At 37.0% G+C, this 72,089-nt stretch overlaps 5 protein-coding genes across 5 annotated transcripts in view; 3 read left to right on the top strand and 2 right to left on the bottom strand.

The window, feature by feature from the left end:
• The first annotated feature begins 28,837 nt into the window (after nt 1-28,837).
• On the top strand, nt 28,838-39,694 carry LOC145097566 (kinesin-like protein KIN-4A). The gene is made up of 26 exons (XM_079035133.1): nt 28,838-28,994; nt 29,528-29,674; nt 29,765-29,914; nt 30,003-30,253; nt 31,187-31,362; nt 31,472-31,596; nt 33,058-33,094; nt 33,175-33,266; nt 33,358-33,465; nt 33,756-33,827; nt 34,057-34,170; nt 34,563-34,623; nt 34,701-34,828; nt 35,472-35,585; nt 35,657-35,767; nt 35,864-35,974; nt 36,054-36,134; nt 36,205-36,276; nt 36,675-36,771; nt 36,846-36,880; nt 37,026-37,117; nt 37,268-37,372; nt 37,904-38,158; nt 38,258-38,534; nt 38,848-38,988; nt 39,249-39,694. The coding sequence occupies exons 1-26, from the start codon at nt 28,875-28,877 to the stop codon at nt 39,474-39,476; spliced, it is 3,300 nt and encodes a 1,099-aa protein (XP_078891259.1). The 5' UTR covers nt 28,838-28,874; the 3' UTR covers nt 39,477-39,694.
• Nucleotides 39,695-39,738: 44 nt separating this feature from the next.
• LOC145097565 (Leucine-rich repeat protein kinase family protein) lies at nt 39,739-42,562 on the bottom strand. The gene is made up of 2 exons (XM_079035132.1): nt 40,959-42,562; nt 39,739-40,502 (listed from the first exon to the last, which is right to left on the bottom strand). The coding sequence occupies exons 1-2, from the start codon at nt 42,430-42,432 to the stop codon at nt 39,922-39,924; spliced, it is 2,055 nt and encodes a 684-aa protein (XP_078891258.1). The 5' UTR covers nt 42,433-42,562; the 3' UTR covers nt 39,739-39,921.
• Nucleotides 42,563-45,322: 2,760 nt separating this feature from the next.
• Nucleotides 45,323-46,394, top strand: LOC145099670 (putative F-box protein At5g52610). The gene is made up of 2 exons (XM_079037202.1): nt 45,323-45,962; nt 45,993-46,394. The coding sequence occupies exons 1-2, from the start codon at nt 45,435-45,437 to the stop codon at nt 46,131-46,133; spliced, it is 669 nt and encodes a 222-aa protein (XP_078893328.1). The 5' UTR covers nt 45,323-45,434; the 3' UTR covers nt 46,134-46,394.
• Nucleotides 46,395-69,927: 23,533 nt separating this feature from the next.
• On the top strand, nt 69,928-71,132 carry LOC145097564 (protein IRX15-LIKE-like). Its single transcript, XM_079035131.1, has one exon. It carries the CDS (start codon nt 69,992-69,994, stop codon nt 70,922-70,924), a length of 933 nt encoding a protein of 310 aa, XP_078891257.1. The 5' UTR covers nt 69,928-69,991; the 3' UTR covers nt 70,925-71,132.
• Nucleotides 71,133-71,163: 31 nt separating this feature from the next.
• LOC145097563 (FMN-linked oxidoreductases superfamily protein) overlaps nt 71,164-72,089 on the bottom strand; it is a 2,304-nt gene continuing 1,378 nt past the window's right edge. Inside the window, exon 3 of the mRNA XM_079035130.1 lies at nt 71,164-72,089. This exon is cut by the window's right edge and continues 16 nt beyond it. Coding sequence (XP_078891256.1) covers nt 71,400-72,089 — 690 coding nt within the window. The 3' untranslated portion in view covers nt 71,164-71,399.

The following is a 72,089-nucleotide window of genomic DNA, read 5'->3' as shown; positions in this document are numbered from 1 at the left end:
CTTTCAAATGAGGCTAGGGTTTCAAGGATGATGAGTTTAAGAAACTCTTTGATCGTTTAGATCTTATAACAGGTAAATCACGAAAGCGAAAAACACCAATATAAAACACAAGAGTGAATCTGAATATGTCCAATGATTCAATTGATTCAATCCTCAGCAGAGCTCGATTAAGAACTTCCGTTGTAGAGGATATTAGGGTTACAAAAGATAAAGATCAAATGCTTGACAAAATAATTTCCAAATCTTATGTACTAGGATGCATGCAAGCACCTATAAATACAAAACCCTATAAAATAACTCACGAATGGACAGTGCCATACCGGAGACTAAATGAACTAAATAGAGAGCCCAAGACGCAACACCTTCTGGACCTAACAATCTCCCCCTTTGAGTCAATTAGAGTGAGACTATCTCTTCGGCTTGCTGGGTCCAGCTGCAGGAACTTTCTTAGTGGTATCAAACAGACGTGGGATGAGAGCAAGGATAGTCTGTCTGAAGCGAATGTACCACTGAATCATGTCATCGAAGTACTTCTTGTCGTCTGCTGAATTCTGCTTGCATCGATGAATGATACCTAGAACATGTTCCAAGCATGCAGTGGTGTAAAGGTGTTTGTCAGCCAAGGCGAACAGGCATTTCTGGCCTTCGTTCCTTGTAAACATGACAGAATTCCGCTTCGGGTCAATTCTTCCCATCTGCATCATGTTCAAATCACTGGCAGAGCTGACAGGAAAAATAGTAGGCTTTTTCCTGAAGATGCTAGCGATCTCCTGATCCATCTTGACAACCTCCATAATGTAGCATACGAGCATCCTTTTGAAGTGATCAATAATTGGACCATACTCAGCTTCGTTGGTGAGGAGGATGTTGTGCAAAATAATCCAGTCATGTGGATTCAGGTTGGGAAGATCAGCAAGTGATATCGCGTGTTCGGTTTTAGCAGAACCTCTCAGCACTTTGAACCGAACGTTCGTGAAGTTCCCCTCACGAAACAGCTTGAGGACCCGAACGTTGACGATCTTCTGAGCGCTCCAAGTTTGATACTGTGGTTGAGCAGACTTCAGATAGAATTCGACGAGTTCCCTATCAACCTTTGGATGAGGATGAGGGACATCAACAACGTTATCAAAGGCATGAAAGATGAAGGTTTTTCGGGTCAGTGTCATGTCGAACTGAGAATCAACAGAGTTGATACGATCCAATGAAATCATTGGTTCGAGCCACAGAATGCTGGGAGTTTCAATAGCCTCTTTCAAAAGCTTCTCAAGAGTCCAAGGAGGAAAAAGAGTTTTCCTACTCTCAAGAAGTTCATGAGCCTCCTTCATTTTCCTTTCGGTCGCCTCAGCCTCTCGGGCAACACGAGCGCTCATGTCAGCATCTTTATCACGACCTTGTTTCTTTAAGAGATCTGCAATCGTCTCTTTATCATCATCATCGCTGTCTTCAGCAATTTGCTTTCCTTTGTCTTTGACACCCGAACCTGAGGCTTGACCTGCTGGAGGAGGTTCGGTTGCTTTAGTTGCTGTAGAAGTGGGAGGTGGTTGGGACTGAGACACATCTTTTCCCCCTTGTTTCGGAGTGGACACGAACTCCATGAGCCCTTCAAGTTTGCTTAAGAGAGCAAGGGCAGGAGCAAGATTTTCTGCAAGAGTGCGCCTCACGGAGTAGTTCAGAATCGGATCATGGGCTTCAATGATGTTGGAAAGGGCGGCGTGGACATCCGAAACACGCGAAGAAATAACTGTTGGAATAGTGTCTAAGGCTGCAACTATATTAGGTAAGTATTTGACCCGATTGTGCATGGTCCTTTTGGGTTGCCTTCACCATAGCAACTTGACAGGATGATTTATTATGAGAGAATAAATATTATTAATATATTATGAGAATAATATAAGGAATAATAATATTGTTATTTGATTAATATAAGTCATAAATTAATTAGTATTAATTTGGTGACTTAAAGAGATTAATTAAATAAGAGGGTATAAACTGTCAATTGTTTGATAGTTACACTTTAGACTGTAAATCCTTATTGGATGAAGGGTGGACGGATTCTAGGGCTAGGGATAGCCTCAAATCGTCCAATGCTTATCTAAGGTAAGGATTTGGATTGCTTTAAGGAAAGATTATCCAACTAGGGTTTAAGGTGAAACCCTTAAGGAGTCTACAAGTATAAATAGACCCCATGGCCAAGGGAAATCAGCATCTCTTCTCAAGTAAGAAAATCCTGGCCGAATTTCTTCCCTCTCCTCTCTCTCAAATCATCCTCTTTGCTATTTGGTGTTTGTAAGCCATTAGAGGAGTGACAATTGTGACTCTAGAGCTCCAAGACAACAAGATCAAAACAAGAGATTCAAAGGTAAACTTCTAGATCTGATTTTGTATTGTTCTTATACCTAATTAGTCATTAGAAGTCTTGGATTCAAAGCATGTTTAATTAGAAAGCCTAGATCCAAGCATTAGGGTTTTGCATGCGCACATAGGAAAGTTCTTATGGCTAAAACCCATCAGTGGTATCAGAGACTAGATTGGTTTTTATTAAATTGTTGCTTGTTTGTTTGAAACTTGTTTGCAAAATTCAAATTTTGTGTTTCTGTGTCATGAACTCGACGAGTCCCATGGTGGACTCGACGAGTTGGCCTGACTCAACGAGTTCGAGCGACAGGAAGGGCCAGATTCGGGATTTTTTCATATTTATCTTATGGAAACTTGCCTTTATCATAGATCAACCTTAATCCGATTTTATGATATATATGACTATAATCTTGATCTAATTAAAGATATTTATCAACTAATAAAATATTTAATTTCCTTATGTGATAATTAATTAATTATTTTGATTAAATTGGTAATTATCTTGCTAGAAATCATTAAATAAATCAAATATGGATAATTAAGGAATTAATTGTTAATTGAAATTATTTGTTATTTGATCCTCCATGTTTTAAATGTTTAAAACTTGTCCTCAAGTTTTGAAATTTATATTTTTGTGATTAAAAGTTTTAATTTAGACAATTTAAATTTCAAACCCTAGATTTTTTTTAAAGTTTAAAATACAACCCTATACTAATATAATATTACAAGATTAATATATATATATATATATATATATATATATATATATATATATATATATATATAACTTAAATGCTAGTCTTACCGTTAGTAGGCCTCATTCACGAAGCCAATCTATAAGGTGGGTATAAGGTTGCAGCCTATAAAATGGCGCTTAATGGGTGTACACTCACACCCACTGCTTGCTTGATCGGTGGAGGGTCGTTAGCCGAACGGGTAGGATAGGGCAACCTCATCCTCTCATTAAAAGTATAATATGAAATACAAAGTAACTATACATTTTTTTTTAAATTTCCCAATCTTAGTTACTTTAGAAAAAGTGAATTGATGCAATCCCATGAAATTACATTTTGCACCCTTGCTAAGAAGTTAATGGAGCGTGTGTGGTTTACCGGCACACTAATTGGTTCTAAGCAAAGGTGGCAAAGGGTGATTCATTGTTTATCATAGTTCGATGGAGTATGGGTGTTCGTTTGGATGGATCGGTTTGATCCGATCCAATCAAGTAAATCCAAATGGATTTCGGTTTTCAAAACATGGATCCGAATAGTCCAAACTACGTTCAAATCCGATCCGATCCAACCAAATTACAGTTCGGTTGGATCGGTTTTTTCAATTTGGTTTTTAAGAACCAAGACATTTTAAATAATTTATAATTTAAATATTAGCTAACTCTTTAAAAGTAACTAAATAAAACTTTTTAGCTATAAATTATAATTTATAAACAACTATTAAGAAAAATTAGCTATAGTTTAATCTTTCATTGACAAAAAACTTTTCATAAGTATATATTAAAGTACTATCTTGGTTGAAAGATTCTAATAATTAAAAAAATAATTTAGTAAATTTATAAATGATTAAAGATATATATTAAAAAATAAATAATAAGTTGTTATTCGGTTTTTTTGGACTATTCGGTTCTTATTTTATAAACCAAAACCAATCCGAAATCCAAAAATAATAATTCGGTCTAGCTTAAAACCAATCCAAAAATCCAAATATCCGAACCAAATAGTCCAATCCAAATTGTCCGATTGGACAATTCGGTTTTAACCAAATAATGAACAGCCCTACGATGGAGCGTGTGTGGTTTACCAGCACATCGAATAGGTGATCGTTACAATGAAGGCACCATGTGAATTTGCATGGTAATTCACACCCGCTTTGTGATCCTCGGTATCCCAGTCACAAACAAGAGGGGCATATCGAGATTTAAACATGCCATTGAATAGTTTCAGTGAATCTCATCCAAACCTAGGAATTCTCAATACATTTAGGACTTAAAGTTATGTTAGTGGAGAATTAGTGAATCGTCATTCACTTACCTTCATATTATTTGCATGTTAGATCACGGCATCCCTCTTCTAATATGTAAATATTGTTGTTGGATCCTAGCCCTAATTTTTCTTATTGGGTGATAATTAGGGATTCATATTCTAATCTATCTTTGTCCTTTCTATTTGTAGATGTCGAACGCAAACAACGCTGCTGCTAGTTCTTTCACATTGATGAGCCTTTGTCAAAAGGTCACTTTCGATGGGACGAACTTTAGCGAATGGATAAGATACATTCGCACCATTGCTCGCTATGAGAAAAAGGAGTATGTCCTCGATGAGAAGCTCGAGAAAATCAACCCTGAAATCGCTACTCCGGCTGAAATGACTGCTTTTGAAACTCATGAGCGCGATGCAGCGAAGGTACATTGCATCATGATAGCCACCATGAACTCCGAATTCCAAAAGTCCTATGAGGACATGTACCCATACGAGATGCATCAAGACTTATTGGAGAGATACCACCAAAACGCGAGACAAGAGCGTTATGAGATTTTCACTAACATGATTTCCGCTAAGATGGGTCATGGAGAGTCTCTTACCGTGCACCTGCAAAAGATGAAAAGGTATGTCGACCGTCTTCACAAGTTAAATGTTGACTTTGGGGAAGACCTGGCGATCGACATGGTGCTTCACTCTTTGCCTCCGAACTACAATCAATTTAGGATGACCTACCACATGAACAAAGAGGAGGTCACCCTAAGCAAACTCCAAGGTCTCTTGAGGGTCACTGAGAGCAACTTCAAGGACAAGTCTGTTGCACCAACTCCCAATCCGCCCGCTGCTCTTGTCTTGGCTATTGGACAAGGAAAGGGAAAGAAGAGGGAGGCTTCATCTAAGAACTATCGTAACGTTAAAGCCCGAGATGGTGTCTCTTCTAGTGGGACCAAATTTGATCCTGCTAAACCCTGCCCTAACCCGAAGGAGGCAGAGTGCCACCACTGCCACAAGATAGGACATTGGAAGAGAAGCTGCCCAGAGTACCTGCAAACCATCAAAGAAGGAAAGATCAAGCCGTCTTTCGCAGGTATATACATAATTAAATCTAACGATTCTAATCATGTTATTTCTTGGGTTCTTGATACCGGTTGTGGTTACCACATTTGCTCTAATGTGCAGGGACTAAGAAGAAGTAGGGATGTGGAGCAAGGAAGGATCAATCTAATCATGGGGAACAGAAGATCGTCGCCTGTAACCAAGATTGGAGTGTATTCTTTAGTGCTTAGGAATAGTTTATGTTTAGATTTGAGCAATTGTTGCTATTCGCCAGAAATGGCTAGAAACATCATTTCATTTCATGGTTTGTTTAGACAAGGTTTTAGATTTTCTTTTAATAATGAGAATGGTTCTATTTTAGCTTATCTAAATGGTGTCTTTTATTTTGAAGCTATACCATGTAATGGAATATATGAAACTGTTATGATTGTTGATAACTTAGGAAATGATGTTTTGAACATAGATTCTTCCAATAGTATGGATAGAGCATCCTTGTGGCATTGTCGTCTTGGACATGTCAACAAGAAACGCATAGCCCAACTCCAAAAGGATGGAGTGTTGGAGTCATTCGACCTTAGGGAAGATGACACGTGCGAGTCTTGTTTACTTGGAAAGATGACCAAGTCACCCTTCACAAGTACGTGTGAAAGGGGTGAAGGTCTATTGGACCTAATACATACCGATGTATGTGGACCGTTTAGATCAACCACGAAGGATGGGAACCGCTTCTACGTGACTTTTACCGATGACTATAGTAGATATGGGTATATCTATTTAATCAAGCAAAAGTCAGAAACTTTTGAAAAGTTCAAAGAGTTCAAGAATGAAGTGGAGAATCAATTAGGTAGGAAAATCAAGATGCTTTGATCCGATCGAGGAGGAGAGTACCTAAGTCTTGAATTCCACGATTATCTCAAGGAGTGTGGAATAGTTTCACAATTGACGCCACCTAGGACACCACAATTGAATGGTGTGGCAGAAAGGTGTAATCGAACCTTATTGGATATGGTTCGCTCTATGATGAGTCGTGCTTCACTACCGATCTCTTTTTGGGGGTATGCCTTAGAGACTGTCGCCCATATCCTTAACCGAGTCCCTACTAAGAAGGTTACCAAAACACCTCACGAGATGTGGACAAGGAAAGCTCCCTCGTTGGCACATATCAAGGTTTGGGGTTGCGAGGCTTTCGTAAGACGAGATACTCACGACAAGCTCGAACCTCGTAGTGAGCGATGTATTTTCATCGGCTACCCGCAGAAATCCTTTGGATATCTCTTCTAAAGACTGAAGGACAATGTTGTCTTTGTTGCAAGGAGAGGGGTTTTCCGAGAGCGAGAACTCATAAGCCAAGGAGATAGTGGGAGGCAAATCGAGCTTGAAGAGATTCAAGAGTTGATAGATGAAGGAACCTCTACCGCTGGCACTCAACCCGAGGAGGAAACTCCGGTTGAACCGATTGACGAGTCCTTACCTCTTAGACGTTCCGATAGAGTTAGAGTTCAACCCCAGTTTTATGGTTTTCATATTACTACCGAAGGGGATACGTATATTAGTGATGGTACACTAATAAATCTTGATGAACCTAATAGCTATAAGGAAGCCATGACAGGCCTGGAGTCTGTGAAATGGAAAGAGGCAATGGATAGCGAGATCCAATCCATGTATGATAATCCAGTTTGGAATTTGGTTGATAATGTGCCCGGACGTAAGACCGTTGGGTGCAAATGGATCTTCAAGAAGAAGACCGACGTGGATGGAAACGTACACACATATAAAGCGTGATTGGTCGCGAAGGGCTTTACTCAAACTCCTAGAGTTGACTATGATGAGACCTTCTCACCAGTTGCGAAGATAAGATCTATTAGAGTGATGCTAGCGATTGCTGCATTTCATGATTATGAGATTTGGCAAATGGATGTCAAGACCGCTTTCCTTAATAGAAAGTTGACTGAGGATGTTTACATGGCTCAGCCAGAGGGGTTTGTGGATCCGAAGCATCCGAATAGAGTGTGTAAGCTTGAGAAGTCCATTTATGGACTTAAGCAAGCGTTTCGTAGATGGAATCTTTGCTTCGATGAGAAAGTCAAAGAGTTTGGATTTGTACGAAGCGAAGATGAATCATGTGTATATGTCAAAGCCAGTGGGAGTATAGTAAGCTTCCTCGTTCTATATGTCGATGACATATTACTCATAGGAAACGACATCCCGACTCTGCAGGAGGTTAAGTCCTGGCTCGGGAAGTGCTTCGCTATGAAGGACCTCGGAGAGGCTTCTTATATTTTGGGAATAAGGATAGTAAGGGAGAGAAGTAAGAGACTAATAGGACTTAGTCAGAACACTTACGTAGAGAAGGTACTGAAACGTTTTAGTATGGAAAACTCAAAGAAGGGAGAATTACCAATACAAAGTAATTCCAAGTTGAGTAAGACTCAAAGTCCGAGTACCGAAGCTGAAATAGCAGAAATGAGCCGAGTACCATACGCTTCCGCAGTTGGCTCAATCATGTACGCTATGACTTGTACTCGCCCTGATGTAGCCTTTGCTTTGAGCATGGTTAGTAGATATCAAGGGAACCCTGGCAGAGCCCATTGGATTGCGGTGAAGAATATCCTTAAGTACCTTCGGAGGACGAAGGAATGGTTCTTAGTCCTCGGAGGGAGTGATGACTTAAAGGTGCGAGGGTATAGTGACGCCAGCTTTCAGACCGACAGGGACAACTACCATTCGCAGTCAGGCTGGCTCTTTACCCTAAATGGAGGAGCAGTGACTTGGAAAAGTTCCAAGCAGGAAACCGTAGCGAGTGAAGCGTCGAAGGAGGCAATATGGCTGAAGAACTTCATCGGTGATCTTGGAGTTGTACCTGCCATAAAGGAGCCCATGGAGATTTTCTGTGATAATGAAGGAGCGATTGCCTTGACCAAGGAACTGAGAGATCATGGTAGATCGAGACTTATCGACAGAAAATATCACTTTATTAGACATCGTGTAGAAGAAGGACAACTCTTAGTGAAGAGGATATCATCGGAAGATAATCCAGCTGATCTGCTTACGAAGGGACTGAGTAGGGTTAAGCACTTGCAGCATGCTAGGAGTATTGGGCTGAAGGATGATATTAGCGTAGATTAGATAGTAGTAGAAATGTGTAATAAATAAATGTAATTAACATTTGATGATTAAATAAAGGAGTTTTATTTATGAGTAATGTTACTGCCTTATGTTAATTGTTTAACTATTGTTTCATTTTGCATGTTTTGACTTCCAGAATAATTGAGTTTATTAAGAATAATCGAATTATTCAAATTGTCCACAATCGTTCATATGTTGGAAGTAGATATGAATGAAGATTGTCGTGAATTGGTGCGTAGATTGTCTAAATGGTATTAGACATGGCAAAAGATTGCTACGATGTTCATGAGTGCTTATGAACTAGTTTTGAGCATTGGAACAAACCCGTGCTTGTTGGAATCACCTTATGGAATATGATATAAAAGGGTGATCGCAAGACGATAATATCATATAGTCTTAAAACCTAGATATATGGTTTGTTATTTGTTAATTGGTTGTACATTGATAATGCGAAAACGCATCAGTAACTCGGTGTTATAAAACGCATTGTTGTGTATAGTTGATTAATGAATAAGTAAATGCATATAAGTCGAAGTTTATCTGTAACTTTTATCCTAAGAAGGTAAAAGCGATATCTCGGCCGCTCGATGATTTGATTTGACTTATGTGCCGGGCCCGGTCAGAACTGAATTGATGTGTTCGATTGAGTTCTATGTCGAATAAATCAGAGATCGAGAAACCTAAATGCTAGACTAATCATTCCATAGAATTGTCAGCATGATATCTAACAGAGGACTGTACGATCCCTTATCTAAAGGACAAGATTGATTAGATCAGAGTTTGACAGCGTCTTTGAGAGCTATGATTGCGAATCGGATTGTACTTGTGCATATAGTTACTAGACTTATCCAAGTGGGAGACTGTTGGAATAGTGTCTAAGGCTGCAACTATATTAGGTAAGTATTTGACCCGATTGTGCATGGTCCTTTTGGGTTGCCTTCACCATAGAAACTTGACAAGATGATTTATTATGAGAGAATAAATATTATTAATATATTATGAGAATAATATAAGGAATAATAATATTGTTATTTGATTAATATAAGTCATAAATTAATTAGTATTAATTTGGTGACTTAAAGAGATTAATTAAATAAGAGGGTATAAACTGTCAATTGTTTGATAGTTACACTTTAGACTGTAAATCCTTATTGGATGAAGGGTGGACGGATTCTAGGGCTAGGGATAGCCTCAAATCATCCAATGCTTATCTAAGGTAAGGATTTGGATTGCTTTAAGGAAAGATTATCCAACTAGGGTTTAAGGTGAAACCCTTAAGGAGTCTACAAGTATAAATAGACCCCATGGCCAAGGGAAATCGGCATCTCTTCTCAAGTAAGAAAACCCTGGCCGAATTTCTTCCCTCTCCTCTCTCTCAAATCATCCTCTTTGCTATTTGGTGTTTGTAAGTCATTAGAAGAGTGACAATTGTGACTCTAGAGCTCCAAGACAACAAGATCAAAACAAGAGATTCAAAGGTAAACTTCTAGATCTGATTTTGTATTGTTATTATACCTAATTAGTCATTAGAAGTCTTGGATTCAAAGCATGTTTAATTAGAAAGCCTAGATTCAAGCATTAGGGTTTTGCATGCGCACATAGGAAAGTTCTTATGGCTAAAACCCATCAATAACTTCTCGCTCAGATCGAAGAGATTCAACTTCCTTTTGAGAGTGGAAAAGCTGAAGACTCTTGACCTTGAGAGCAGTGGTCTTACGAGCGAGAGTGTCCATTACTGAGTTCTCGGCAGCTAGGTCTTCATGCAGCTTAGTCAGACGCTCCTCAATAGTCGCCTTAAACGATGTGTTGTCATCACTGAGAGTTTGACGAAGACTGGCAAATGACTGCAGTTCTGAGGCAACTGAGGTAGCCAACTTGTTGACAAGAGAGTCAAGCCTCTCTGTATTGGAGTTTGCAGTGCCCTGTAAAGACTGTAAAAGAGAAGTAGCGTTATCAAATAGTTTTTCGACTTTTTCGGTCGCAGCAGCACACGCCTTGGTGGAGGCGTCAATAGCAGCAGTGGCAGAGTTGATAGAGGCTTCATGAGCCTTAGTAAACATATCAAAAATCCCCTGAATAACAGCCTCTGAGATGGTAGAGTGTGAGGAAGAAGAGGAGGAAGCAATGAGAGAATCGATTTTCTCATGAAGCTCCTTGAGATGCTTCTTGGTGACTGGAGCATCATCATCATCATCGCTTTGCATTTGATACGGACTGTAATAGAACGAGTCAAATGTCATGTCCTCTCCTCCAAGAAAAGGTTCGTCATTACCTGCTGAGTGAGCAGGAGATGAGGGTGATGGTGGATGCTCGGTTGTGGAAGTAGGTTTAGGTACGGATGTATGTTCGGTAGTGGGAGTGGGTTCGGGTGCTAAAGTAGGAGCCCCCGTATCAGATACGTTGGTTCTAACTCCAGCGGTGGTTGTTGTAGTAGCTTCAGAAAAAATGGGAGGTGGTACAGGGATAGAAGAGGGTGGTATTTGAGTAGTGGAGGTTATGGGGGGAATGGAAATAGAGATGGAGATTGGGGGAGGAGAGACAGGTCTAGTGGAAACATGTACCTCAGGGGTAGGTGAACGTGGATGAGTGTTACCACGTAAGGACTCTTCGGAGTCTGAACTCTCTTCCTCGGATTCACTGGAGGAGGAGGCAAGAATAATGTAACGCCCGCAAATCTGGGCTAGTCAAATTAGAGGCAATAGGGGTCGAAAACGACTCTTCGACAAAAGATTATTTAGAATAAATAATCTTAACCAAGTTGTAGAGTATGTTACAAGGTTTTCGTACATATAAAGAACGCCGAAAACCGAGTTATAACGAAGAAGTTATGACCCGTTGAAGTTTCGCGACGGAACCGGCACGATACCGGGAAACGTAAATAGTGAATTTATGATAGAGCGAGATTTAGCCTTAGCAATCTAAACGAAAGTCGTAGAATATGTTAAACTAAGAACATCAATAAAAAGAACGCCCAAATCTGACTTCGTATGAGGAAGTTATGATTTTTCTAAGATTTAGCATAGCAGTGCACAGCCCGAAATCTGAATTTTAGATCGGTCGATTTTTAGCCGACGGGATCTAAATGAAAGTTGTAGTACTCGTAAATACCAACGCGTGGATATAAAGAACGTCGATAATAGAGCTCGTATGCAAAAGTTATGGATGAAGCTTAGTCCCTACTTTTCGAGCGCGGCGAATTCGATACAGTTTTGTAAATCCGAGATAGAATGAGAATTAGCCAACGAGGTCTAAATGAAAGTTGAAGATCTCATTAATAGGAACTCAACGGTAAAAAGACAGACAAAAACGGAGCTCGTATGCAAAAGTTACGGACGAAGCTTAGAGACTACTTTACTATAAAACTCCTATAAATACAAGGGTGAACTCCTCATATTTTCTTCACACCATAAGCCTCTCTTTCTCTCTCTAACTTCTCTCTAGCCTCCCCAAACCCCTCCCAAGTCTACGGAACCTCCCTAGCACGAGAAGAAAGCCCCGGAGTGCCCGACGGCTCCGAGAAGAAAAGCTTTCGGCTTGGAAACGCTACTCCAGCGAAGCCCGATTTTTAATAAAAACTCGCGGTAAGTGAGCTACGCCTATACTATATTTAATATAGATTTTATTTAATTATAGTAACATTATTAGGACCTTAAAATAATTATTTGGGCTATTATTATGAGTTATATTGAGTGTTATTTAACGCTTATATAATAATAATAATAGCTAGACTATTAATTAGTCGTGGTTAACGTTAAAAACTAAACCCTAGTGGTATTGATACTAGGTTTTGTCGAGGAAAATTGTTTTGAGATAACGAAGTGCTGTCTGAGTTCGGAATCACCACCTAATCAGGTGAGTGCATGGTCTCTTTCATCTTACACATAGATATGAAGTATTTTAATATAAATTACGTGTTATGTGTGCATATTGTCTGAATACTTGTTGTCTATGCTGGTGAAAGATTTTTATACATGTTTTAAATGATGTAAACTGTATAAAGTATTTTATATCTACAAAATATGTTGGGTAAAACATGGGTAGATGAATGATGATGGATAAAAGCTGAAATAGAGGAACATTAGTAGTACGGACCTAGTGCCCTATAGGTATACATTGGCAGCAGTGGACCTAGTACCCTATAGATGAGCACTGGCAGCTGCGCCACAACCCGTAGATGATTTAGATCTACGGTAAACGTCCTAGCAGCTGCGCTCTAAGGATAGTATCGGCAGCTGCGCCTAATAGGGAGCCTTATGACCATGAAAGTAGTGTTTAAAGGTCAATACCGACAGAAGCGCCTCATAGAAAATGTCCTAATTCTGGCAGCTGAGCCTAAGTGACAATATTAGCAGCTGCGCTTGACCAATGTGTCATTGGCAACAATGGACTTCATGTTGTTTCCTTAGGATGGTCCTTAGGAATGAATGAATGAGAAATAGCTGATTCTTAGGGTAGATCCTTAAGAATAAAGAAGATAATGGGGATGGGTAATTGGGTTGATTATTTGATTGTTTAAACATAATAATTATATTATTGTGGGTTGAAAACCCTATGTACTCACCAGGTTTCCCAACCTGACCCACTCAATTTATTTATATCACAGGTGTTGATATGAAGTGACATTACACTGAGAGATTTAAAGAGATGTAGATCACTAGTGTAAATAATTGTAAGTTCTGTTTATGCTTATGTTTCTGTATTAACGATGACATCCCAAACGTTTTAAAATGAAATAAATACGTTTCTTCGAAAATGTTTTAATAACGTATTTACCATGTTTTTCTGGGAACAAATTCCGCAACATTTTTATAAAATGAAGTACTTTGATTTTTATAAAGCATAAACAACATCGGTCTTTTCTGGCCGTGAAAATGGGGATGTCACAAATAAGCTTTCACCTAGGTTGAGTCTTCCTCTTCTTTGGTGGAGGAAATTGAGCTGCTTTGGAGGGTTTGCGTTTCTTCGGAGAAGGACCTTTCGCTCCTTTGACAACCTTCTTGTCTTTTCCCTTGTCATTCTTCTTTCCCCTAGGAGCAGGCCGATCAGCATCATGAATTGATTGAATCATGTCAGGAGTGAGCTCTCTAGGACCAGAGCGACGAAACTCCTTGTAAGTCCTGATGATCCGGCTGTCGCTTGGAACATCCCCATACAATGACTCAGGGATTGAGCCAATAAACTGAAACTTAGAGGAATTAGAGACAATTATCTTCGTAGTGTGGAAAGTACCTATCGAAGAAAGTGGAGAATCAGCAACAATTGGAACGTGATACTTGTCCATCACCCACTTTGCGACCAGCGTCCAGAATCGGGCATAGGAGATCTCTGAATGGCGAGAGGTAGACGCTAGACTCTGAATCAACTGCTGCCATAGAACCGACCCATAGTCAAGGTTGATGCCATGGTACATGCCATAAAGAATGGTCATAAACAGACGACTCGCCCCGTATGAACTTGCACTTCGTTCTGATAGCCCCTTGAACAAGACGGTGAAGAAGTCGTTCCACTGAGGAGGTAGGCAAGATTTCTTGAATTTGGTCACTGCCGTCAGAATTTCAGTGTACCCCATGTTATAAAACATGGAAAACAACTGTCCCACCGGGATGGATTCAGGGTTAACCCTAGATTCATCGGGTGCGAACCCTAAAAGCGAACATAATCGCTGCTTCGAGATGGAGGCCTTGTGATCAAGAATGTCGAAGAAGATTCGATCGAAAGACTTGTCATAGTGGGTTGTGGAGAATATTTGCGAGAGACACTCCATTGGAACTGTTTCGACCTTGGTGAGAGCTGGAACCAGCGGCGAATACTTGAGACATTCCATGATTGGAAACATGAATGCATCGTAAACTTGAGGAGTGAGGTCGATAATCAAACTTTGTTGAGGACGGATTGGCAGAATGTGAGAAGTAGCATGAACTGATGATGATTCCGCCATTGAAGAGAATAATTTGGGAGGGATGATGAACAGTAGAAGAATCAAAGCTTTTCTTGCTCTTTGAAGGTTTGGTGCAGTAAAGAGGTAAATTATGGTAGAAATTACCTTTTATACCGTGGTGAGAAGAGAGAGAAAAATCTGTTCCCAAATCTTCAAGGGAAATGCGAAGAGTTTACTTAGGTGATTGACGCGTGACAGTTTAGAGCCCCAATGATTACACAGGGGAGAGAAAAACTGTCCCGTTTCACACGCCTTCCCATCAGGCGCCGTTTGAAATGTCAAAAACGGTTCCACTTTACACGCCTTCCCATCAAGCGCCATTTGAAATATCAAACCGATTGGACTTTCGGCTGAGTCAGCAACTTATCCCTTTAGAGTGAGCTGTCACCATAAAGCAAAATAACCACGTGTAACATTGTGAGCCACATCTCTTTTATAACGTTAAATCCCATAGCCAAAAATTGGTTGTAAGTAATGAAACCAGAATTATGGAAAATCAAAAAGATTTTCGTGCATAGAGTGTAAAAGAAAAGAAATAAAGCAATACATATGTGGGAAATTGTGATGTCAATAAAGACACGAAACAATAGATCCCGGGCACGAATCTCTTCCTTCAAAGTCAAGAGAGACCTTAAAGTGTTTGTGTGGTTTCCCGTTGAATTACGATCAAACACTTATTAAGAAGTGTTGAAAGGCATCTTTTAATAAGGCTAATGTGGGTGGCTTTCGCTTCAGTTCAGAATTCCTGATCTTGATATAAGACAGAAATCAACTGAAGTACTTGTGAGACCAATGTAGTCTGTTGAACAAGTAGGTGTGAAGAGAATTTAAGTGGCATGTGGAAAATACTTTTAGGTGAAATCTCAAAAAAAATAAAACTGGATTCTAAGGGAAGAAATGTTATGGGATTTAACAATTTCGTAAGAATCACACAAAAAGAAAATTTAGAGATTTCAAGGTACAACCCCATGGGTGACTTCGTTAATTCATTAGTGAAAACTAGAGCAAATTTAATTGTTCACCGTCAATGCATAGTAGGTATTGAATTGTGGGTTTCACTTAGCACGTAGTGGCACGAAGCTAAGATCATAACCACAGAAATTGTGTAACCATAAACCTCAGTGGTAATTACTGAGAGTCTCAAGGGTTACTTGTATGAGGCGAATAGGATGGAGAAAAGTATTGGAGATGGTGTAAAGAAACCAAAGTACCTCTGCTGTAAAATAAGGACCAAGCAGAAAACTCTTATCTCATGTGAGAAGAGAGTAAGGTAGCTCATGATTAGAATAAATATAAAAGCCTAATTGGGAAGACAAGGGTTGTATATACCAAGTCAGTAAGGCTATTATTCAGAATCAGGTGAGGCTTTGGACACATACAACAACATGCTTCCAGGGACACTTAACTATTAAAAATGTGAGAACAAGAATTGCTCCACAATTATCCACAAAAAAAAAATAACGAACACAAGCAAACAAAAAAAATGTTTTTGGAGTTTTTGATTTAAAGAAAAACAAACAAAAATATTTTTGGAGTTTTTTTTTATTTAAAGAAAGAAAAGAAGAAAAAAAAAACTTTGGAACCGAACCCGAAAAAGACCGAACGCTCGGTTCATTTCGGTTAAAAAAAACTTTGAAAAAGTAAGAAAGAAATGAGAAATAAGAGTACAAAAAGTTTACAACCAAAAGTTTACCAGCAAAGAAACTACCTTTAAGTGAGAAGCGAAGATAAGAGAATAGGACCGAACCCGAGCACTCGGTTCATTTCGGCACTCACGGGAACCGAAACCGAACGTTTGGTTCATTTCGCTTCCAACTTTTAGTTTTGAGAAGTAGTTTTTGGTACTGACTCCGATTCCATCATACCTAGCCCTTGTAGAATTTTATTGAAACTTGCTTCAGGAAGAGCGTTGGTGAAGATGTCAGCCAGTTGATCAGTAGTTCGAACAAAATGAATCTCTACGTTTCCGTCTTCTACGTGATCTTTAATGAAGTGATACCACAATGCAATATGTTTGGTTTTGGAATGTTGCACTGGGTTGTGACAGATCCTAATTGCACTTTCTGAGTCACAATATAGTGGGATCTTTTTCATGTTGAGTTCGTAATCCCTGAGTTGACTTTGGATCCAAATCACTTGAGATGTGCAAGAAGCGGCTGCAATGTATTCTGCTTCGGCTGTAGATAGTGAAACACATGTTTGTTTCTTAGATTGCAAGCTCACCAATTGTCCGTCGAGGAATTGACATCCTCCTGTAGTGCTTTTCCTGTCTAAACCACATCCTACAAGGTCTGCATCGGAATAGGCTTGAACAAAGAAACCTGAGTTTGATGGATACCAGAGACCGAGAGAGGTGGTTCGCTTCAGATATCGGAGTATGTTTTTCACTGCTAGCATGTGTGGTTCACGAGGATTCGCCTGAAACCTAGCACAATAACACACAGAAAACATTATATCGGGCCTGCTAGCTGTGAGGTACATCAGGGAACCAATCATTTGTCGATTTAGCGTTATATCAACTGCAGGTTTTTCCAAGGATGGTGTGAGTTTGGTGCCGAAAGTCATTGGAACTTTGACCTTTGAATCTCCCATCATGCCAAATTTAGCAAGAAGAGTTTTGGTATATGCTTCCTGGTTGATAAAGATGCCTTCGGGTTCCTGTCTAATGTTTAAACCAAGAAAAAAGTTAATCGGGCCCATTGAGCTCATTTCAAATTTAGTCTCCATCAGCTTTCTGAATTCAGCTGTTAAGCTAGGATTCGTTGAGCCAAAGATGATATCATCGACATAGATTTGAACTATCATAAGGTGGTTACCTTCCTTCTTTCGAAAGAAGGTTGGGTCAACCGAACCTTGTTTGAATTTAGACATTTTTAAGAACTTAGTTAGTGTTTCATACGATGCCCTAGGTGCTTGTTTCAGACCATAAACTGCCTTGTCTAGAATGTAACAGTGATTTGGATGCTTTTCATTCACAAAACCTGGAGGTTGCTCCACGTAAACCGTTTCTTCAAGTTCTCCATTCAGAAAGGCGCATTTCACATCCATTTGGTAGACCTCGAAGTTCTTGTGTGAAGCGTAGGCAAGAAATATTCGAATAGATTCCAGCCTTGCTACCGGAGCAAATGTTTCTTCGTAATCAATTCCTTCTTCCTGGCAGTATCCTTTCATCACAAGACGAGCTTTATTTCGAATCACATTACCCTCCTTGTCCATTTTGTTTCTGAATACCCATTTGAGACCAACGACTGAGGCATCTATAGGTGTTGGAATGAGGCGCCATACCTTGTTTCTATCAAATTCATTGAGTTCATCTTGCATAGCCTGAACCCAATCAGAATGGTCAAGAGCAGAATTGACGGTCTTCGGCTCAACTTTGGATACGAAGGAATTATACATGCAGAACTCTACTTTGGAAAATAGGGAGGTTTGCTTTGCCTTCGCTTGGGATCGGGTCAGGACCTTTTCAGATACATTACCCACTATCTGAGATATAGGATGATCTCTGGTCCATTTAATGAGGGGAGGATATTTTGGATCATAGGATGGATCCAATTCGACGTTGACCATTTCTTCCAATTCAGATTGACTATCGTCATCATAGAACATATCAAAATTCTCCCCCTCGACTGATGATGAATCATTTGGATTTTCAGGTTGGTTCAGACCTTCGGGTGCAACAGAACTCTCAGGTGTAGCCGGACTGTCGGGTGCTACTGGACTTTCGGGTGTAGCTGGGCTTTCGGGTGTAGCTGGGCTTTCGGGTGCTACAGGAATGGAATTCTCCCCCTAAAAGTGTGAGTTCGGTTGATTTGAAGAAAATAGATTCTCCCCCTCAACTGAAGTGTCGTGCTGAGGAGGTTCGTTTCGAACTTGTTCTCCTTCTCCCATTTGTTTGGCTACATCTTCGACAATCTGCTTCAGATGATCGATTTTGTTGTCTGCCGCCTTGGCTTCTGAGAGAGTGGCTTTCTCAGGTTCATCGAATAGGTCTATGAACTGATCAAATAAATTAGCAATTGTGGCTGTGACTTGACCTGTTTGTGAGAAAATCTCTCCAATTGCTTCTTCAATAGTCTTTAGCTTCTTGACGTAGCTGTCATCGAAAGTCACATAATAGGTTTCTTCAATCTTTCTAGAACGCTTATTTAAAACCCGGTATGCTTTTGAAGTAAGAGAATATCCCAGAAAAATTCCTTCGTCAGCTTTAACATCAAATTTGTTACGATGTTCTTTGGAGTTGAAGATGAAGCACCGTGAACCGAGCACATGGAAGAATTTTACGTTCGGCTTCCTGTTATTGATGATCTGATAAGGAGTGAGAGAGAAACGCTTGTTGAGATAAGACCTATTCTGCGTAAAACATGTTGCAGCAATAGCATCAGCCCAGAGATATAAGGGAAGAGAAGCAAAACTTAGCATAGTTCGGGCCGCCTCACACAAGGATCGGTTTCGCCTTTCGACAATACCATTCTGTTGAGGCGTGTAAGGGGCTAAGAAGTTATGACTGGTTCCTTTTTCTGCCAAAAAGTTTTTGAATTCTTTGTTCTTGAATTCCAGTCCATTGTCGCTCCTGATGTTTCGAACAACTTTTCTCAGTTGCACTTCAACCTGCTTGATAAACATCTTTAGCTTAGAAGTGGCCTCAGATTTGTGCTTCAGAAAGAATACCCATGTAAAACGTGAGAAATCATCAACAACAACAAGAATGTACTTGCTACCATCAATGCTCTCGATTGATGATGGACCACATAAGTCGATGTGAAGCAACTCAAGTGGTTCAACAACTTTTGTGTTTATAATTGATGGGTGACTTTGATGACTTTGTTTCCCCATTTCGTATGCAGCACATAAGTGTTCTCGATCAAACTTGAGCAATGGAAGACCCCGAACATGACCTCCGGTGACAAGCTTGTTGATGTCTTTGAAGTTGAGATGAGAGAGTCTTCGGTGCCACAACCAGCTTTCGTCAGAATGAGCTTTGGACAAAAGACATATGGCTGGATTTCCTTTGATTGGTCTGAGATTCAGAGGAAACATTTTGCCTTTTCGATCTGATTTGAGAATGACCTTGTTGGATTTCTTCTCTATAATCTCTGAACCTTCGTCGTCGAATGATACTTTAAGACCGGTACCACCCACCAGTTGAGATACACTGATGAGATTATGCTGCAATCCTTCTACGTATGCCACCTTTCTTATCGTGAAGTCTCCATTGGTTATCATCCCATAACCCTTTATCGTTCCATAGGAGTTGTTACCAAACTTGACATTGCCACCATTTTGAAGTGACTGAAACTCCCTTAACTCTTCCTTCCTTCCTGTCATGTGACGTGAGCAACCACTGTCAATGTACCATTCTTCGTCAAACTGCTCGTCACTAATAACCTTCTTGATCAGTTCATCAAGTTCACTGATCTGCACACTGAGAGGTTTTGCTGTGAAGCATAAGTCCTCTCGCTCCTTGGCCTCGTCATTTCCACCATCAATATTATATCCCCTCATCTGAGATACGTCAGTCACCATCAGACATCTTCCGCTGGTTTCATCATCTTTTTCAACATAAGCCTTTCCATGTGAAGGCTTTCTCACCTCATCATCTTCTGAATCGGTCAACCACACCTGTACGCCACCGAACTCGTCATCCTCTGCCGAACCCTGCATAATAAGAGCATTCATAGAGGGATTAGTAGCAGCTTTCTTCCTTTTAATCTCATCCAGCTTTTTCATAAGAATTGCCTCTTCATCTTTCTCCTCATCTTTCTCAGCCATCTTCTTCAACACACAATCCTTTGCGTAGTGATTCTTTCCCCCACAGTAGAAGCAACTGACACCAGAGTCAGCTTCACCCTTAGCTTCCTTTTTCGACTCCTCAACTTTCGGTTCATCTTTTACTCTTTCGGAACTATAGCTTCCTTGCCAATTACGATTTTTGTTGGAAGGAAACTTTTTCTTGATAAACCTTCTGGGATTTGACACCATTAAAGCATAATCTTCGGCTGTCAGATCGTGATCTCCCAGATTAAGATCCTCTTCATCTTCTTCTAAACTTTTACCCTTGGATAAGAGCTCCAGAGACCCCAGACTAGAAACCACGCTCTTCTCTTGCAGCACTATCTTTTCTTGGGATTTCAGAATTCCCACCAGTTTCACCAGCGAGTAAGATTTGAACTGTTCGTGTGCTTTGACTGTTGACACAACAGCTCTCCATTCGGATCTTAGACCATTCAGAAAAGTGACCTTCTGTTTAATAAGCTTCCTTTCAATATCATGTTTGATCATCTTGCTGAGAAGATGATTGAAGCGATCAAATGTCTGTGTAACAGATTCATCAGGGCTTTGCTTGAACTCTCCAAATTCAGACAGGAGCAAGGTCTGAATTGAGTGCTCCAGATCTTCATCTGTAGAATACAGCTCTCGCAGCCGATCCCAGATTTCTTTAGCAGTATTGCAGGAACTTACCAATCTAAATGTGTCAGATTGAAGAGCGAATCGAATCAGTCTCAATGCTTTGATGTTGCACTGAAACTTCTCCTTTTCGTCCTGAGCAACATCTTTCACATCTTTTAACAAATCATTATACTCCTTTTGAGTTTTAATAATTCTGGATGTTCCTGAATGAGCAAATGGTCCAGACACAATGGCCTCCCATATCAGATACCCATTATCTTCAGATCCAATGACGTAGTCTTCGAAATGATGCGCACAAACCTCGTAATCTTGAGTGTAGATAATTGGAATCTTGGTTGTAGATCCTATACTGTTGGAGATGTTGATAGGATTGGATTGAGAATCGTCCATGCTTGATCGTTTAACCTGTTGCAAGATCAGACTTGTAATACGTAATATTAGGGCAAGGCGAATAAATAATGAGATACGTCAATTATGGAGTGACGACTCAATAAATATCAGTAAATGCGGAATAAACCCTAATCACTTCTTTCACAGAAGAGATGTGTATGAATTACACAGCCTCCTGCTCTGATACCAATTGATGAGTTGAAAAAACTCTTTGATCGTTTAGATCGTATAACAGGTAAATCACGAAAGCGAAAAACACCAATATAAAACACAAGAATGAATCTGAATATGTCGAATGATTCAATTGATTCAATCCTCAGCAGAGCTCGATTAAGAACTTCCGTTGTAGAGGATATCCTGCCCAGTACTCCCTATACGCCCAACATACTCGGCTTAAGTCAAAATTTTCATAACTTCTAACGGTCACAAATTTTGCGTCCCTAATTCATTTTCGGCGTTCTTTATATGCTCGGAAAGGTAATGAGAAACCCTACAATCTCATTTAATGTCTTTCAACTTAAAATCATCCGAACATAAATCCTGAATTCAATAAAAGGCTTGAAGCATCACTTTTACCATTATACTCTTAAATTCTGGGACCCTAACTTGATCCATTAATGTCCATAAATACCTTAATAGGAAGCTTCTCGAAATCGGATGTTACAAAAGAGGTGGTTATTTCAAACATTAATGTGTTATCTTAAAAAAAAAAAAAAAAAAAAAAAAAAAAAAAAAAAAAACTTACTTACTATTTTGATATAGTTTATGGAAAAGTCCAAGCTTTTATTTTTGAACAAAAAATTCTCGATTGCCTAATATTTTTCCAAAATTAACAGAAAAATCTTTATGTTTGTTTAACATAAATGATAAATGATCGGGTAAACCCCAATAATCGAGACTTTTTCGTTCAGAAAAATAAAAATTATGACTTTTCCATAAACTAGACCAAAATAATAGGGCCTTTTTCTGAAGATAACACTTTAAATTAATTTAAAAGTGTTAAATATCATAGAAGGAAGTTAATATAATTAAATTAATTAAAAGGATACAAAATGGAAATGTGGAAACTTGAGGGGTTAGATGGTAATTTTAGAAAATTGAATTTGTAAAAGAGATCGGAATTAGGGATGATTAAGGAACAAGGAAGATAAGTTTAGGGGTCAATGTTGTAAATTCGCATTTAATCAAATCCATATAAGGGCATTCAACTCTATAGAGTTCAATGTATTGTCATATCATCTTTCTACAATCCATACAACTCTGTCATTTTTTTTTCCTATAATGCATTGAACTCTACAAAATTCAATAGAATGTAAGAAAATATAACTTATAGTAAATATTTATGAATTACAAACTTTCATTTTTCCTATTGAAGAGTTCAATGGCCATTGAACTCCAAATCCGTTGAATGTCATGATGACATCTCATAATGGTAAAGTTTCATCTATTGAATGACATATAGTCTTTCCACCTCATTCAACTAACTCACCATTGTGGATGCTCTAAATAAAACGTACGCGCACCATCTCCTCTTTTGATCACGTATTATACGGACGCATTTATATATATATATATATATATATATATATATATATATATATATATATATATATATATATATATATATATATACACACACACACACGAATTAGGGTTCCATTGGGATTCCTAATCACAAAATTCGACTATGAATTAGACGTGGTGAGAAACCAGGGCATCATCAGATGCTTATGGGCTCGTTACGAAGAAGACAAAAGCAATGAGCTAGCGAATACTAAGTTGGTTACTAGTAATTAAGGAGGTAGATCCCTTTTGTAATTTTGTTATCCTTTATTTGTGTAAATATGCCTTCCATCATACTGTAGAATAATATTTTGGGTAATTAAGTGTTGGGTGTCTCCTACATGCATAAAGGAAGCATGGCACACGAATGTTTGACCAAGAAAATGTAGATTTAATTTATATTTTACCCGTGATTAAGATGAAGAAACCCAGAAACTTTGCTTGTCGAACTTTTTGTTATTAAAATTCTTATGGAGAGATATAGGTTAACAAATTGCACTTCAAGTTTTAATTACGTAACGTTTTGTGCAATTTAAGGAATTTGTCATCTTATTCACCACATAAATGTTACTGTTTAGGTTTTTAACAATTTAAAATTTTCAAGGATCCATGGAATAAATGATTACATAGTCAGATTTTGTTGTTGAAGAGTAGGGTATGTTTTGCAAAACTAGTTAGTAGTTGATAGTTTGAAACTCGAAGCTAGAAGCAAAGCTAGAAGTTGTAACTTTTATTTGTATACGAGTATTCGCAAAAATAGATGAAAACTTTTAAAATATATAAACTTACATAAAAGGGCTTATCTAAATCACCCATTAACAAAAAGGTAATTAAGTTAACTTGTAAAATTATAAAAGAGTTTAACATTTGTATATGAGTGTTCGGATAAAACAACTGAAAACTTTTAAAACATATAAACTTACATAAAAGGGCTTATCTAAATCACCCGTTAAAAAAGGTAATTAAGTTGACTTGTAAAATTATAATAAAGTTTTTTTATAAACGTCATTTGAAATAGCTTTTGAGTTTGGAGGTTATTATTTTAATTAAAGGTTAAAAGCTCCAATTACCGAACAAAGTTTTTTCTTAACAACTAAAGGCTAGAAGTTCTAAAAAGTTATAATAACTTAATTTAGGAAGGAACTTGCTCATATATTATGGAATCAATATCTAATTTTTATCTAGATGGTCGGTTATTATGAAATCAAAACCATATTTTACCAATTGATTAGGCTTTATGATATATCATTGGTTATGAACGATGATGATAGTCACCAAATAAATAGCAAAACTTCAAAATACCGTATCGAAACTTATGATAATGGTCTTTAATGGACTTCATTGATAAGGTAGTTTTTATTATCAAGAGTAATAGACATTATTAATAGTCTGAAGATTTGCCTTAAAGATTAAGCTTTGGGTTTGAGGTGAATCTTCATTTGACGTAATATGAGTATATAGTTGTTTTTTAATTAAGCACGTGTCCATATAAAAGTAATTGTATTCCATGCGTTGGTTGTTTACTATATGTATTATGTGCCAAGTCTATCATATATAATATATTGTATGTAAAGTGTTGTTATTGCATGTCATGGATTGTGCTTGATGAGTTGATGTACTAGTTTTTATACTATTTACTTGCATTGTTAGATTGATGTTTATAGTGCTTCCTGTAGTGTTATTCCATAGCAGGGTGTGGGTTCACTTTGGATGACCAAAGAGGCATTTGTGGAATTTATACGAGCACAAACATGCATATAGTTTCATCATAGATAATAGAAGTCTTGACCATTGTTGGTCCTTACTCAATGATGTGGTTGTTGTGACTTTCTTGTTGTTGCAGTTGTTGTGACTTTCTTGTTGATGTGGTTGGTGTGTTCTTTTCCATGTCATAGGTTACAATGTCTTATTTTGTTGTGCGTCGTCGTTGGGGTGCAATGACAACCATTGGCATTTTAGACATGTCTTTAGATACGAACGGGTTAGCTACTTGCCTAACTATGTGGATTTAATACGACAACATATATGTGTATTATCTAAGTTAATGTACCCCTGTGGGATTTAATACGATTGCATATACATGTATTATCCCATTGTTGTGTCTATGAATTTGATATGACCATATATATATATATATATATATATATATATATATATATATATATATATATATATATATATATATATATATATATATATATATATATATATATATATATGCATATCATTTCCTTTGTTGTATCTTGGAATCTGAGACTTAGGCATAAATATGCATATTGTTTTTGCTATTGTTCATAAGATTCAATACGGGTGCAAATGTGTATATTATTTCCCTTGATTTCCTTGATGTTTTTTTTTTTATTTTTTTATTTTTTTTTTGTTTATAACTATTCTTAGGATTAGATATGACCTCAGATATACATATTGTTTATGTTGTTGTTCATAAGTTTTAATACCACCGCATATATATATATATATATATATATATATATATATATATATATATATATATATTGTTCCATGGTTTTTATTGGACATTCTTGTTAGATTCAATGCGACCAGAGATTTATGTATGTTTTTTGGCTGGGTTTGTATGTCTTTCTTCGATTCGGTATGACCACATATTTGTATACTATATTTTATCATATGTGTTATCCCTTGACTTAGTACAAGCACATAGGTGTATTGTCTTGATTATAGTTTGTTTACCATATGTATTGTCTTGATTATAGTTTGTTTACCATGTCACCAGAGTTGGGATGTGTTGCTTGCTATTATATACATTATTGAGATATTAAATGTGTTGTATTTGATTCATGTATGTGGTTTGTTATCATATATGGCTATTATGAGATGTGTATATACGTTGGAGTCTAAACCTATGTTTCTCACTAGAATTTCTATGTCTTAGGCTATCAGGAGTGGTAGGGAAAAGACGCGTGGAAGCTGACGTGTCAGCCCCCTTCACGCGTGAACACCGCCCCACCTTCTGGTGGGTGTCTTGTTCCGTGGAGCTAAAGACGGGTGAAGACGATGAATTTGATTGAGTGTTTATTTTTGACCGTTGCTTTATTGACCGTTTGTAAAAAAAAATTAATTAATTAATTACTAACAATTCTCTATATATATCAACATATATTTTACCTTTCAAACACACACCAAACTTTGAACACAAACAGATATACTCTCATTCAAAAAATACACTTTCCTCCATGGATCCAAACCAAAATAACTCACTCACCCCAATCACCCCAAATACTCCAAATGATCCGTTAGCAAACATTGGCTATATGCAATTGTTATCATCCCCCGTTCAACAACAACCTTTATTTACCAATCTTTCATACCACCCACACTACTACCAAAACCAACCACAACCACAATTTGTTCAAACCCAATTTCAACCCTTTCAACAACAACCTCCTCCGCGATTTCAGCCCCAAACTTTCCAACAGCCACAACCAAGTTCACAACCATCTCAAGTTCCATTATCGCAATCTCAACCCGTAAACCTCGACGATGAAGACGACGACGAACGGGTTCAAGAAACACAACCAAGTCGTAGAAGGCAAAAAAAATCCAAAGATTCAACAAAGAAGAAAAACACCCAATGGACCGAGGAGGAGGAGGCGACTTTAGCTAAAGCTTGGATTGCCATATCACAAGACGGGGATGTCGCCAACGCGCAATCGGGACATAGCTTTTGGAATCGTATTTTAGACCACTTCCACGCGTTATTGGGAAGGAAAACGAGCCGGACATATGATTCAGTCAATGCTAAATGGCGCGATCTTAGAGCAACGTGTACCAAATTTAACGGCGTATTTGACAATTTAAAAAATATGCATCGAAGTGGTAGCAACGATTTCAACATTTTGTCAACGGCGTTGCACCAATACAAAATTACCAACAATGGTAAACCTTTTGGCAACCAAAAAGTGTGGGAAGTTTGTCGCAATGGCCCAAAATGGGTCCTTTATCCGGAAACGGCGCATTCGGGATCTACCACCGGTTCCAACAAAAGGCCGAGAACGTCCGAGTCGGAGATCGGTGCTAACCTCGACCTCAATGATGAGTTCGACGCCACCGAGGGGGAGGGTCCATCGGACGTCCATCTTCGTCGACCACCGGGTAGGGACAAAGCGAGAAAGGGGGCTTCGTCTAGCGGAAAATCAACCAACGAGGACGTATTAGCGGAGAAAATCGAAAAAACTCTACATTTTTTAGAAAAAAAATTTGATTCAACGGAGGAGCAACGCCGGCGACAATTGGCACTCACCAATCTTCAAATCGTAAACACAGTGCCGCAACCCAATCTCGACCCAGAAAATTTAAGGGTCTTTATGAAAATTCAACAAGAAGTTCTCGACCAATATCGCAACTAGATTTGATGTTTTTTTAATAATTTAGGTTTAATTTTCTAAGTATGGATTATGTTTTTTTAGTATTTTAGTTTTAATTTTCTATGTTTTAAATTATGTAATATGGTTTTAATTTATATAAAATATGTTATTTATAAAATGTTATTTATAAAATATGTTATTTATTTAATATTTTATTTATTTAACAAAATGGTAAAAAAATAAAAAAATAATATAAAAGTGAATATTGTTAGTGGTGACCATTTCCATAGTGGAGTGGGTTGGTGGTGAAAGTGACGTGACGCATAGGTGGCGCCACTTTTCCGTGAGTTTGTAGTGACCACTCCATATACCCTTACATATTATTTTCCATATACCCTTACATATTATTTTGATTTGTGTCTTAGGTAACTTATTTAGGAATGTGTGAAGTAGAAATAGGAGGTGTCTGAGTGATTCGATGATACTTTATTAGTATTTTGCCTATAGCTTTGGATTTAATATTTTATGTTTTTACTGGTGTATTGATGATCGATTGGACATCCCCAATTGAAAGTTTTAAATTGTCTTTATATTATTGGGAATTTCCACTGGAATTTTTATAAAAATTAATATTTTATAAGCATAAAACTTTTTAACGAAGTCGAATTTAAGGGATGTCACACTATACTATAATTTTTAGATTTCCTAGGCAATATATTTAATTTGTTAATTTAATATTATGTGAATTGTAAAATTTATATCTAAATCCCAAATATACTAAAAACATATACAACAACTATTTATTAGCATAATTAAAAAGTTATATATATATATATATATATATATATATATATATATATATATATATATATATATATATATATATATATATATATATATATATAACCTAAAAAAGAAAACTAAAAGAGCAAATAGCTTTCTAATTGATATTTTTCAAAAAATAAATGAATAGATTATCTAAAATAATATTAAACAAAACATAAAAATCAATATTAAATTTAACTAAAAATCATATAAAATATAAAGTTATATTACATTGAAAACAGTCTTATGATCCAAATTAAAAATGACTTAGTTTTCAAATTAATTAATTATTATAATAGTTATAAATTAAATCGTCAATTATATTTAATTTTATTCGTATAAGAGACTATTGAAAACATATTCACATATTATATTAGTCACTATGTTAGTGGATATCTTTTTTGTATATGATTCGAAATTCTAGTCTTACGACTGCGACATATGATGTTGTTTTCCTTTTTAAGCCGGAATTCAAATCTCATAGGGGACATATTTAGTTTAAGAATACATTGATTAGATTTAGTTGTTTTAACAACTGTTTTATAGTTATCCTTAATTTAATATATTTAAAAGATATAATTAAATTTAACCATTTATGTTTCTTAATATTTTTACTAAAATTTATTTTTGCAACATTGAAAGGGTCATTCAAGCGGCATGTGCATCGGAAGTTGACCTCTTTGGAAAGTTACAATGCAAAAGTTAACGCAATAGCTGATGGCACCGCAACAAAGAAGAGCTCGCGTAATGAAAAATTACTCATCTACCCTTTTCACATACCTTTCTTCTACCCCCATTAAACAATACCCATAACGAACACCCGCCAAAATCATCAAAGGAAATTCCTTTTTCATTTGATTCAATTTCTCCATAATGGAGAACTCATCGGAGAATTGCAACGTCAAGGTCGCATTGCATATCCGCCCTCTCAGCCGCCTGGAGCGGCAAAACGGCGGCAAAGAATGTCTGGACGTCGTTCCGGGGACAGCTAAGGTACACACACACACAATTACGACGATTCCTTGTTTATATGTAGCACAAAATTGGAACTATCGATTCAATACATATCTACAGATCAATGTCGCTGATCTCCAGCTTTTAATTAGGTTTTCGTAAATCGATTAACCATATGCGCTCAATACATGTAATCGTCTAATGGAGATTGCTTTTTATGGTTATTCCATACATATTATGGAGGAACGTATGATCTTATTCGAGTGATTTTCGTACGATTTATGTAATTTATTGAATGAAAATGTGCTTCATATAACGCTGGATATCAATCATTTCAACATAATTCGTTTTTTTGCCATTTTCATAACTAATTGTCGGATTCTAGGAAGATAGGTAGATATGCTCTGTTAGATTCAGGCGACCTTACAATCTATGTTACCACTTTAACAATTTTTGTTAACGATTAATGTAATCAATAGAAAAGTCCCTTTTTTAACACAAAAAGCAAATCTTCACATAAGAATTGATACATACCACTGAAAAGGTTTAAAAGCTTGGTTTTACAAGTGCAGGTGTTAATCGATAAAAACTCGTTTATATTTGATCATATTTATGGAGGAGGAGGTTCTCCATCAATCAATATGTTTGAAGAGTGTGTCATGCCTCTCTTAGATGCTTTGTTCCAAGGATACAATAGTACAGTTATTGCATATGGTCAGGTACTTTTTAAACTTTTTGTTAAGAAGAGAAACATTTTTTTTTTAAATCTTTTGTTAAAACTTAGAAGTTCATATACCAATTGTTTGCAGACAGGTTCAGGCAAGACATACACAATGGGCACCAATCCAAAAGAAACTTCCCACAAAGGACTTATTTTCCAAATCATGCAGACAATATTCAACAAGATGGAGACACTGAAAAACGAAAGTGAATTCCAATTGCATGTTTCCTTCATTGAGGTATTACTAATTGTCTAATTTACTATTCCTTCAAATGTTGATGTTAATTACAGTTGATTTTAACAAAAGGGTGTGTTTGAATTTTAAGATCCTAAAAGAAGAAGTGAGGGACTTATTGGATACAGCTGTTATTGAAAGAATAGAAACAAGTGATGGAAATCCTGAGAATGTGGCTCCTGGAAAGCCACCTGTACAAGTTCGCAAAGCAGCAGATGGAGGTCAGAGCCTAAATGGATCAACTGAAGTTAGTGTTAGCACACAGAAGGAAATGACAGCTTGCTTAGAGCAAGGATGCTTGAAGAGATCAGTTGCTTCAACAGATATGAACACTCAATCAAGGTATAACTATTTTGAATTTTCTTACCAAATTTCTCTCCATTGATTTTGTGATTTGTGAAAGTGAATTTATACATGTGAACTTAAATCTCTCTCCATTTTTGTGCAGTTTTGCAGTGTAACAATTAAACATTTTGACATGTTATATCAAGGTTTTTATGGATAATTTTCCAAATTAATCATTATGACTTGTTATACCATGTCAAAATGCATGGTTATTTATGGTTGAGTAAATTACACGAATGGTCCCTAACTTATTTTTTTTAACCCGAAAGGTCCCTACTGTTTGTTTTTGTTGGATGTTTGGTCCCTGTCTTACCTAAAACGACTATTTTGCCCTTGATTTTTTAATTTATTTAAATAAACACACCCCCAACCTCACTTCCACTTCACTTTACTTTACCTTACCTACCCAACCTTATTTAAATAAATTAAAAAAATCAAGGGCCAATAGTCTTTTTAGGTATGACAGGGACCAAGCGCACAACAAAAACAAACTGTAGGGACCTTCCGAATTAAATAAATAAGTTAGGGACCAAACGTGCAAATAACCCCAAACCGTAGGGACCATTCGTGTAATTTACTCTTTATGGTTTGATTGGAAAAGGTAGAGTATAATGAAAATGTTAGAAAAGCATAACCCATATTATAGGCATCTTATTGAAAAAAATTCTATATTAACTTCTTCATTGTTTAAAACCTCCCATTATTTTAATCCATACGAAAAAAAACATATATTGAATGTTTTGGAATTTTAAAGACAAACTCAATTCTGAACTACTGATGTATTATATCTTTTAAAGCTCAAACTTGATAATAGTATAATCTTCTTGTTTGTATTTGTTTATAGTTTATTAGTAGTTATAATAGATAACATATAAACTACTTTTTTTTTAATGAATTTTACAAGTTTCACATTTGGTATATTTGCAACAGTCGTTCCCACGCAATCTTCACCATAATTTTAGAACAAAAGGATAAAAATAAAGGCGAAGAAAATCCAATCGATTGCATGGGTGAAGAGTATCGTTGTGCAAAGTTACATTTGGTGGATCTTGCGGGATCTGAGAGAGCTAAGAAATCAGCAACTGAAGGAGTTCGATTCAAAGAAGGTTAGTGATAACATACAATTAATCGAGTATTTTTTTGATCACTTTGAACCTCTCATTGATGATTATAGCAGTTGTTTCTCTCTCTCTCTCTCTTGGTTTATTTGAATAGGTGTTCATATCAATAAGGGGCTTTTTGCACTTGGGAATGTTATTAGTGCCCTAGGAGATGATAAAAAGCGGAAAGAAGCGCAACATATCCCTTATCGAGATAGTAAACTTACTCGCTTATTGCAGGTTTGTGGCAATTTGGTAAATTATAACGAGAATATGAGTTAGGTAGTGTTTGTTTTTTGTCTGCAGATCTGCGCAGTCTCTTCTGTTTGCGCCGCGCAGACCACGCATAGACATTAGCCTTTGTAGACTGTTTGTTTTTTTAAAGACTGCAGACCTGAAAATGTCTGCGCGTCCTTTTCTTGGCGCAGATGTGAACCAGAGTCTTCTAACATCTTTAGGCATCTTCTAGCCTAAAAAAACATATATATCTTTATTTTTTTAAGTTTTTTTTTAATTTATATTGTTTCCAACTTTATTAATGATAAACAGTTTGAAAAAAAAAATACAAAACTTAAAAAAAACATTCGACGATACAATCATGATATTTTTGACAAATTTATAAATAAAGATTTATTACAATAATAGTCGTTAAAGTTGTTTATATAAATATAAAAAAAAATCATAATATAATCTTATATTTTTTTGCCAAATTTTGTAAAATATTATTTAATACAGTATCATCAATTTCTCTAGAAAATATTTATGGTACGTTTTTAATAGATTTAATTGAAAAATCTAAGTTTATTTCCGTCCATTTATATATTAAATTCTTTGATCACTAATTATAATGTTTAGTTATAACTTTGCAACCAAAGTTGTTGGTTTTTATCAAGGGTTTAGGTCATTTTTGGTCACTTAACTTTTGGTTTTGTGCTCATTTGGTCACTTAACTCTTTTTAAGTTTTAAAAGGTCATTAAACTTTTAGCTTTCTGCTCATTTAGTCACTTAACTTTTGGTTTGGTTAGATTTAGTCACCTAACTTTTAAAATTGTACTTATTTAGTCACTAAACTTTTAAATTTTTTCAAAAGTTTAGTGACTAAATGAGCACAATTTTAAAAGTTAGGTGACTAAATGAGCACAAATCTAAAAGTTAAGTGACCAAATCAAAAGTTAAGTGACTAAATGAGCACAAAATCAAAAGTTTGATGACCATTTAAAACTTAAAAAGAATTAAGTGACCAAATGAGCAAAAAACCAAAAGTTAAGTGACCAAAAATGACCTAAACCCTTTTATCAAATATATACGTTAATTCATACCATTTTTATTTTTATTTTTTATACAATAATACCTAAAAGTTGATCTAGATTCGTTAATTATTTATAACAAAGTCATAAAAATATTAAAAAATCACTTTAAAGTTAAAAAAAAATCAGTTTATTTATATTTCAATTTATTTTAGTAGCCCGCGGATGTTAAAAAAACAAACAATCTTTTTTTTTTAGACTACAGACATTTGGTCCACCTCTTCTACTACAGAGGTCTACAAATATGGTCCGCAGACTGCAGACATTTTGTCTCAGAAAAAACAAACAACACCTTAGTATATGCTTGAATAATTACCGAGAATAAATATCATGTTAATTGTAAGAAATAAAAATACACTTTTTTTTTTTTTTTTTTAATTTTTAATTTTTCAGGCTTCACTTGGTGGAAATTGCAAAACTGTTATGATAGGTATCTTTATCTTCCTAACTTTATAAATCTGTTATCTTGTGATTTTATAATTTATATCACTGAGCGTTGTTTATTTTTAGCTTGTGTCAGTCCTGCTGATTTTAATTTTGAGGAAACTCTTAATACTCTCAAGTATGCTAATCGTGCTCGCAATATTCAAAATAAAGCTTCCGTACGTTAATTTTTTTTATTCACTTATTTTTTTTTTGACATCCGTACTTTTATTTTTTACTTTAATGAAATATATTTTTCATGTTCTTCAGGTTCAAACAGAAGTATTTCCTGTTGACACGCACAAGTTGAGGCAACAATACAGGTTGTTGCAGGAGGAACTTGCTCACATGAGGGAAGCTGAAATTGTTGAAGTCCAGGTATATATTATTCTATAGCGTAAATTACATCTTTGGTCCCCGAGAATATAGCTATTTTTTTTTCATTTCAATTTGGTCCTTATTTGAGGTTTTCATAATGTTTTTCTTTGTTCTAAGTAAAATGACTATTTTTTGGACCAAAGTTCATACTCAAGGAACAAAAAAACGTTACAAGAACGAAATTGCAAGAAAAAAACCTTCTAGGACCAAACTTGCGAATTCGGCTAAACTTAGAGACCAAAAATGTAATTAACTCTATTTACACGGTCTCTTGTGCTACTTGCTTGTAGGATCTTAAGAGAAAAATTGATTGGCTAGAGAATACCAACACAGAACTTCTCGAAAAGATTATTGAAATGAAGGTATTATTTTATATTTTGGGGATACTGTTGAAGTCCCACATCAGCTAGACACAGTCTCATCCACCTCAATTTGTGTTAAAGTTTACCTTCTCTCCTCAAAGGCTAGTTTTGAGAGAAAATATAGGACTCCAAATATCTCATAGTTACCATATTATATAACACATGTTATTAGAAATTAAAAAAGGATTATGATAAGTTGCATATTGTCTCTTGTGCTAATTATTTGTAGGATCTTAAGAGAAAAATCGAAAGGCTAGAGGCTACCAACTCAGATCTTCTCCAAAAGATTAATGAATACCGCAATAAATGTGCTATTGTGGGCCATTCTGAGACAGATACTCGAGTATGTTAATTTACACTTTCAATGTGTATAATAAATTAATAATGGTTAGATTTTTGTTTATATATAGAGTAAATTACTGAAATCGTCCCTATGGTTTGGTCAAAATTGCACATTTGGTCCCTAACTTTTTTTTTTGCACTCGGATCGTCCCTATGGTTTGATATTGTTGTATTTTTCGTCCCTATGGTTTTGTCAAAATTGCACGTTTGGTCCCTAACTTTATGTATGTAAGGGACGAAAAACGCAACAAAATCAAACCACAGAAACGATCCGAGTGCAAAAAAAAAAAGTTAGGGACCAAACGTGCAATTTTGACCAAATCACAGGGACGATTTCAGTAATTTACTCTTATATATAAAATCATGTTATTTTACTATTTGATTCTATCTCAGGAAGATAAAAGAGGCTCACAATACGCGAAATCTCCAGAGGCAATCACTGAACCTGTTACAAGTAAGTTTTTAGTAACAGTCTACATGGAATCTCTTTAGTTTACTAATTTTGATTTTTTATTTTTTTGGGAATTTAAGGTGGTGATATTTCAGGCAAAAAGCTGAAAGAACCTGATAAAAAAACAATAGAACCCGAGCATGAACTTCAACAGAATATGAGGCACCAAGAGTTGAATAATTTGGACAAACGTTTGGAACAGAAAGAGGTGCCTTGTCTTATGCATTTCCTTTCTTTTTTGCTTTCTGTTTTCTCAGAAATTGTCTTCCTCCTATTATAATTGAGAACTTGTGCATTAAATTCACATAGTTTTCATTTTTTCCAAGGATAATTAATTCCTTGTGCCAATTTGAACTCACTAACTGTATGAATGTAAAAGACGTTCTCCAAATGAGATCCGTTATTAGAAAATTGTATGATTTCAAGAGATTCCCAACAACCCGTTTAATGAAAAATAATAAAGCAAATTGAACACAAGAATCCACGTGAAAATCTACAAAACCGAACAAAAACCATTGACTTCTAGACAAAGTAATTCATTATACAACAAATTATTACAATCACATAGACTAATATCTCAAGCCACCCGTAATCACACCCACACAAATTGAACTCACATCTATACACTCCAAAACAAGAGATAAAAAGAAATATGAAATTAAATACTTGCAAATATATTTGATTGTGTTCAAATTTCATATTATTGATGTTCAACGGTTGTTGGGAATCCTTGAGGCCATTTTACCAACAATACTTCTACTCTGTAATCGTGTAGTTTGATTGTCGTTTTTGTGGTAAATCCGTTGTTTTCATGTTAATCATACTGATCCTGTCTCCTTATCATTCAGTAGATCCCGACTTGTTTGCAGTCTGAGATGAAACTTGGATCTGATGACATGGAAGAACTCGAACAACGATTTGGGAAGAAAATCACAGCCCTCGAGGAAGAAAAAAGATTATTGCAGGTTTGATTTCTTCACCTTTCCATCTGTGATCTCTATCAGTTTCATCTCCATAGTTTTTTCTGTAAATGCAGCTAGAAAGAGATGATTTGCAAGCTGAAATTACGCATCTTGAATCTATGAGTGAGCCAACATCAAATGAGCAAACAATGAATACAGAGAAACTTGAAGCAATGGAGGAAAAGGTGATTGTGATTGTGAATTTGTGATCCACATTATATGTGCTGCAATGGACTTCTTTTTAGTCAACTTCTAAATTGTTTTATTAAAACTATATGTAGATTTCAGAATTGGAAAGAAAACACGAAGCACAGGTTGATGTTTTAAGGCAAAAAAGTCATGATGCAATGAAACGACTACAAGATGAGATTAGTCTTATTAAGAAGCAAAAGGTAATTTAATTCCTCACTTGCGTTCTCATAAAGTTGACAGAATTTTTATTTTAATTTTTTTTTTTTTTTTTGGTTACAGGTTCAACTACAGCAGAAGGTGAAAGAAGAGGAGGAGCAGTTTCGGAAATGGAAGGCTTCTCAAGAGAAACAAATGATGCAGGTAATATGATTAATCTAATGACAAACTATTAAGAAAATTCAAAGTAGTTATATTGTATCATTTTAATCAGATAAAAAAGGAGAGCAGGAAGACTGAAATCGAAAGGCATAAATTGCAAGCTCTATATCAACGCCAAACACAGGTAACGATTTAACTTTATTTATTTATTTATTTATTTGTGATTGTCACCTAAAATTTAATATAAGATGCAACACCTGGTATTTGTATAAAGGTCTGATTTTAGACCAAGTTTTGCAAATGACTAGAGAAATTTTATTATTATAATTTATTCGGGTTTTAATGAGCTTTTATTATGTTTAATTTTTAATTCTATAGTTATAATTAAATAATAATAATAAAATGTTAAAATATACCTTGTATTTACATATACGTAATAATCATGGGGTAAGGGGGAGATCATGGAATGTAATCACTCATTCCATTACCTTTTTTATTCCAAACCCTTTGTCATTCCATTCACTCCAACAAAACAAACTTGTAGAACTTATAAAGTCAAATAACCATAATCTTTCATTGTAGGTTCTTCAAAGGAAAACAGAAGAAGCTGCAAGAGCTACCAAAAAACTAAAAGAGTTGCTTGAATTGCGCAAGGCTGCAAGGCGAAGCGAAACTGCAGGTAAATATCTTGATTCAACTTTTCTCCACCATTTCTTTCAATTTTCACTAACTTCGTATTTCCTCTCTCTCTAGCCTCCAAACCAAGTGGACAAAATCGATCTGGACAGGTGATTAATTTTATAAACCTTCTAGTCAAAATACACTTAACATTTTATACATATGTTTTCTTGCTTTTGAAGCACTATTGGATGTGTTGTATTTTATTCAATCTACGTTGTTTTAAAAGATCTGTTATTATATATCATTTTGTAGATCAAAGCTTTAAAGAAATGGCTTCATCTTGAACTTGACAAGGTCATGAAAGTGTATAAACTACGTATCGATCATGAAAAGAAAACTCAAAGGTATGTACGCTACCCTACATATATTCACTTCTATATATGTTGAAGTCCCCCCTCTGGCCTTAAAAATCTCTTATATGGAGAAATTTAAGGACACTGTATATTTAACATGGTATCAGAGCCACATAACGATTTCTCTTTTTACATATCCAGCAATGCAAAACTTAAAGAGGAGTTGTCGTTACTTAAACAAATGGATAAACCTTCTTCTCATGTACCCAAGCCTTCAGCTTCCACAGAGGAGACCAAACCCGCTAGGTATATATGAAATTGTTATCGATTATTTTAATTTCCATTTTTCCTTCTTTTTAGAGATTGTTAGTGTCCCACATCGGTTAGACACAGTCCCATCTACCTCAATATATTTTGGAGTCTACCTTCTCTCTTTTGGAGAGAAAATCTATGACTCCACATCTCTAACTAACATCATATTAGTAAAATATTGAGCTTCCGGCTCTAGAAGTGTGTTGGTGTCCTACATCAACTAGACACAGTCTCATTTGTCCATATATATGTTGAGGTCTACACTCACTAGTCTCTAATCTAACATGGTATCAGAGCCTATGTCTAGACCTGTATGGGCTAAACACATAAAAATTTCGAGCCTGTCTCATGGGGAATGTTGTGTCCCACATCGACTAGACATAGTCCTATCTGTATCTATATTTGTTGAAGTCTACACCGTCTGTCTGTTTAAGGGCTTTTTTGGAGAGAAAATCCAAAACTCTACATATCTACTAACTAACACAGATAACAAGTAGTATTGAATAACGATGTTGAATATTGTAGAGGGCGTTCCTTGTCACCAAATGCAAAAGCAGCTAGAGCGCGTTCCTTGTCACCAAACGCAAAAGCAGCTAGAATTGTTTCACTTGAAAGCAGGGTGAAATCCTGTACGGCTTCCCTTGCCATCATAACTTCAAAGATTCAAGAGGCTGGGCGAGGACATGATGTTGCCTCTCCGGGACGTTGGAAAGGCTTAGTGTCTTTAGGAGACGCTAAGGATTTGCTTCAGTACTTATTCAGTATTGTCATTGATGCAAGGTAATATATATATATATATATATATATATATATATATATATATATATATATATATATATATACTTTTGTAGTTTTGTATATAATTATTTCATCTTACAGACGCCGGTTGTGGGAAAAGGAAATTGATCTGAAGGAGACGAAAAGCCAATTTGAGGAGCTTTTGTCACAACAAAATAATAATAAATGTGATCCTTCTTCACAAACAAACGCTATCCAACCTGCAAAACTAAGCTCACTAACTAAAAAATGGAAAGAAATGGAAGAACAAGCTGTGCAAAATACTCCTGTACAAAATACAAGGGACAAGACACCTACAAGGAAATCAAGAGAAACAGAGAAGCAACCTGCTACTAGCGCCTCGCTTCCTCCATTAAAGGTAATAAGATTACTTGTTCATTTAGCTAAAAGGCCATTATCATTTATTTATCTTTTTACTTTCTTTTTTCATTTCATTCATTAATGGTTATGCAAAATATATATATATATATATATATATATATATATATATATATATATATATATATATATATATATATATATATTAGTGGTTTTTTAGGTAAAAAGATGATAATGTAACAGTTTTTCTGTAATTTGACCTTCAATTTTTGTGTATTTGAGAGTTTTAGGCTAAACAATTTGAATTCCTCATTTTTTATATTTTTTTTATAATTATTTGATGGTTATAACAGGGAAAGGCTCCAACTACGTTGGATATATTTGCAGATATGGGTATTGGACCTCCATTACCATTTCCTGAATCAAAGGAAAGCGTCTCTAATGCTGGAATCTGCAATCGGCCAGTCAAAGTCCTTTTTAAACAAACTGAAAAGGTGATAAAAATTTTTGGGACCAAAATGTACTTTATGCCAAATCCTTATCTCTATTTTCAAAGAGAAAACTTTTGGGACCAAAATTGCAAAAACCGTTTATACTCAAGGACTAAAATGTACTTTACAATCCCCACCCCAATAATCCATTCTCATGTCATCAAAATGGGACCCACAACACGATAACTAATTACGACAAAAATATGCTCCATTAGGCTTTTCTAATGGAATGAGTATATTACTAATTGTTGATGTTGATTCAGATGATACCAATTGCACACACGTCGATGAAAAAAGCACCACTTGAAGAACAGAAGGGGAAAGTATCGAGGTGGAGGCGAGGGCATGATGAATGGCTGATACAGTTTAAGTGGAAGTGGCAAAAACCATGGAAGCTTGGGGAATTGTTTGGAAGCACTGATCAGATTAGAAACAGTGATGAGACATTAAAAGGTCAAGATCTATCTACAAGACTTGGTCAAACCACATGATCGTTGACCTTCATTTGATGGGTTTAAATCCAATTAGAAGAACATCCCAAGAGAGAAAGTAATTGCGACCTTCAAAGGTGTTAGAATGTAAATATTGTAGGAATTAGCTATGACCCAATTAACCCATGGGCATGTAGGATTTCCTATAATTAGGGTTCTTACTTGGTTTTGTATATTTTTCATGTAAAGATGAACAAACACTGAGGTATTTTCATTCTCTTTCTAGTTTACAAAAAGTATAACTGGTGAAGTGATTCATCAATTTTTCTGTTAGAAACAATCTTTTGTATATAACAACAAACTGTAGGGATCTGATCTCTTACTTCAAATTTCAGTACTTAATCTTTACAACATTTCATATTGAATAAACTCAAGCTAACCAGTAATCAACACCACATTGTACATCAAAAAACATGAAGCTCCTACCTCTCAAATTTCCTTCATGCTATGAATATCCCTTGTAAGTGTCATTACCATTACCATTACCATTATCAATACTACCACTCTCTTTAATCTCCTGTAACATCTTCAACACTTGTCTCATAACCGGCCTTTGTTCCGGTGAAGTCAAGCTACAAACACCTGCCACCTCAACAAGCATCCCGAGCCTATCATCACCCGCCACGTCATCATTCTCCCTCATGGCTCTCACCCATTCCGCCATGTCATCCGGAACAAGGTGTGGATGTTGGGACGGCGGCCTACCGGATAAAAGCTCCAACAAGAGGACTCCAAACGCGTAGACGTCGGATTTTGTTGTGGCTCGGTGGAATGACTTTCTCAATTCCGGAGCTTTGTAGCCCGTGGGAATGGAATCGTCGATTGAAGTGGGGTCCGCGAGGACTAGGAGGCAATAGTCGGTTAGACAGGCTTCGAAGTCGGAACCGAGTAAGACGTTTGAGGATTTTAGGTTGTTGTGGATGAGACGTGAGGCTTGGTGGATGTATGCGAGACCTAAAGCTATGTCTTCCGCGATTTTTAAACATGATGTCCAATGAAGTGGTTTCGCTCTTGTTGATCTTGATCCTGTTTTTTCACATGCCAAGTAATTAGTTTTTGAGATTTGATATATTATAATTTACTGCGATATACATAAAAACCACAATATTACTTTTCTAATATGCGTTTTGAGGTTTTGAAGCCAAGTAACAACTTCAAAAACTTGAATTATAATACGAATAATGATCCTAATATATTTGAAATTAATTCAAAAATTGTTTTTTTTTTTTTTTCATTTCAATGTAAATGAAACTGTACTAAATAGGAAAATACCAAACACTACCTAGAGATAACTATTTGGCAGAATTGCATCACCATGATGACTTCACGCTTACTAAACATATTTCAGTGATTAGTCATAGTCAAACCATGCGTCTCCTTTTTTCAATAAAGTACACACGCTCCGGTTTAACCGAGTCAAACCCAGTGAGTCACGAAATAACTAAACACCGAGTTCACAACAACAGAGAAAGAAAAACTGACCATGGATTAGGTTGTAGAGGCTCCCATTCGGTTGATAATCGTAGATGACTAGCCTCTCTTGTTTCGCCTGAAAATAAGCTCTCACCGGAACCAAATTAGGATGCCGGAGTCCTCCAACCGCTTCCAAATGTCTCTCGAAAGCTTCACCGGACGTTGTTGCAGTCTTCCCGGCGTCGAGTCTTTTCACTGTTACGATCAGCTGATTATCCATGACTGCCTTGTACGTTGTTCCGATCACTCCTCTCCCTAGCAGCTCCGCCGATGCTGACATGAGTTGTTCCAGACTGTACATCGCTGATTCGCCTTCGCAGAATATCAAATTGCCGCTTTTCTCTCGGTGGTGTTGAGGTAATTCCAGTTTCTTCTCTTTGATTTCGGCTTCCTTGCTAACGATTCGCACTTCGCTTGCTGAGTTTGTTGAAATCGCATGAAATGTGCTAATGTTTCGGTTGTCGATTTCGTTTTCAGTTTCGTTTTCTTCATCTGAGCTGTAGTCAACTGATTTCGTTTGATGTTGACGATTCCTTCGTTTATTCACAATAGTGACAAGCAAAAGAACAATCGCTATAAGGATTAGGAGTCCGATTATAAACCCTAGGATTATGCCGATTCTCCTGTGCCTCCGCGTAGACGGCGGAGAAGCAAGCAGACCTTGAGGCCCTACGTTTTGAAGTAGCGGCGCCGGAGCTGAAACGCCTGGAGGAGTGTCGTCGAAGAACGGAGACTTTGCGTCGCAGATTTTGTTAAGGATCTTCCCGCAGAGCCCAGGGTTTAACAAGTACGATGAAATATCGAATCTCGAGAGAGCAGGCGTGACTGGAATCGATCCGGTGAGGTTATTCCCGGTGACGTTAAACACTTCGAGAGTGGTTATGTTGAGCGGCGGAAGAGAACCGTTGAACCGGTTCCATTCTAGCCGGAGGTACATGAGCCGGTCTAAAGAGTTCAGTTCAATAGGTAGTGGTCCGGCGAGGCTATTCCGAGCAAGATCAAGTGACCGGAGACGGTGAAGCGAGACCAATGGCAGCGGGAACGTCCCGGAGAAAGCATTGTGGTCAAGGAAGAGTGTTTTGAGGTTGGTAAGAGGAGACAAATCCGGTATAACGCCGGAGAGAGAGTTGTTCCGGAGGCTGAGCACCCGGAGCTGGTCTAGTCGAGTCAAGGTATTGTCGGCGAAGATACCACTCAGACCGCAGCCTTGAAGTACGAAACGAACCACTCGACCTTGAACACATTTCGCACCTTGCCATTGACAGTAATCAAATCGCTCGTTGAGATTGTAGAGGAGCTTGTTTCCGATGTCTGCTTTTAGCTTGAACTTGAGTAGAGCTACGGCGTCAGATGGTAGTAACGCTTCCACTGGTTTTGGGTCGACGGCGGAGGCGGTGATGGAGGCGGTGAGGAGGAGAAAGAAAGACAATAGATAGTGGCGGTAGCGGTGGCGGTGGTGGAAGGGTTTTGGTAGGGCGCACATCGTTTGAGGAGTGGACTAGGGAAGAGGACTAGAGGAGAGTTGAGAAGTGAGTTGTCTCTTTTTGTTTGCTTCGTTCTTTTTCTTTTTCTTTGTGGAGTTGAATTTTCCATCAAACAGGGGAAAATGCACAACGGGAATCAAGGTCAAGAAAATGACAAAACATACTTATGCTTTAACTAGTATAATATTGCTTAATGAAAAGAAAACTAATGTTAAAATAGCAAATTTTAGTTTTAGGAACACATCTAGTTTAGTTAAGGTTGTCTCAAAAATAACTAATGAAAAGCACATATAGGAAATTGAAATGACATGTTTATACTAAGAAATTATCATAATCATAATCATAATAAATAATAAATAATAAATGTAGGTGAAATACTTATATTTTTATAGGAGAAATAAAGAAAAATGCCAAATTTTGGGAATTTTTTTACAACAAAGTTGACATTTTTTTACTAACCATTAATCTCGCATTGATCCCGCTGTGCCTTGACAACGCAATTTTGTCCTCTCCTATTTAAGATGTCTTTTTAGTAAAAAAAATAATAAAAAAAAAATTCACACACCTTTTTTTAAATACCTCTCAACCTAATGCTTCTTGAGGATTGATAAATAAAGTTAAAAAAAAGGACTTCAATAAAAAGTTATAAACTCCACATTAATATAAACAATTTTTCATTGAATAATTTTCATTTTAAATAAATAAATTATGTTTTGTTGGTGAAGCGATTAGTCCAATTTCGTATTAAACGATTTTTTAATTTTTATGATGAACAGTGTTTTATAGTATGCTCATTGAGAAATTGGTGATTGATTATATGGTGTAAAAAATAATCAAACGATAACTATCTTTGTAAATTGTAGTTTTCTGATATTTTGATGAGTTTTGAAAGGATACTTTTTGAGTGACTGATACAGTAAAGAAAGAGCGCATACATGATACATCTGATCTAGTGCTGCCTTAAAAAGGGGCTACTTTTGACACTGTTACAAGTTACAACATGGTATTTTTGTTTGATGCTCTTTTTAATATAAAGTATAAAATAAGACAGTAGTTGGTATAAATTAATAAATAACCACAGTTTCAGTAGTAAATACTAAATAGCAGTAGCACTTGAAAAATTAATCATATTGCAGCATGACATAAAGATTTTAGTTTAAATTCATGTATATTTACATATGAGTCAGAGGCATAAGTGAGGGGAGGGGGTCCCTTATTCGGAAGTATTAGCGGGAAATGAATGGAGTGTGGAGCCATCTCTCTTTAGGAAAGTAGAAATGCTAAAAAATAGGATGTGAACACTGAATTGCCTTTTTGATATTTTACATAATTTATAATTTAATAATAAAAATGTTAAGTTATTAATCTTATTATTTGAAAGTATAGAGAGCAAGGTGAATGGTCCAAGAGGTTTTTACAACGGTTAATTTACACATCATGTTTATATAAAAAAATTAGTCTAAATATCTTGCTTTTACCAAGATTCACGAGATTTAACAACTTAGTAAAAATAGACTCTATAACTTATAGTAAATTTTAAAAATATAAAAAGTAAAATTCTATATTTTCATCAAGTCAAAATAAACGTGTGTAGTAGCATTGATTACCGATCATAAAAGCCACTTGTGTTGCTCATTTGGATCTTTTGCTGTTATTGCTTTGAATGTGGAGTAAACTAACACCCACACTCTTGGTGCATAAAGAACAATCATACATTTTATCCGGACATTAAACAGACATTAAACAAATAGATTACTTTACAATCATAATACAACCTCATTTCAAAGCTGACCATGCTTTTCGGATTACAATATTGGAATCAAGGGGAACGAGAAGCAATCTCAAACCAGCATGCATTAGTAAAAAAATCATAAATCGGTATAGATCAAAGGTGAAGAACGGAGAAGTTTTATAGCAAATAGCACTTGAAAGTGCATTAGTACATAATCTATCCATTTCCATCTAATTTGTTTAAATCTAAATATGCAACTTAAATATAACGTAAGTTAGTTCGATTTTTTATTAGATGAGTTAATTGATGCATTAACGAAGAGGAACATGATACCACAAACAAACAACATCCATGCAAATCATTTACCCTTTCATCTATGAGAATATAACTATATCTCCAAACATAACACTCAACAAATTCAACAAAAATCATTGCTAAACAGTGATGCTGGTTTTTGAAGGATAGTTTTTGATCAAGAAGACAAGAACCGACTGCCAAAATTAGTTAATTACGAGGAAGAGGAAGACAAGACCATTATAAACGATGTGAACTGACAAATCGGTGACATCATTGATTTTTATTTTCACACGTTTCATCATTGATAATAGAATTGTTTTCAAGACTTCAAATTCTCGCTTCTCCTATCGGTTTGGTGTTTTGTTTCCCAATTGATTAACCTAAAAAAGTATTTGGACTAAATGAGTTACATGCAAATAAAAAAGTGGAGGGGGCCTAACGGCACCTTCTGAACTCCCCTGTGGCCGACCTTGAAAGATATCAATCCAACAACACTTAGGGCTTGTTTGATATTGATGCTAGCTCAGTAGAAAAGAGGACTCGGTCCTCAATCAGAAGTTTTTATGTTTGATTTGGGTGTTTTATCGACAGGCTCGGTCCAAAGAAAGGACTCCGTCCAAAGAAATCAGAGGATTCGGTCCTTATCTCAAAACCTCCTGACCGAGACCAAGCATTATCTTCTCCCTCCTTGTTCTTCTCCTTCTTTTGCAGGCACATTCTTCTCCATCGCGTATATGCATCACCTCTACTCCACCGGCGAAATTATGTTCTTCAGACTTCAGTACTCGGTCCGCTGAAATAAAGAGGCTGACAGAAAAATTGACACCTTTTGCCCTTGCCCTGGACGCAGCTCTCCAGAAACTTCAATCGATCCAAGCAACGTTTCCTTCAATCGATCCAAATGGGTCGATTTCTTTTCAATTGCAATTGATCCCTTCTGTTTCTATCAATTTCGACTTACTTGTACATGTGATGGTCGATAGTCTCTCAAGACTCCCTCTGAAGACAATCATCCACTGTAAGTGTGTATACAAGAAGTGGTTGGATCTCGTTTCAGACTCTTACTTTGTCAATCTTCACCTCTCCAGATCACCCGTAGGCCTCATGATCTACCATTACTTAGAAAAAGAATTGATGGGTCACCCTAAACTGCGTATTTTGAAGTGGGCGGAGGTCAAAGACAAAGTCAATCACCACAATTTACACCACGACCCTGTCATGAGCCTTGACCTTAACCTTGTACCCATTTTCCAAGACTCTCAAATACTCCTAATGGGCTCAGTCAACGGTTTGATCTGCTTGTGGCAGGTTTCTGCTAAAAGTGATAACATTTACATATGCAATCCAATCACAAGAGAGTATATGATCCTCCCTAGACAACAATACCATGGAAAAGGTTATGCTATAAATGTTCATTGCTTTGGTGTCAGTTTACTCTCACATGAATACAAAGTCATACAGATCTTCCAAAGGGTATTAATATTACCCCTAAATCTAACCTCATCATCATCATCGTAGCCGAGTTTATTGGAAGCAGAGGTTTACACTCTAGGCATGGGTCACTGGAGAAGTCTTGGTCATGTCCCGTATAAGATTAATGGATTCCATGGACCATATCTAAACGGTCATGCTCATTGGTCGATTGTTGTTGATCAAGATTCCCTTGAATAGATTTATGCTTTTGATTTTGACAAGGAGACATTTAAGTTGTTCCCATCTCCACGTGTAGAAGCTATACAAAGAAGTCGATTCCATTTCCGAACTTTAGCAGTTCTTAAAGGTTGTTTATGTCAATCTAATACCTTTGATTCTCAATTCACGATGTGGGTGATGAAGGAACATGGGGTCAAGAAATCTTAGCAAAAATGGAGTTAATTAATAATATATTGTGATTTGAGATTATTGCATAAAAGTATTATTATAAAAATATTGTTTGAGGGTAATATAGTCATTTTGCATAGTCAGTAAGATGTAAAATCAAACAGCAAGTCTCAGTCAGAAGTTAACTCAGTCAGAATTTCTAACCCGGTCAGCTCTAACTCAATCAGTAACTATCAAACGACCCCTTAATACCACTAAAGACCTTTTGGTGAGTTAGTCAACACTAAAAACCTTCTGAACTCCCCTGTGGCCGACCTGAAAGATATCAATCCAACAACACTTAATACCACTAAAAACCTTTTGGTGAGCTGGTCAAATAAGACAGTTAAATGTTAAAAATATTTTGGTCATGTTGATTTGAATTGACTCATAAATATATTTGTTTGGATAAAATCCTTATATATTGGATTCATATACAACTGAGCAATTGTTTTTTTCTTAAACAAGAAATTTCCCCATCACTACTTCGTGGGGACGCATACGAGGCCTCTCATCATTTTATCACACATCAGTTATTTCATTTACCCATGTTTTACCTAACATTTTCGTAGATATAAAATACATATACAGTTTAAATCATTTAAACATGTATAAATCGTTCAGTTAGCATAGATATCAGGAACACATATAATATGCACACATAACACGTAATTTATATTAAATACTTCATATTTGTGCATAAGATGAAAGTAACTATGCACTGATAACGTTTATTTTATACATATAACTTAGGTGTTTTCTTATTATTTTATGTTATGTTTTTATAATATTTAGAGCTAAAAGGTACTTATAATGCTTTGAATTGTAATTTATAGCTATTAGTTATTGTTGGAGTGGAATTGAAGCAAAAAGACTGGAAAAACGAAGTTGGACTACAAATAAGAAGAATTGGGCTGAAAGTGGGTCGAATGCCCTGCGTTCCCAGGATGAACGTGTTGCGTTCGTGGCTTGCTGGTTACAGGATCGCTTGGAGGAACGCCCTGCGTTCCTTGGACCTACGCGCTGCGATCGTTTGGCGGTGTAAAATTACTATATATCGACATTTAATTCGTTCAAAAAAGGGATTCCGACTTCTAACCTATTTTAGTCGACAAGTAACTTCTGGTGAGCCGTTTTGAGGGTCTAGGAGGCGGCCGAAAGGCCGTTAAGCTGACAGGAGCGAAGATCTGAAGGATTAGAGAGCGGATTTGTGTCGGTAATCATGTGGTTTGTTATCGTGACCATGTTTAGCATTCCATTGTGATGCCACTATGTGTTTACTTTCTGATTGGGTGTTAAACCCTTTGCTTTGTGTTTATGATTAGATGAAACCTTGAATTTGTGGATTAATTGGTATATTGGATTATTTTATTCATGTTTAATTTATCTTGTTGAGCTTGTTAAAGATCCTTATGTGTTGATAATAATTATTTTCTGTTAAATATCAAGTTATTGAGTTGCATGAACATCTTCTTAATTGCTTGAATCATATAGTTTTGTGAACATAAGATTATATGCCTAGGAATAGTGAATGTGAAACTAGGGTTAACTAGAAAATAAGTAAATCAATGTGTGATGAACAACCACATAAAAGTTGATTGAATTGACATATTTAGTTAACTAATATTACAAGTTTTGCTTGATACGGACTGAACACTAGGAAACATGTTAGTTTAATCAACTGATCACTGTTTGAATTGACTTGTTTGCTAAAGGATTAGTAATAGTGAAAATGAACCTAATCATTTTAGAAATCGGTGAACATGAATAAACAAATCTGTGTATGCAATTATCTATGATTTTAAGATGAAATTTTTCTAAACCAAAGTACCTGAAGAGATGTGTCTTCCAATCAGTTTATCGAGATTTGCTATTTAGTTGTTTGTTTGAGATTTAATTTAATAAAACCTTTCTTTACTGCTTTCGTGTGTTTTATGTAACCTATAATCAAAAACTCCAAATTAATTCACCACCATTCCCCTTGTGTTCGACACCCTTGCTTATCAAAGTTATATTATACTCGATCAGATTCACTGCCTGTAAGGTGTGGTTTAGATGCGATAAACTAGGAATTATAAATAAAAAATTAGTGCATTGAATATACACATCATGCACTCACATTAGTAGCGTGATTTGATAGAATCTAACTAGAAACTGTCAACGGTTCATGATCTTCGGGCTCAGAACGCGAAACACCTTCAGCAAACGAGAGAGGGAGAGAAAATAATTTGGTGTAAGAATGGTTAGGGTCGAGTTTTCTATTTATAGGCTGTTTTTGGCTCTCTCCACATCGTGAGTGTAACGCCCCGGTTATTTAAATAAAATAACAAACTAAAGTCTCGGACTAAATTGTGAAGAATTTTAAAAGTCAGGGGTTTAAAGTGAAAATTCAGGACTTAAATTGAAAAGAAGTGAAGGCTTAAGGATTTATTGGCAAATTAAAGATTTAAACTGAAAAGATTTTATAGAGTCAAGGGCTAAAAGTGTAAGTGTTGGATTCAAATTGAGAATTAATTATGGAGGAGGGGTTGTTTAGTAATTTTGGGCCTTATTATGAAAAGAATTTTAGAAGCTGAGGTCAAAAGAGTAATTATTGGATTAGATTTGAAAAGATTCTATGGGGAGGGACTAGAACTGTAAATATGGGAAAGATGTATGTGGAGTCGGGTATAAAGCGTGAAATTCGGCCAAACCCTAACCCTACGGACCATTTATGCAGCCGCCATCATCGGAACTCCTCCGGCAGCCGCTCTCACCCCACCTCCCTTCCAGCCACCGCAATCCTTTCCCCTAGCCGCCACTACCCTTTGAGGCTCCTTCATCCGTCGCTGCTTCGCTGGGGATTACCGTCGTTCCAGCTCCACTACCGGAACCGATATGTACAGTCGAGATGGCCGCCAAGATCGACGACCGAGCTAAAAATGTTGTTGCGAAATTCGTGAGCGACCGGAAATGCTAGAAAGCCTATCTGCCACCTCTACCTCCCTTCTCCTTCATTGTTCTCAGTGAATCGACGTTGTGTACGTCGAATGGTGTCGCTAGCAGCCCTGTGGTTGCCGTTTTGGGCAGTCGTTGCTGTTGGTCGCCGTCTCTAGGGTTCCAGTTGTCGCCTGCCACCCGTAGTGGCTGAGTTGGAGATGTCTCGGTCTTCAGATCATGTTTTCGAGTGTGCACATACATCTACTTGATTGGGAGTCAAGAGGAACCGCCGTTGTCGTTTCTGCCTTTGTCCGCCGCCACCAACCACCGTGGGAGATGGCTGTGGGTGTAGTTTTGGGTGTGTATTCATGTGTTATCACTATCCCGACAGTTATGATATTGTATGTGTTGTATGTAGTTTTGTTTAGTCGGAAAGTCGGGAATAGCCACCGTCACCACGAGCCACCGCCGGCCGCCATGGTGTGGTTGTGTGTGTGATTAGTTTAGTGTGTGTGTGTGTGTGGGTATTGAGATTTAGCATTGTAAAATGTAATTTGAATTTTGGAATAATGAAAATGAAGTAAACCACCACCGTAAGGTGGTGGCCGCCGCCTCGAACCGCCATTGACCACCACTACCCGAGGTGGTAGTGGGTGGTGCCCCGCTAGCAAACCCTAATGGGCTTAGAGATTGGTTTTGGACCTATTGGGCCATGTTTGGGTGGAAAACCCTAATTATGAGTATTGGGCCTTAGACTTATTGGACCCACTTTTGGGCCATTGAGATGGGATTATGTATTAAGCCCAATCACTCCATCTCATTTATCTAGTATAGTAAAGAACTTAATGGACTAAGTCCTTAATGAGCTAATTGAGAAAATACTAATATTTGAGAGATTATCAGCACACACACGAGAATTATTTAATAAGTGAATATTAAATAATAATCATTGGCAGGAATTAATGTAAGCAATAATGGACTTAATGGATTAAGTCCCTAGTGTGTTAAGTCCTTAGTGGGTTAAGTAAGAAACACTTAACCCTAGTTATCATTTGATGTGAAACCCTAATTTCACTTGGGCTTTGTGTTGGGCCATCCGAGAATAATCAAATGGGCTAGAGTAATTAGTTGGGCTTTAGGGTAAGGCCCATATGAAGGATTGGGCCCAATTTGGAAAATTGGGCGATAGTTGGGGCCTAGATGGTTGTAAGATATTGGGCCCTAGAATGATACATGTTGGACTGAACTGATCAATTGGGCCTTAAGGGATGTCCAGGTAGAGGTTTTTGCCTAATTTGGAAAATTGGGCCATATGTTGGGCTTTGATCCCTAGCTGACTTTGGGCCTATGGATTGGGCCTTGGGCTTGGGTAAGCCAAGCTAGGGGTAATGTAGTAATTATCCAAAGCATGTATTTTTTTAGTTATGTGTTAGAACCCAATTATTAATTGGGTGTTATTTGGTGTTGACAGTTTGGGAATCTGTCAGCCAGCAGCTGGGGTGGAGTCTGCGGGACTTCAGCAGTGTGGGATTGTGTCTACGGGACTTCAGCAATGTGAGGTGAGTTTCCTTCCAGTAGGAACGAGTCTACGGCCACAATGGCGGCCCGTTTAGTTAGCAGTAGTTCCGGACTTCAGTCTGATGCGGTAGTTAGAGTGCTTGATGTCTTTGTGATTCAAGCATGTTTTGTGTTATGTGTTCCGGAATATGTTCCGATGCAGTATGCAGTATATGTATTCATGCTAGTTGATATGTTTATGCTATGTTATGTTCAGTCAGTTCCGGACTTCGGTCCGATGCAGGGGACAAGGTCCCAATCAGTTCCGGACTTCGGTCCGATGCAGTTAGTTCCGGACTTCGGTCCGATGCAGAGGGCAAGCCCCTGGTTAGTTCCGGACTCCGGTCCGATGCAGTTTCCGGACTTCGGTCCGATGCAGAGGGAAAGGCCCTGGTTAGTTCCGGACTCCGGTCCGATGCAGTTTCCGGACTCGGTCCGATGCAGAGGGCAAGACCCTGGTTAGTTTTCGGACTTCGGTCTGATGTAGTGGGCAAGGCCCAGTAGATGTTTTATATGTTATTGTATGGTATGTGGTAGTTTGGGGGAGCTCACTAAGCTTCGTGCTTACGGTTTTCAGTTTTGGTTTCAGGTACTCAGTTTTCAAAAGAGGAGCTTGGGAAGATTACAGTGCACACACCATTTGTTCAGCCTGGGATGTTTATACTCTGATTACTCTGATATATTTGACAGTTGTTAAGATATTTTGAGATACATTCTTTATGATTCTTATATGACGATTGATGAATATGGTTTTATTACTATTTTAAAACGAAATTTTCAGACTGTATTTTTGGATGTTACAAGTTGGTATCAGAGCCTTGGTTTGAGGGATTCGGGCGCACTCACGAGTGTGTCTGAACTCAAACTAAGGAAGTGGTATAAAGTTTTCAAGAGAAAAACCATGGTTACAAAATAATTTTGAGAAACGAAAACAATTTTAGAAAAAGTATAAGGAAAAGAGTTTTAGAAAAAGCGAAAAGAGGTTTGAAAAGAGAAAAAGGGTGTGGTGCATGCAATCAACCGAGCTCAAGTAGGTACTCCCAAATTACCTATACAAGTTTATGATCAATAGTTTCAGTTTCAGTTTTAGTTCTAGTTTCAGTTTCAGTTTCAGTAGAACAGCATGCTAGTATAGGACTAAGGATCTAGGAGGATGCCTTATGTGCCTGCTTTATGTGTTTCAGCTTGATAAGAATTTCATGCTAGTATTGAGTAGACAGTAGTAGGATAGCCTGTGTAGGTTATGCATGATAGTATGAGTTTAGCATTGTATGCTAGTACAGTTTCTTGTCATGAGAATAGTTTTGCCTGAGTATGTTTTCTTTATCCGAATGCTGCTTGCTTTGTGCTTTATGGGACTCTAAGTGATGGGAGTTAGCCATTAGGTGAATACATCACATCACATGTGATCAGGGTTGAATAATCTCAGAGTGCTGGATTTGGCCCTACTGCGCAACTCTTGTTTGAGTCTAACCGTTGTAGGGACGGGACTTTTACTCGAAGGATTATCCGAGCCTCATTGCATGTGATGGTATTTAGGTGGTGGCTAATTGGCATTAATAGGAGGCCTTCAGCAGCTGAGGACTGGTTTGGGTGGAGTCAGAAGTTTCCTAGGGAAAGCCTAAGAAGGTAGTAGCAGAGATCAGTAGCAGTAGAGTGACTTGGTGGAGTCAAGGCAGTTCTTGAGGAAAGTACGGATAGATGTGGAAGGTAGTATGGGCCCGTACTACTGAAAGCAGAGGATCCGTACTCGAATCAAGGAAGGTTGAGATGAATCCAGGGAACTTGTAGTGTGTGAGATCCCTCGAGATTGGGTGAGTATTGTGATGTTAGTGATGGCATGTTGCCGAGTATAGTGACGCTACGTGGTAGACCAGATGGTAGTTCTGGTGTCGACAGGGGATCAAGCTCGGACTTTGGAGCCGGGCAGATTGATGATCAGATGAGAGAGTTCATTTCATTTGAGAATTTTGCGCAGTATCACTGACCAGACTCCCGTGATCCTCAGTGTGATCAAGGAGGGCATTATGGAGATTTGTGATAAGAGGCCGAGTGCATTCTGCACTGAGATAGCAGTCATGATAGAGACCCGTACGTTGATGTTTCAGGAATTCACAGTTTGTGAGGCTTTAGATTGTCATGGGGGTTAGGGACCCCATTGTTAGCGGCAGATGGTTGGCAGATGTTGCCAACACTTTTCGTACCAGAAGTTGTCTCGAAAGGAGACAAGATCTGACTTACTTCCTGTCTCCTGAGGGATAGAGCACAAGATTGATAGGAAGAGGTTGGTAGTGAGTTGAGGGATGATGTGGTTGATGCTATGCCATGGGATGACTTTCAGACCAGATTATGGGCAGAGTGTGCCCAGGCGATTGAGGCGCAGCAGTTGGCGCCAGAGTTGTTAGATCCTCACCAGACGAATGAGACTGTGACAGAGATCACTGCCAAGCCTCGGGAAAGAGCTTATATGGTACCACAGTATGCAGTAGATGAGGAAATAAAGAAGGAAAATTATCAGGACATACGGTAGAATGATAGCAGGGAGATCATGAGTATCTCGGGGTGCAAGACCCTGAATGATATGACTTCTAGAGCTCGAGAGTGGGATATTGACTTAGAGCACATTGTTAAGAGGGAACCAGATCAGTTGCTTATAGTGAGGGGTCTCAGGAGGAGACTGTAGATTTCAGATTAGCTTTCGAGAGACCAGCAGGACCAAATTCAGTGCAACACTTGCGGGATTGGGAAGTACAATGTCATATTGGTTTATTCCAAGACTGAGGAGCAGCACGAGAAGCACCTGAGGGAGGTGCTAGAGATATTGAGGAGGGAGAGAATTTTTGCAAGGTTCTCTAATTGTGAGTTCTGGTTGCGCGGGGTGCAATTTCTTGGGCACCTTGTCAATCAAAAGGATATTCTATTCGATCCAGCCAAGATAGAGGTCGTGATGCAGAAGAGAATTCCGAGGTCTCCAACTAAGATTCGGAGCTTCCTGGGTTTAGCATGTTATTACCGGAGATTTATTCGGATTTTTGGAAGTTGTGTGATCTTTTGGATTAGCTAGTGTTGAAACACTAGTAATGGTAAGTGTAGTTTCTAGCAGATTGGTCATGGGTGGCGAAAAGGATTGGGAATTCTTCCAGTTTTGTGTGTTGTAGGGCATTAGCTGAATCAAAGTGGGGGAGAATCACCCAAGGATTCAGAAGCACGAGCAGTTTTGAGACTAGGATAAGTTTTGCATCCTTATTGGGAAGGAAGATAACCCAAGCGGTTGTATGGTTTGAGGATAGTGTGAGATGGAAGTTCGGAAAAGCTTGCCAGTAAGGAGATCGCGTTCCCGTGATGTTACTAGCAAGCCGTAGGGAATCAGGTTTGGGATTCCAGTTAGGACTCAAGCTCAGCTGATTGCGGGGCAAGCGCGTGTTCGATCCAGTATTAGAGTGTTGTAAGCCTGCGGGTGTAGTCGTAGCATTCACTAGCAGTCAGATAGCATCAGAGTGTTGTAAGTCTGCGGGTGTAGCCGTAGCATTCACTAGCAATCATATAGTATTATAGTGTTGTAAGTCTGCGGGTGTAGCCATAGCATTCACAAGATTAGCAGATAGTACTAGAGTGATGTGAGTCTGTGGGTGTAGCCGCAGCCTTCACTAGGTTGGTAGATAGCGTGAGTGCGTTGTTAGGATGCAGAAAGAACAGTAGTACCCACCAGTTCGGATGTAGCAGTGAGGAAATGGAAATCCACGGATTGGATTTCAGAATTTCCCAAACGGATGAGACCTGGTTAAGCCAATGATAAGATTGTGGAAGTGCCACTATAGAGATGAGAGCAAGGAAGCAGTGGACTACTTAAGGTTATTTATGACATAAGGCTACAATTGGTGCTGTAGCAATCGTGTTTAGCTTTGGGCTCGGTGACATTAGGATTCGACGCATGGAACCAATTAGTTAGAGCAGAAGGCCGTTAGGGTCACAGTGTCAGGATAACTAGTAGCAGCTAGATCCATAGAAGGATTTCGTCCAGAAGTCGTGCGAGGCGGCTAAGTAGGGAGTCCTTTGACTCCGCAGTTGGGATGGAACCCGATATTTTAGATGATTGGCGGAAAATTGAGACCAGGTAGGTCTCGGTAGATGTCATGAAGCAGCCACGTGGCAGCATACAGTTTCAGGCAATTCAGTGTTCCGAGCAATTCAGTGTTCAGATAGTTCAGTGCTTCGAGCAGTTCAGTGTTCAGACAATTCAGTGTTTCGGGCAGTTCAGTGTTCAGGTAGTTCAGTGTTCAGAAAGTTCAGTGTTTCAGGCAATTACAGCTTTTGGGCAATGTTAGTAATTGTGCCCTAAGTTGCAAGTACAGACAGGATAGTTGGTTTAATGGGAAGTGACAAGTCACCCTCAGCGAGATTATCGGAGCATTGGCCAAGTATAAGTGAATCACAGGGATAAATGGATTTGTGATTCTGTTTTCTAGTGTGAGCTTTGAGTTACCAGAAGTTGAGTAGGCAGTTGAGTAACAAGTGGATTGGATTTAGCAATCATGAATCAGTAGAGTGGTCTGTTAGGGATTCGGACCATCTCAAGACATCAGAATTTAGATGAAGTAGATGTGATCTTGTTGCGAGGAAGTAGTTCGCCTACAGATGTTGGGCTTTGCGATGATTGGTCACAGCTACCCTGAGAAGGTTAGGGTGTACTCAGGATTATGGCCATGTTACTTGAGAAGTGAGCGGGCAGGGAATAGTAAGGAATGATTTCGAGGACGAAATCTAATTTAAGTGGGGGAGAGTTTTAACGCCCCGGTTATTTAAATAAAATAACAAACTAAAGTCTCGGACTAAATTATGAAGAATTTTAAAAGTCAGGGGTTTAAAGTGAAAATTCAGGACTTAAATTGAAAAGAAGTGAAGGCTTAAGGATTTATTGGCAAATTAAAGATTTAAACTGAAAAGATTTTATAGAGTCAAGGGCTAAAAGTGTAAGTGTTGGATTCAAATTGAGAATTAATTATGGAGGAGGGGTTGTTTAGTAATTTTGGGCCTTATTATGAAAAGAATTTTAGAAGCTGAGGTCAAAAGAGTAATTATTGGATTAGATTCGAAAAGATTCTATGGGGAGGGACTAGAACTGTAAATATGGGAAAGATGTATGTGGAGTCGGGTATAAAGCTTGACATCCGGCCAAACCCTAACCCTACGGACCATTTATGCAGCTGCCATCATCGGAACTCCTCCAGCAGCCACTCTCACCCCACCTCCCTTCCAGCCACCGCAATCCTTTCCCCCAGCCGCCACTACCCTTTGAGGCTCCTTCTTCCGTCGCTGCTTTGCTGGGGATTGCCGTCGTTCCAGCTCCACTACCGGAACCGATATGTACAGTCGAGATGGCCGCCAAGATCGACGACCGAGCTAAAAATGTTGCTGCGAGATTCGTGAGCGACCGGAAACGCTAGAAAGCCTATCTGCCACCTCTACCTCCCTTCTCATTCGTTGTTCTCAGTGAATCGACGTTGTGTACGTCGAATGGTGTCGCTAGCAGCCATGTGGTTGCCGTTTTGGGCCGTTGTCGCTGTTGGTCGCCATGTCTAGGGTTCCAGTTGTCGCCTGCCACCCGTAGTGGCTGAGTTGGAGATGTCTCGGTCTTCAGATCATGTTTCGAGTGTGCACATACATCTACTTTATTGGGAGTCAAGAGGAACCGTCGCTGTCGTTTCTGCCTTTGTCCGCCGCCACCAGCCACCGTGGGAGATGGTTGTGGGTGTAGTTTTGGGTGTGTATTCATGTGTTATCACTATCCCGACAGTTATGATATTGTATGTGTTGTATGTAGTTTTGTTTAGTCGGAAAGTCGGGAGTAGCCACCGCCACCACGAGCCACCGCCGGCCGCCATGGTGTGGCTGTGTGTGTGATTAGTTTAGTGTGTGTGTGTGTGGGGGTATTGAGATTTAGCATTGTAAAATGTAATTTGAATTTTGGAATAATGAAAATGAAGTAAACCACCACCGTAAGGTGGTGACCGCCGCCTCGAACCGCCATTGACCACCACTACCCGAGGTGGTAGTGGGTGGTGCCCCGCTAGCAAACCCTAATGGGCTTAGAGATTGGTTTTGGGCCTATTGGGCCATGTTTGGGTGGAAAACCCTAATTATGAGTATTGGGCCTTAGACTTATTGGACCCACTTTTGGGCCATTGAGATGGGATTATGTATTAAGCCCAATCACTCCATCTCATTTATCTAGTAGAGTAAAGAACTTAATGGACTAAGTCCTTAATGAGCTAATTGAGAAAATACTAATATTTGAGAGATTATCAGCACACATACGAAAATTATTTAATAAGTGAATATTAAATAATAATCATTGGCAGGAATTAATGTAAGCAATAATGGACTTAATGGATTAAGTCCTTAATGGATTAAGTCCCTAGTGTGTTAAGTCCTTAGTGGGTTAAGTAAGAAACACTTAACCCTAGTTATCATTTGATGTGAAACCCTAATTTCACTTGGGCTTTGTGTTGGGCCATCCGAGAATAATCAAATGGGCTAGAGTAATTAGTTGGGCTTTAGGGTAAGGCCCATATGAAGGATTGGGCCCAATTTGGAAAATTGGGCGATAGTTGGGGCCTAGATGGTTGTAAGATATTGGGCCCTAGAATGATACATGTTGGACTGGACTGATCAATTGGGCCTTAAGGGATGTCCAGGTAGAGGTTTTTGCCCAATTTGGAAAATTGGGCCATATGTTGGGCTTTGATCCCTAGTTGACTTTGGGCCTATGGATTGGGCCTTGGGCTTGGGTAAGCCAAGCTAGGGGTAATGTAGTAATTATCCAAAGCATGTATTTTTTTAGTTATGTGTTAGAACCCAATTATTAATTGGGTGTTATTTGGTGTTGACATTTCGGGAATCTGTCAGCCAGCAGCTGGGGTGGAGTCTGCGGGACTTCAGCAGTGTGGGATTGTGTCTATGGGACTTCAACAGTGTGAGGTGAGTTTCCTTCCAGTAGGAACGGGTCTACGGCCACAATGGTGGCCCGTTTAGTTAGCAGTAGTTCCGGACTTCAGTCTGATCCAGTAGTTAGAGTGCTTGATGTCTTTGTGATTCAAGCATGTTTTGTGTTATGTGTTCCGGAATATGTTCCGATGCAGTATGCAGTATATGTATTCATTCTAGTTGATATGTTTATGCTATGTTATGTTCAGTCAGTTTCGGACTTCGGTCCGATGCAGGGGACAAGGTCCCAATCAGTTCCGGACTTCGGTCCAATGCAGAGGGCAAGCCCCTGGTTAGTTCCGGACTCCGGTCCGATGCAGTTTCCGGACTTCGGCCCGATGCAGAGGGCAAGGCCCTGGTTAGTTCCGGACTCCGGTCCGATGCAGAGGGCAAGGCCCTGGTTAGTTTTCAGACTTCGGTCCGATGCAGTGGGCAAGGCCTAGTAGATGATTTATATGTTATTGTATGGTATGTGGTAGTTTGGGGGAGCTCACTAAGCTTCGTGCTTACGGTTTTCAGTTTTGGTTTCAGGTACTTAGTTTTCAAAAGAGGAGCTCGGGAAGATTGCAGTGCACACACCATTTGTTCAGCCTAGGATGTTTATACTCTGATATATTTGTCAGTTGTTAAGATATTTTGAGATACATTATTTATGATTCTTATATGACGATTGATGAATATGGTTTTATTACTATTTTAAAACGAAATTTTCAGACTCTATTTTTGGATGTTACAGTGAGAATCATGCTCACATCGTGAGCCATGGCTGTATCATCTCGTAGACTTGCCATATGCGTTTCTAGCTTCGAAAGGTGTTCGGATGACTTCTCACGTTATGAGAAAACATGCTCACGTCGTGAGCCTTGACAGATTAGGGTTTCTACCGCGTGTCATGCTCTGAGATAGCTACATCTTCGGAAGGTCATAACTTTTGCATATGAGCTCCATTTTTGACGTTCTTTATATCCACGTGTAGGTGGAGACACATTCTACAACTTTCTTTTAGATCACTAAGGCTAAAAAGTAATTTATCATAAACTCACTTTTTACAAATCCCGATGTCGTGTCGGTTTTGTCGTGAAACTTCGATATGTCATAACTTCTTCGTTATAACTCGGATTTTGGTGTTCTTTATATGTACGGAACCCCTGTGACATATATTATAAATTAGTTAAGATTATTTAGAAAGATTATTTAGTCTAAATAATCTTCTATCAAAAAGTCATTTTTTATGCTTATTGTCTCTAAATTGACTAGCCCGAATCTGCGGGCGTTACACCTTTCAACCCGCTAAACCCAGTGAGGAAACTCACCTTGTACTACCGAATCACATAGATAATCCATGGTTGTTGGCTAACAGATCCCTGAGCTATCAATATCAACTAACATTCAATTAATAATTGGATTTCCATTCAAACCATCAAACCATTTCTAGGGTAAATGACCAATTTACCCCATACCTAGTTTGGACCAGGACCTAAGCTCAAACCTAATAATCCATAAAGGCCCAAACATGGCCCAAAATATCCCATGGTCAACCCTGATCAAACTTCTGGTCAAAGTCAAAGTTAATAGTCAATGTTGACCAAACACGTTGTGTTGCCCCTTGGCCACGCCGTGTTTCACCATCATCCAAATAGTTAGTAAAACCCTAGCCAACACGTTGTGTTTGCCCGAGTTTCAACAGCTTAATATATTAAGTTGTTTTCTCCGATTCCAAGAGCTCCAAAGCTCATATCTAGTCCATAACGTGGTCTAAATGGATAAAGTTTCCCAAAAAGGTTCAAAACTAAATCCATAAAGCTTAATAATGCAATAGCTTAACCAACAAGCACTTAATCCTTAAAGTCTGAGGTCCATCCTTTCCAGAAGTGATTCAAACACGAAAACCCCCATCCCAAAGGTTGGTGCTTTATAGACATACATGTCCAATGCATGTCTTGAACCTGAATTAGGTCAAAATGGCGATTCATGACCTAATATCTTAGAATGACATCAAAACTTGATTAAAATCCAGATCCAAAACACTACTAACTCCTCTTGACCTCAAGATTCACAAAGTTGCCAACTTTATGAGGTCTAACCATTCCATCATTCAAGAATAAAAAGCTAGAGGAACAAAACTCAAGATATAACAACTTGGAATTATCAAAATCGAGTCTTGGACACTTACAAAGGTCCAAAAGAGTGCGAAACTGAAGAATGAGGGCTTGCTTGCTGGATCCTTGCTTCCTAACCTCCATCTTCTTCATTCTTTAGCTTCGAAAACACCAAACTAGCTCAAAATGGGAGGGAAAGATGATTAGGGTTTCTTTCAGGGCTTTCAGGGCTGGGGATGAACAAACCCTAGCCATCTTATTCCTTTAAATAGGGAGCAAAACCCGAAAGATTAGGGTTTTCATTCTAGCCATCAACACGCTGTGTTCTAAGGGGCAACACGTTGTGTTGAGCTTCATAAAAGCCGCGTTTCTTCTTATCTAGATACGTCATGTTGGTTCCTCCAACAGGTCGTGTCCAATTCTCAAAAGGGGATTTATTCCCAACAATTGTTCCTCAAGATTCTGGGAGTTACAACATCCTTTAAATAAGACCCAAATCCCATAAAATTAAGGTTTTGCACCCTGGCGGCCACCACATCAATCTTACCATGTCGTGGTGCACATAAATGATGTGCATTTAGCCCGGCTATGACCACGTCGTGATCTCCACAAAATCCATAATTTAGGTCTTTAATTGTCATAAACTCAAGGGAATTATTTACTTGGAACTGGTGTTACAATTCATGAACATGGTTTTAAGAACTAAAAGTCTCCAAAGACCATCATGGAATGAGGATTTGATATTCACAGTAACTGAACCATTCGGCAAACATGTAGTTTTAAGCGTGAATGAGTAGATAGGAATCAAAGACAAAGTTCTCGGAAGGTGGGTATCATGTTATGGGCTCTCCAGGCTCTCCAAGCATTAGGATACACGATCTGGGATTCAAACCCAAAATCGATGAAAGTATGAAGAAAACATGAGGATGATAATGAAATCGTTGTTCCATTTCCTATACATAAGGTTGATTTTGATTATTTTTCAGTTTAAAAAAGAAAACTAAATGAATAAAAAATTGTAACATCCATAAAGTTCTTGAAAATTTAAAACTCTTTCAAGCATTCAAAAACCATTAATTATTGCAAATGTTTTCAAAATAGTTTCATTTCAGAGTATCCCATAAATCAAAATCATAAGACATGAGGAGGTGCGCTATTAAGCCTTCGCCTTCCTCCGATCATTCGAAGTACCTGAAACAAAATCCAAAACTGTAAGCCCGAAGCTTAGTGAGTTTCCCCCAACATACCAACGTCATACAAACCATAATAATATCATAACAAACAACATGCATATAGAGTCTACAGTATGACTGGCGCCCTTATCGGACCTTCAGTCTGTCTGACCCACTCTTAGAACCTTCAACATGTCTGGTCCGCCTTACCGGGCCTTCAGCCTATATGGACCGTTCTCCGGGTCTTCAGCTTGACTGGTATGCCCCATTAGGCCTGCAGTCTATCCGGGCCGCCCTGGGTATGTTGGCATACAGCACAAAGCAGGTCCGCCTCAACCCACCCCCAAGCATACAATCAATGCATAGATACCAAATGTTAGTATGTACAAACAGTCAGATCGATCTAACAGATCACTAATCATATCATCATCATATATACCAGGATATCGACCTAACAGGTCACCAAACATAACATCATCCTATATACCAGGATACCGACTTAACATGTCACTAAACATAACAACATCCTATATACAAGGATACAAATCTAACATATCACTAAGCATATCATCATGCGATAACCAGGATAACAAACCAAAAAGGGCCGACATTGGTGCCTTCGACCCTGCTAGTATAGTGAGGAAAACTTACCTCACAAGTAGTGCTGAATGATAATGTCAAACTCCCAAACACAACTCTAAACTCAACCACCTACAATCATCATATGACCAATTCTATCAAGACCGAAATTACCAAAATACCGTTAGAAGTCAAAGTTGGTCAAAGTCAACGGTCAAGGTCAACAGTCAATGTTGACCCAACTCGTCGAGTGCAGCTTACAGACTCATCGAGTTCCTTCAGAACTCAGAAAACCGCGAAAACTCGAGTCAACTCGTCGAGCTACCAAACAACTCGTCAAGTCCATGCAGTGTCCAGAAGATCGGAAAAACCCTAACCAACTCTTCGAGTTGGTTATGCAACTCATCGAGTTCCTTTAGCCTTTTTCTCATTCAGACGCTTTTAAGTGAAACCAGGGATCCAAACTGTAGATCTAGCCTCCTAAGGTGTAGTTACCACGTAAAGTTGCCAACTTTACGTGCATGCAAGGCCTCAAGAGACTAAAACACCCAAAACTAGCTTAGGAAGAGGTTTAGGGCATGGATAAAAAACAAAACTTTATAAAGTCAAGAACTTTATGTCCATGAGGGCCTAGAGGAGTCCAGATCTAAACTCCTCACTTCAAAACGTGCTCAATACCAGAAATGCCTCAAGATTAAGCTAGAAATGACCCTAAAATCTTGAATGGAGAGATCTAACAAGAAAATGATCAAGGTAATAACTTTTTTAACTTCAAATAAATGCCAAAACGAAATAGATACTGGATCTACAAGCTTCTTCTCGTTCCAAGCTTCTTAATCTTCAAGTCTCTTCAAGAAATGCATCAAACACACACTCTTTAGCCCCACACACACTAAAAATAAGAGGTTAGCTCGATTAGGGTTTGTTTCTGGACGTGAAGGCGGTAAGGGAGGCTGGAGGGAGGACTTAAAGTCCTTTAAATAGGGTGCAAACCCTAAAAATTTGGGTTTTCAAACATAGCCTCAACTCGTCGAGTTGGGTCCTCAAACTCGTCAAGTAGGTCCTAAAGTTCATGCGACCTGATCAATTTCTACACGATGAGTTGGGGCAGCCAACTCGTCGAGTAGGTCTAAAAATATGAATATATAAAAGCTTTATATTTATACATGGGAGTCGGGATGTTACAAAAATAAATGTAGGACTCCATGTGTATAATATTATCTATTAGACAAGTTTCTATCATAAATCACGTGCATACTACTGATTAAATTAGGAGAAAAAAATTACATTACCTTTTTTAATAGACCATTTACAAGTTTAAAGAGCTACAATGTATAAAAAACCTTTACGGGGATAAAGTGACATTAACCTTTTATTTTAATTTTAACATAGTATTAGCTTATTATCTTGTTCCCTGTCTATACAAAATAATTTCATTGTAATCTTACTTTTTTTTTTTTGTCTATTCTATATAATTAGGATTATGACAAAGGGTACTATATTACTCATATACGACATTGTGTACTATCTTATTGTATTTTACTATAATTTTATTGTATTTTTGTTGTCTTACATGAATTATTATTTTTACCGTAAGATGATACATTCTTTATGTCTAACGAAGAGTATTATCTTAATACAACTTAGTATTCTTTGACTGACAAAATGTATTATTTTACTGTAATTTTATTGTATTGTGCATGTCTGACAAATGATATTATCTTATTGTAATTTTATTTGTTCTTCCTGTCTGACAGAGAATATTATATTACTGTAATCTTACTATATTTATTTTATATGGCAGAACATATTATTTTATTGTAAAATTAAAGTAAAAAAAATATAAATAATAATATATGTAAACATGGACAAAAAATTAATCCGAAATGTGAAATATTATAGATATATATTTTACAATAGACGATATACAACAATGTACATATAGAGGTGAACCCTACTATGCGCATAGACTAATGAGAAACTAGGATAAGCTAATATATACATTCTAATACTCCCCTCTACCTTAAGTAGAGGAGCAAATCAAATGGGTTTTTTTAGAACATGTTTTTTTAAAAACAGGCTAGTTAAAACGCCAGTTAGAAATAACTTTTTAATAAAAAGAAAAAACTGAAAATGGTTTTTTAACTAAAAAGAAAAAGATTTAAAGGCAATTTAGCTTCTACAAAAACCAAAAAAATCAAAACCGGATTTTAAAAGCCGAAACCGATTTAAAACCCATATTTGTGCACCTCTAACCTCGAGTTTTGGAGCATAGATTTTGATCACACTCAACTTGTTATACATGTAACGTAATGTTTTTGCGAACACATTCTGATATGGGAAGTTGAGAAGCTTCACAATCTCTTATGTTAGGAAACCAAATATATCAAATATAAATGTTAAATTAAAAAGAATATTACAAGTTAAGGCTAATATATTTGGTTAAAAATATGTTACTAACAAGAAAGTTATGGGTTCAATCTCATGTATTAGTAACGTTCTAAAATAAAATGAATATTCATTTGATATGATTTAATAAAAACGTTTAATTGTTGATGAGATGTTTGAAGTACACCTTCGTATAATTAAATTAAAAAATGAAGTAAAAAATTAAAATAAAACCACGGATCATTTTTTTGATTGATTAGAATATGTACAAGAGAATTTTCGGAAATCGAATTATGAGTTGCATTCCACCACTTAAGTCATTACAGTCCCACCACACGCAGTGACGCAGTGTGTCACGTGGGATAGGTTTTCTTTAACAATAATATAAAATTTTACCCTAAAATTCAAGCGATTATTACTTAGTGGAACTTATTTCTTTTGTTTATATTTATCTGTAGTAAATCAAATTAAGCAAAAAAAAAAATTCTAATAAATAAAATACAAGTAATAAATCAGTTAACTTGAAAATTTCTTGGTGAGTTCAATTTCCAAATAATTAAAATATTTTAAATTACTGTTACTTCAAAATTTATATTTTTAATAATCTGGTTTGTGTAATTGTATTTGATATTATTAATGGATAAAAACATATATCGACATGTAGACTTGGCCCACACCTATTAGTTTGTAACCATTAAAACATTCCTTCTGTCTATTTTACCATAAAAAAAACTTAAAACTTAGAGTTTAGGTTATTTTTGGTTACTTAACTTTTGGTTTTGTATTTATTTGGTCACTTAACTCTTTTTAAGTTTTAAAAGGTCATTAAACTTTTGACTTTGTGTTCATTTAGTCACTTAACTTTTGGTTTGGTCATATTTAATCACTTAACTTTTAGATTTGTGCTTATTTAGTCACCTAACTTTTAAAATTGTGTTCATTTAGTCACTAAACTTTTGAAAAAATTTAAAAGTTTAGTGACTAAATGAGTACAATTTTAAAAGTTAGGTGACTAAATGTGATCAAACCAAAAGTTAAGTGACTAAATGAGTACAAAACCAAAAGTTTGATGACCTTTTAAAACTTAAAAAGAGTTAAGTAATCAAATGAGAACAAAACCAAAAGTTAAATGACCAAAAATAGCCTAAACGCTAAAACTAATACTAAAATCAAATTAATAACCTTTTACTTTACGAAGAATAAATGATTTGAGCAATTAGGAAATGTTTTATGTGTTCACGTGAAGACTTTTGTTTCTCTTATTCCTTCTCTCTCCTACAATGTATTGCTTAATTTACGGTCATTCGATCACGGGATCAGGCCCTCGTTGTTGAAAGAAATAATAATTTAAACAAAAGGGTGTACTACTACTAGTAACTAATGAAGCTTAATACTTTATTTTTATAATGAAACATAATAACATATTGAATAATGATCATGCATAGGTCTTTCGAGCGTTTTCTTTGTTATTTTATACAAGGCTTGCTTTTGTCCTTGAGTTGAACTTTAGATCTCATCTCATGGGTGCACATTTGTATAGTTCGGTTAATGGGCCCAGAACCGGTCCATAGGTTTTCATAATCATAGCCCGGTTGAATAAACTTGCCCCTCATATTTGTAATGAACCCATATACCACGTAAAGTCATAAACTAATAAATAAATAAAAATGCAACAATTTTTTTTTTTTTTTTTTTTTTTTTTTTGGTTTACTATTTTGAGCACATGATGGTTGTGGTCAAGGAGCATGTTTAATGTTTTTACCAATTAACAAATGAATTGCCAAAATAGTTAAAGTCTTAAATAAGTTTTGTTTCAAATTTATGCATTTGAACACACATGTTTTTGCATGTTTAAAATAATTTCCAGAGATAAATAATTTCAATTAAGCATTTGATGTGCAGTTATAAGTATTAAACCAAATTTATATATATATATATATATATATATATATATATATATATATATATATATATATATATATATATAGGGCTAGGTTAAATGTGGATGGACAACTATTGTGCGGACGTGTGGACAATGCTATTCTATGAGAATTACTAAGATAATAGGTTGTTTAGTAATATGAATACGTTCAACCTCACACAACTATCATCATTTTCATGCATTCTCACTAATTCTTATTCATTTTTATTTTCACGTATCGTTTTTCACTCATTTCCATTCTTACAGAATACGACTCAATAAACATTCTGACAACATTATGACAGAATGATAATAATAATAATAAAATGTCTATAATAACATCATAGACAATTTAATTAGTGAGAATATGTGATAATAACAATAATTATGTAAGATTGAACCTATTCACATTATCAAACAACATATTTTCTTTGTCATTCTCACAGAATAACACTGTCCAAACGTCCGCACAATAGATGTCAATTCACATTTGAAGCTATATATATATATATATATATATATATATATATATATATATATATATATATATATATATATATATATATATATATATATATATGTGTGTGTGTGTGTGTGTATGTGTGTGTGTGTCTTGTCCAAATGTATGCACAGCACAATCCATGGGTCATAGCGCAAATACATGTTACAAATAAAATTAGGATGAAATTAAATTTCAAATTTTTGTTCATGTCAAAAGTGAAAAACATAATGTCATGTTGTGTTTGTGTTTAAAATTTGATATGAAATTAATACAATATTAACATGTGTTTATCATGTTTTTTTATGATTAATTATGATATAAATAAACTAAATGATTATTTTATTTTATATTTTTGGTATTGGTAATGTTGATCGTTTTATCGCGTTTTAATTAAGTCATTTTCATATTAGTAAAGCAAAACATAACATAGTTTCGTTGTGTTATTATATAAATCATTTTTCGTGGTACTTAAAAAAACTATTGGACTATCCAATTTGACATCCTTGTGTTAACGTTCCATGTAAATGTTCCAAGAGTATTAATGAATAAAGAGTAAATTACATAAACAGCCCCCTATGGTTTGGTCTATTTTGCAGGTTTTGTCTTTGAAATGTTGATAGGTTAAGTCCATATTGTTTCAACAAATTACACCATTGGTCCCTTCTGGCTAATATCATCCATGACCTACTGTTAAATCAGTGTAAAAATACCAACTTACGTTTTCCTTTTGTCTATTTTTATATTTTGTTATTTATAGGTATAAAGGGCACTCCCACCACTATTACCCACACCCAAACTACTGTGCACAACTATAATATTCATAATATATTGTTTAAAATGAAAACCGATCCAAGTAATTAACATAAAAAAATACAAAGAACCGGGAACTAAGAAATAAGAACCCAAGCAACAAGAATTCTCAAGCAACCCAAATGATTTAGAGATAAAGATTAAAACCCCACACATCCATACAACCTCCTTCCTTAATCAATGGACCAAATTAGAAACCCACATCCACAATCTAAACGAACATATTCGTGTAACCGTTGAATAAAAATTTCACAAGAAATGCTCATCTGCTTAGTTGCTAATTGCTATAAGGAATTTTTTTTTATTAATGTTAAATGGAACCAAAGTGCAATATGTCATGGTTGCAATCCAAAATCTTGTACTGCCTGCAACTTCTTATGTGATTTATACTTGAATTTGTGGTTGTTGGTGTAGTTCTTTAAGGAGGCGCTTGAATGAAAGAAAAAGGAGAGGGAGCGATGTTTACTGGTTATGTTGGTTCTAGATAAACCGATGAGAGAAAGAGAGAGACGAAGGTAAACTATAATTATTTCTAACTTCAAAGTGTATCAAAACTTGATTCGGTATGTTTGTGAGTGGTCCCCCCCCCCCCCCCCCCACACCCAACTTGATAAGGAGATAAGGTGGTAGGCATAGATGGTGAGGAAGAGAGGGATTATGCGACGAGAAGGATGAGGGATCAATGATGGTGGGAGGAGAATGAGAGGACGACGGTGGGAAGAAGGAGAGGATGAGAGTGAGGAGAAGTATATGGAGAAGGTAATGGTAAGACAAATGATAATGATGAGGCAATGATGGTAGTTACAAGGGATGTGGTGGTAGCCGATGATGTAATCGATCGCTAAGTTCTTGGTCGATGATGATGAAGGTAGTGCCAATGGTTACTATGATGGTGGTGGTGGTGGTGGTAAAGCAATAATATGAGCTGGAAATGGTAGTTGGTGCTGATGGTGACGACACCGTGCTTTTGATATGAGGAGGTTTAGGGGAGGTATGTCACGTTTTAGGGATTTAAGCTAGATATATGTGTAATTAACAAATTTGGTTCGTATACTTTTTAGCTTTTCCTAATTTATTTCAAGGATAAAATGTCATATATGAAAATCTAACGGTTGACTAGTTAAATTTAATGATCAAAGGACCGTTAGTGTAATTTCTCCAAACCACAATGAAAGTATTTATCAAATTTTCAAAAATTGGATCAAACTATAAAATGGACCAAACCAAAAGGACCATTTCTGTAATTTACTCATGAATAAATAAAAGAGTGAAAGTGATGTTAGGATTGCAATTAGTTAAGGAGTCGCTTCAAATGTTGCCAAACGGCTCCCTCCCAACAACCCTATGCAGCTCCTCAAGACACGAAACACCCAAATCTTCCTATTCACATTCTTTATTCTCAATCCATATTTACATTAATAATATCACATGAATTTACGATAATACATCTGAATCTTAAAAGAATTCTGTTTGCATAAAAGAATCTATTCTCTCCCATTGTTTATAATTATACAGGTGTATTTGGCAATGTGAAAGTTTAGAAGCTTTTAGCTTTTAAGAAAAAATTCTAATTAAAGAAAAAAATTTGTTTGAAAGTATAAACTTAAAGTTATTATTTTAAATAAAAACTTATAATCCAAAAGTTATTTCAAGTAGGTTTTTGGAACTTTTAATGTTCAGTTTTTTATGTAATTTTACATTTTTAAAAACTTCCAACTGATTTGACGAACATTTTTACAAAAATAAAAACTATAGCTTTCGGTTTATAGATACCTTTGACAAACACACCTTCAACCATTTTCTAATTAAAATTTACCTTTCCTTTAACAATCAAATCTAAATTCGTACATTTATTGAAATAGTGTTGATCAATATTCTATTTTGGAAAAATATCAAAAAAAAATATGAAAGGTGATAATATTGATCAATTTACAGATAAACTGATAGACACTAGAAAATTTAGTTAAAATGAAACCAGATCAAATAGATTTATAGCCATAATAAAATTGGTCACATAAAAGATCCAAATTGATTGATCGAAGTATTATTATTATTGTTAAGTTATAACATTTTTATAACAATGTTTAATATAATTATTATTTATAAGACGCAAAAAACAATTTGTTTACGGATTCTGAACCTTTTTTACACTAATGTAACCTTTTTTTTCAACTATTTTCCCTAGGTATTACTTTAAAATACATTGTTTATATATGTACTTAAATCCAATATGCTATAAAAAGTATCAATCCTTGCATATGTAATTAATTTTTATATAATTAATTTTATATGTTTCACAGTTGTCACTTCCATTATATATACAAATATATCAATGAACTCAAAAAGATCACCAATACGCATGTAATATATTAGTAAATGCTTATAATCGAAATATTATACAATATATACTTTTAAAATTATAATATATATTTATTTGGGTAGCTTGAAATGTCAACATACTTAAGCAAACATTAGGTGTCCAAATGCAGCTACTATCTCACTATCACAGATTGGTGCCGTTTTATTGTCATCACCTATCCCTATATTTTAACTAATTTCTCAATATTTATATGATAAGTCTAAAAAACCAATCATATTTATATAGATACTTTCAACCTATATTTAGATATATGTTAATTAAAAATTATTTTAAAATATTTAAATTATTAGTTTGTTCTCTCAAAATCCTTCCTTAAAAACCTTTCATTCCATCATATTTTCTCACACACAAACACATAATGAAAAACATCATTAACAATGGCAACACAAAGCTCATTCTTCTTCATCCCTACATCCAAAAACAAACACATCCAAATCGCCTCTGGCTAATCGCTCTCATCTCGGTGTTCACCATAGCCTCCCTGCTAACCCTAGTCTACACCCGTGAATCCTTCCACACAACCACCACCACCACTACCACGACCATCACCGCCACCACCAACCACCACCACGAACCACTTCCCAAATCGGTAATCAAAGCCCTCATCCACTACGCCGCCACCGCCAACACCACAAACCACATGTCACAAACCGACATCAAACAAATCTCCGATGTCTTAAAACAATGCACAACCCCGTGTAACCTCCTTGTATTTGGGCTCACGCCGGAGACCCTCCTCTGGAACGCCTTGAACCACCACGGGCGGACGGTGTTCATTGACGAAAACCGCTACTATGCCGCCTACGTGGAGGAGAAGTTCCCGGAGATTGAAGCGTATGATGTTCAATACACCACAAAAATTAGCGAACTTAAAGAACTTATCGCTTCCGTTCGAGAACAAACACGTAACGAATGTCGACCGGTGCAAAATTTGTTATTTTCTGATTGTAAAATTGGATTAAATGATCTTCCAAATCAATTATATGAATTGGATTGGGATGTGATTTTAGTGGATGGTCCACGTGGATATTGGCCGGAGGGCCCAGGGAGTATATCAGCCATCTTCACCGCCGGTGTACTTGCCCGGAGCAAAAAAGGTGGCAACCATAAAACACATGTTTTTGTGCATGATTACAATAGAGAAGTTGAAAGAGTGTCTAGTGAAGAGTTTTTATGTAAAGAGAATTTGGTCAAGTCTTCTAATGATTTGTTGGCTCATTTTGTGGTGGAGAGAGTGGTGGACCAAGGCGGCAGAAACCAGTTTTGTCACAGCCATTCGGCGGCATCCTAGGCGGCAGACGGCGACCCACCGCTCTGGCTCCAACATTTTATTCGACATAAAGAGGCGTAAAAATCTGATTAATCGTGTCATTTTCTCATAATGCATCGAAGGGCTCTCCATAAAATGCGGTTGGACCCTTTGTAATCAAAAAACATTTGTAGTACATAGATTTTTTCGTCATCTACAACCAATTTGATATCAGTAAAATACAAAATAACAGTCTTTTACGATACTAGAAAAACATAATATAACATAAAGATTGAGATCTCATTGTATTATGACAAATTGGACAAGTTTTCTAGGTCTATTTTGAACGTCCCGCATTGTTTCATATTTTGTTAGTGGGACAAAGAATACAACTTTTGTCCTATCGACATGAGTCGTAGTTCTAGTTTAAATGTTTAATACACACCAAACGCAGTACAATGCTATCATGTCGTGTCTGTCTAGTCGAGAGTCTAGACAAGACTGTCTAGTCCAAAGTCTAGACAGTGTCCTTGACATAAAGTGGCCTCGAAACACCAAGCTCTCGAAGCCGATCAACCATACCATAAAGAAACTCAAAGCTAAGAATCGATTGAGCATTAAAATCGGCTCTCACATGTGGATGAACCCTAAACCACTCCCCTAACATCTTATGAACATGAGCCCTAATCATCCTCCATGGCACCGGGTATTTCTCACATAACTTCAAATACTCAACAACCAAATCCGCTTGATCTAACTTTGCGTCACGAATCCCATCTCCACCGTCGGATACCCAATCAACGGTCCTAAACCCTGCAAACAACGCAGGGTTTTCTAGTAGGGTTTCAGCTGAAAGCACCCCATTGACACCCGTCTCTTCCAAACAACGTGTCACATCATCCATGTGGCGGATATTTCCATTTGCAAGAACGGGTATTCGAAGCGCGTTTTTAACCGCCCGAATCGCGTCCCAATTTGCGCGGATTTTTTTCCCGTCTTTTTCGTCACGGGTGCGTCCGTGTACTGCTAAAAGGGCACAACCGGCATTTTCCAACATTTTTGCGTAGTTTAAAGTGTCTTGTAAGTTTGGGAAGAGTCGGATTTTGCAAGATACGGGGACGTTGAGGTTAAGAGCTAATTTTTCAACTAAGGATTTCACGAGAGGGAGTTTTTCCATTAGGAATGCTCCGTAGTTTCCTCTTTTGGC

This window comes from Lactuca serriola, chromosome 4, assembly GCF_051521515.1.
Source record: "Lactuca serriola cultivar US96UC23 chromosome 4, Lser_US96UC23_V15, whole genome shotgun sequence".
Lineage (NCBI taxonomy): Eukaryota > Viridiplantae > Streptophyta > Magnoliopsida > Asterales > Asteraceae > Lactuca > Lactuca serriola.
The sequence above is the reverse complement of the archived record's forward strand: the minus strand, read 5'-3'. Positions and strand labels throughout refer to the sequence as shown.

Bases quoted from the DNA above. Each gene is read 5' to 3' on its own strand.
- LOC145097566 (XM_079035133.1), top strand. From the start codon at position 28,875: ATGGAGAACTCATCGGAGAATTGCAACGTCAAGGTCGCATTGCATATC. The intron at 28,995-29,527 runs GTACACACACAC...TTACAAGTGCAG, and splicing joins TCGTTCCGGGGACAGCTAAG to GTGTTAATCGATAAAAACTC. The intron at 30,254-31,186 runs GTATAACTATTT...TATTTGCAACAG, and splicing joins GATATGAACACTCAATCAAG to TCGTTCCCACGCAATCTTCA.
- LOC145097565 (XM_079035132.1), bottom strand. From the start codon at position 42,432: ATGTGCGCCCTACCAAAACCCTTCCACCACCGCCACCGCTACCGCCAC. The intron at 40,503-40,958 runs GTCAGTTTTTCT...GTGAAAAAACAG, and splicing joins CCTCTACAACCTAATCCATG to GATCAAGATCAACAAGAGCG.
- LOC145099670 (XM_079037202.1), top strand. From the start codon at position 45,435: ATGGTCGATAGTCTCTCAAGACTCCCTCTGAAGACAATCATCCACTGT. The intron at 45,963-45,992 runs TCATCATCATCA...CCGAGTTTATTG, and splicing joins TATTACCCCTAAATCTAACC to GAAGCAGAGGTTTACACTCT.
- LOC145097564 (XM_079035131.1), top strand. From the start codon at position 69,992: ATGAAAAACATCATTAACAATGGCAACACAAAGCTCATTCTTCTTCAT.